Source organism: Quercus lobata, chromosome 4, assembly GCF_001633185.2.
Source record: "Quercus lobata isolate SW786 chromosome 4, ValleyOak3.0 Primary Assembly, whole genome shotgun sequence".
In the NCBI taxonomy this organism is placed as follows: Eukaryota; Viridiplantae; Streptophyta; class Magnoliopsida; order Fagales; family Fagaceae; genus Quercus; species Quercus lobata.
The window spans coordinates 81,069,850-81,130,797 of NC_044907.1; the positions used below are offsets into that span (position 1 = coordinate 81,069,850).

General features: G+C 31.2%; 2 long non-coding RNA genes and 1 pseudogene across 3 annotated transcripts; 2 read left to right on the top strand and 1 right to left on the bottom strand.

The window, feature by feature from the left end:
* Window positions 1–15,892: 15,892 nt before the first annotated feature.
* Window positions 15,893–17,441, bottom strand: LOC115987039. Its single transcript, XR_004090956.1, has 3 exons — window positions 17,230–17,441; window positions 16,756–16,816; window positions 15,893–16,110 (listed from the first exon to the last, which is right to left on the bottom strand). It is a non-coding gene; the product is annotated as an uncharacterized LOC115987039 (long non-coding RNA).
* Window positions 17,442–35,768: 18,327 nt separating this feature from the next.
* Window positions 35,769–40,568, top strand: LOC115987040. Of its 2 annotated transcripts, XR_004090957.1 has the most exons (4): window positions 35,769–36,014; window positions 36,174–36,290; window positions 37,604–37,654; window positions 40,313–40,568. It is a non-coding gene; the product is annotated as an uncharacterized LOC115987040 (long non-coding RNA). The 2 variants fall into 2 exon arrangements; XR_004090958.1 differs by lacking the exon at window positions 37,604–37,654.
* A 9,517-nt stretch (window positions 40,569–50,085) lies between these two features.
* LOC115985905 lies at window positions 50,086–52,676 on the top strand (annotated as a pseudogene).
* The last annotated feature ends 8,272 nt before the right edge of the window (window positions 52,677–60,948 follow it).

Here is a 60,948-nt window from a genome sequence, read left to right on the forward strand (position 1 = left end):
CGTTTTAAGGACTCGAGTTCCATGAACTCGAGTTCCATGCAAGTTTTTATTTTTATTTTTATTTTTAAGTTTGATTGCCCCATACCTATAGTGGCGTTTTAGGGAGCCCTATAGTGTCGTTGAAACTCAATTTTGAGAAAATCAAGTTTTAAAATAGGGGCATTTCCCTAATTAGTTTGAGAAAGGAGGCAAAATGCTGGATTTTTTGCACGAAACGGGCAAAGGCCAATTTTCTCCATATTGAAGATCTAAAGAACAATTCATTTGTGACATATAAACTTTATTTCATAGTAAATGATTAAATGAGTAATTTATTTGACAAGAGTATAATTTATATTAATCATGATATTTACCTTGATCATGAAGATGGAGACTTTTGATTGATATGTTGATGTATTAGAATACATTGAACTAGACCGGTTTAATTCGTTGTTCTACAAACTATTGTCACTTGAATGATTAAACTCACAACTACTAAGAGCATACAAAGATGATTAATATTGAGGATGGTGGATTCAAATGTGAAATGTAGGTTAAAACCTAATTAAAAAAGTCGGGTAATTACATGTATTGTTTTGGGAACATTATTTCTTAAGATGAAATCCATAATCACAATAAGAAATTGAAAGTTCAAATAGTGTGTAAAACACCTATGAACGTTTAGACCCCCAAATACAAAAATACCAACACAAGCTTATAATCAAACAATATATGTGCGGAATATGAAATATAAGCTATAGCCAAATAGGTAACACACTCTAAACTATAATTAAATACAATCACAGTAGTAATTAAAAGGTAAAGAGTAAAGGAAGAGAGATGCAAACAAAAAGATAACATGACGATGTGTTATCAAAGAGGAAACTGAAGTACACGGCAAAAAACCTCTCCGCCGCCCTCCAAGCTGTCAATAATCTACTAGAGAATAAAGTTGGGATACATGAATAGCAGAAAACCTTCCAAGCCTAATCTACTAGTGTACCTAAGCCCTCCAAGCTCCTTGCTCCAATAGGGCTACGCCGAACCTTGTCTTCTCTAGCTTACCAGATCCCGTAATCGCCCATTGCACACCAAAATACCTCCTCACTGATATGGGTATGGTGAGATAGGATTTGTCTAAATGTACCTCTCAATGATATGTCAATGGAGAGGATGAGAGTAAAGGAATTTGGAGAATCAAAGGATGAAGATTATGGATAAGTAAATCTTGTTTTCCTCTAGGGTTTCTCTCTGGAAGCTCTCAACATTTCGTGGGTATAAGGGTATTTATAGTAGTGTGTATGAGGAATACGAAAAGTTAGTTTCAACCAAACAGGGCATTCTGGCGACTCGAGCTTGCGACTGGAACGAGTTGCGAGCTAACTGCCTAGCTAGGCTTGAAGTTTTGTCCTGTAGTGCTCCAGCTGTCGTGACCCTTCAGCTCCTCCTGCATGCTTCATATGTGTGCCATTCTGGCAACTTGCCAATCGTGAGATCCAGTCGTGAGACTCCTTTGAATTGCACACAACTTGAGTTTTCTTCACACTCTCTCACACATTACCCTTACATAATTCCCACCTAAATACAGGGTATCTAATTGCTAAATTACAAGCAAATTTGGCACAAAATAACACATGATTGAATAAATTCAACCTTACATAAATAAATAATATTGCCTAGAGATATATTTAATTTGAATTAATTATTCAAAATATCAAGCTTGATAATTTTAGTAAAGGGTTACTAAAATATATATCAAATGGAATGGGATTTTAAGAGCATAAGTATAGTAAAGAGATTAAATTAGGAACTTAGGAATTAAGATAATATACTGGTAGTAAAGTATTCTAATTTTATTTCAATATGAATATTTTATGGATAGGTCAAATGAAAGCTTTTAGTCAAACTTTATCTAGTATAATTAAACAAACCTTATAGCACAATTATGTTTATCTAGTATAATTAAACAAACCTTATAGCACAATTATGTTTTTATAGTGGAGTAAAATATTATTAATAGTAATTTGAGACAAATTGTGAGATAATAGAACTCATGCTACATAGATAACAAGAGTCCAAATTTTATTGGAGCTGGGTTTTATTTTCAATCTAGTCCTATCTCAAGCTATGTATTTAAACATCCTTAAGGATATATGGCCAGCCAGAACATTGATTATATATAATCGGTGTAAAAGGGGGGTTAAACAAATTCTGATTAAATTCTATATTGAGATATAGGAATGATTTAATCTTTCTATTAAAAGAGAATATGTAATTATAAAAAATAAAAAATAAAAAATACTACTAGTAGTCTTTATCTCAGTAGCATGACTCTGTTATCTCATAATTAAAGAAATAGGATTATGTCAAATTTTTTTTTTTATGTGGGAATTATGACCAACTTTATAGGGTGTAGAGCCAATGAAAATAACTTTTTGAGTTTCACATATCACTTTAGTAATATTTTCAATCTCCTCATCAATTTATACCAAATTTTTATTAAATAGACCCCACAATAAATCATTCTTAATGAACTCGTTATAGTGCCCATTAACACTACCCAACCAATACTACTCTATGATGTCCAATGCATGATGATTACTCTTATCATTAAATCAAGATATTAATTAGTTTTTTCTATACATCTATTTAAAACCATTTATAAGAATCTTAGTACATCTATTTAACTTAAATAGTAAATGGTATAATTCCGTATACAAACACAATTATAATAAAAATATCTAATGGTGTAGCAAAAAAAATTATTTATATAATGCTATAATATAAAATTCTATATATAATCACAATCGTAGTAATAGAATGCTATTCTTTATAACTACCTTAACTAAAATAAATAAATAAATAAGAAAAAAAAATCATATTACGTTCAACTTTTTCAATCTTTTATATATATATATATATATATATATAGATGAATAGATAGGCAGATTATTTTTGTTCAGCAAGAGAGATAGATAAAAAGATAAAAGAGACAATTTGAAATGAAGTTTTGGAGAAAACATTTCTAGTAAAATAATTGATGATCCACCTATCGGTGATGGTCTATGTTATTTTTCATTGACCAATGAAACGTATTCGTTTTTTTCTTTTGTTGGTTAGGTCACAATAAAACCAGTCTTCTTTCATTGAACAGCCTAACGTGTTTGACCTTAGCAGCAGCTTTATGTTTTCCTGGTCAGAATATAACCAGTCTATACGCCTATTTCTACATCAATATATTATAAGTAGCTAAGTAGTGAAAACTCAGTTGTCACTTGTCAATCATGGCTACCAACAACACACACGTTCTCAAATCTGTTTTCTTTCTCTTTTTCTTATGCTTGTGGACCTCTCAATGTTCTCATGCCGACGTAAACGTGGGTAATTCCAAATCAGTTGATGTGCTCAATTCCTCAAGTCTCCTAGTTTACTTCAAGGAAAAAAAAGGTTCCCTTTGTGGTTTATATAAGTAAAATTACCTATCAAGAGTTGAATTGTGTATATTGCAACTTTTAAGTGTGTATACTTAATTATACACTAAAAGTATGTGATGTTAGATAATTCTCTTGCAGCTTTTTTATTTTTTTTTTAAAGGCCCAAGAGAACCTCTACACGCCTCTTGGTCCTTGATTCCATTTCTATATATATTCAATCGTTTACTTAGTTCACAAACATATTCAGATCGAGCTTTCTCCAAATTCAAACTTCCTTAAGGAATACTCTCTCTCTCTCTCTCACACACACACACACTAAAGATTTGCCTTTAAAATTATTGCCCTAGATTCATTTTTGTTGCATCTTAATTAAGGTTTCATAGGAAAAAAGTTTGTTATTTAAGGATGATACTCAAATTAGTCGTGGCTAAGGATCTAATGAAATTTGAATCTTGTTCTAGTTTTATGTATCTTGTACTTTGGGATTATGCAAATTATAGAAATCTTGAATAAGGAGTAAGATCCATATCTCATAAGATCCTTAAGATGCAACATAAATGCATCTAGGCAGCAACTCTAAAGAAGAAACCATTAGTAAAAATAACTAGAGTACGGATCTAATGAAATATGGATCATATATTCTCTTTTTCTGAGTTTCAAAAAAAAAAAAAAAAAATATATATATATATATATACGGATTTCTCAAATTGGTTAGATTTAGAGCTTCATACATGTTTATTTTCTTCTTCTTTTTCAACAAAAATAAAAACATGAAAATTTAATTTCCTTTTATTTTATTTTATTTTTTTGTAGATAGTTGATATGAAATATAATACTTGGATCAAAAGCAGCAAGTATTTTCTTATATATATGATGATAATTAACACAACTAATTATGGCTAGATGGAGGATCGAAGACATGGGTATGGATTGTAATTTTCACAACCATGGTTCAACTTGTGATTTTTGTACATTTTTAAACCCCTTAAAACACAAGTTGTTTAACCTAGTTATTTAGACAAGTAATTACCTAGATAAATTATTCATATCTAGGTTAACACAATCAAATCATATCATGTAAGCACTGCGAAAATATAAAGAACACATGATATGATAACCCAGGAAAATCAAACTGGTAAAAAACCTAGGGAGAATTTAACCTAACTATCCTCAAGGTAAAACAGATCCATTATGAAAGAATTGAAGTTTTTACAATAGAACTTAGACCACTAACATCCTATTACTACCTCAAGTAGAAAACTTACTACCACGACCATGTGATAGCTCCAAGTTCACGGACTACTTCTTTCTTTGATCCATTGTAACCACAAGTACTCCCACTTGTGATTTTGAGACTCCACTCAAAAGTTTCGGATTTTCTTGAAATTCTTTATGCAACAACTAAAGCGATCATCAAGTTCTTGACATAAATCTTGATAACCCTAAGTGTGTATGAAGGTAAAAACCTCTAGATCTCACAAGAGATTAAACACACAACACATCAACAACCTATAAAACGTAGCTAGGGTTTTTTCTTTTATACTTGGAGTAAAATATAAAACCCTACACATCAAACCGGACTTGGGCTAAGTTGGAAAAAATCTGCAGAAAATTAATCTGCACGAGGTTCCATCGATCGAGCCTAATTTTTGATTAATCGAGCCTTGCAGATTTAGCCAATAAATCTTGCAATTCACTCGATTCCAACTTTACAAATAAATACACTTTGAGTAGCCTAAATCTAGACTCTAAGTTTTAATCATGGTTTGCCAACACATTACACATTGAAGTTCTAATACATTTAGTTCCTAAAGTCTTGAACCTAACAAACTCCCCCTTTGGCAATCCGTGACAAAACACATCACAAAATTGAAATACTCAAAGTTACAAACAACCTTTTAAAAATTAACATGCCCAAAAACAATTCAACCTAACTATTATCTATCAGTTGCCAGTGTAAACAGTAGCACGACTGAATAAACCTGTATATTCCTAAAACACTCAACAAACACATAAACGCATGTGTGGAAAATACAAGTAAAAACAAAATAAATTCTTGATTTCACACAATAAAAAATAAAAGACATATACCATGAATAACCTCATAATATAAATCAATAACCAATGTATCACATGTGAAACAAGAAACAAGAAAAGAAATGTAAAGCATAGTGTCTCCCCCTAACATATACAACTCATAAAAAATACATCATCATTAAAACAAATATATCATGAGCCAAAAAAAATATACATCATGAAGCTCCTAGATACAACCTAACAAAAAAAAAATTCCCCCTATCTCCATGCATTAAACCAATATCTCCATGCATAAAATCAATATGTACTCTCCCTTTTTGTGACGAATTTTCAAAGGGCAATCAAGACTCATCATCAAAAGGAGGTGGTGGAGAAGAGCGTCAAGCACTAGCTAAATCAACACGCAAAGCTTGAAGCTTTGTAAGCACCTCCAACAAAATTTGTTCATGCGTCGCCTGAACGGTCATGACAGTATCCAACATACTCCGAATGGATGAATCACTTGAAGAAGAAGGTGGAGGATCAACAGCGATGGTGGGATCGACATACTCCTCAACAATGGGGTCGCCTGAAGAAGGAGGCTGAGCATATCACCTATGGAAGACCCTACTCTAGGGCGATTAGAGCTAGCTTTCATCTGAGCTACTCTTTGCTAAGGAATGTGGCACCTACGGGAGCAATAATATGGACAGGCTCGGATGTAGGAAAATCCTCTAAACCTAAGTCTAATAAAATCCTATGAATGAAAATAGGAAAGAAAAGACCATGAGAGATAGGCCAAATGGAATGACAAGATATTCGGAAAAACAAATAATTGAGCTCAGTAAGCTCATGGGAGGTGATCCAAGGATCAGTACCCCATTTAATGGTAGTACCGATGAGTAAGGACATAATATCATCAAGCAGAGGGGTCTTAGTGTAAGGATACACAGGCTACCGTATCAAAGGTACACCAAGAGCAAAGGCCACAACCTGGGGTGTAATGACATACTCTTCACCCCTTATCCAACTCCTGACAACCTGAGTGTTGGAATCATCAGAGTGGACAGAGAGGTTCGAATAGAACTCTCTAATCAAGGCAGCAGCAGGAGGATGCTCTACATCTAAAAGAGGTAACCAACCTCGACTCTCAAAGTTCCTCCTAATCTCCGAATCTAACTTATCTAGAATCACCTTACACTCAGCCCAAACTGACTTATAGATATTAAGCTTCTTATAGGTTTCTTGGTTTTTCTCAATTCTGAACCTATCACTCTCAAAAAGAGGGGTAGAGGTGGTGGTGGTTTTCTTGTTTTCTCTAGTTTTCCTAACCATGATGCTAAGAGAGTAAACAAAAACAAAAAAAAACAAAAAGGAAACACAAGAGCAGACTGCATTAGAGAGGGTTAGAGCACAAAAATCTCAATAAATAATAATCTATATGATGCATGTAATGAATGCACATATGATGCATGCTTTAGTGCATTGAAATTTGTTCAAATTTACTTCATAAACCATTAATTGACTTGAACACAAAGTTTTAGAGCAAAAACCCCAATTTTTGAAAAAACCTTTTTCAAAAAGTAAACCAAATTGATCAATTAAACATTACACTAGTTAAACAACATCATATAATGTAATAATCAATCAATAACACAAGTCAATTTCATCAATTTTAGCCCAATTGAACTAAATCCCCAATTTTTGAAAGTTTCAAGCCTAAAAATTCCAAATTTTCACAAAACACAAAATTAGTCAAATTAATGCATGGGAATCAAGTTTATATAATTTAGAAACAAAAACCCATTGAACAAAAGTGATTAAAAACAATTGAAAAATAAAAAATCCCTAATTTCTTTTGTTCGAAAATGCCAATGAGAAATGCTTGAAAATGATGATTTTAATGAAAAAGGAAGGGTATTTAGGTCTTACCTGCACTTGAAGACAAAAACACTTGAGAAATTTTAGGAAGAAAACGACAAAATAGGCTTAGATTGGATTGGTCAACGTAGAACAATGAAAAAGCTTTTGAAAAGATTTGAAAAGTGTGAAGAACACGTGAGAAAAGCTTCTTTTAAAACACCTTCTAACTAAATTTCGATCAGTCGAAAATAAGCCTCAATCGATCGAAAAATAGATTCGATCGATCCAGCATCAATTGAGCACCGATCGAGCCAAGCAGATTCAAATCTAAATTTTTATCGCATTTTCGATCGGTCGAGCAACAGCTTCGATCAGTTGAAAATTTGGAAAACTCAAATTTTTGAAAAACAGAGCAATTTAATGCAGGAACACCTCAAAGCATAATATTTCATGAATGAAATGCATGAGTATAAAATTAAAAGTTTTTCAAAAACACTTAAATTCAACCCAGATCTTCCAAAAACACATTTTTGAATCAATCTGTCCTCAAAAACTCAAACATAAAATGCATTTTGCATTAAAAACAAGGACTACATAATCTTGGATGGCCAAAACAAATTCACACACAATATCATGTACTAAGTTTAGCAAAGAATAACTTGTATAGTGTGTGCAACTAGTTAAAGTATGAGATACATGTGAGGTGATAAGTAGATAGTGATCAATCACAATTTCTACAAAATTCATCATATAAGTTTGAAAGTGAATATCACCTAAAGAGTTACATCATATAACTCTTACATCTCTTAGAAAACAAGTTTGCAATCATGTAAGTTTTTTATTTTGCCTCATAATGTACACACCAATTTTATTTTATTGTGAATTTATTATAGTCCAATAATGTACATACCAATTTTAGCATTGATCTGAGGCTACACCTTATATTCTTTTTGTGCATGTGCTACACTTTTTCGAGCACAAAATCTTATGATATGCACTAAGGTGTTCATAATTGGCTAGTAAACAGTGGTGACATTATTATTTAAGCATTTCTCTTAGGATTTTTTAGTCCTTACAAATAAAAAATATGTGACTTCAAAATCAAAATCATGTGATCAAAAACTGTAAATAATTCCCACACAACATGCACTACAGAGCCGAAACTAGCAAAGTGCAATAAAATAAGTTCATCCAAGCTAAATAAGGTACATAAGCATGTTATGTAAAGATAATATGATCAGCCTTGATTACAAGTCCAAGAGAAATAATGCAAAATACATTTTTACTTCCTTCCCCCCCCCCCCCCCCCCCCCCCCCTTTTTATTATTTATAAAAGGAATAACAAAAACGACCTATCATGAAATGTATGAATGTTATGCAATACAAATCCTAAAAACAAAAAACAAAACAGCAAAAGGAGAATGGTCACAAAGAATATAGAGATGAAGCACAAGGACCATGTTAGAAAGACTCAATTAGATTGAGCCTTTTGCATCCAAAACCTTTTAGATGCAACTCTTGCATTGGAGTTATTATTCATATTGGAATGACAAGCAACTCCAAGATTGGAACAAAGGTTTAACGCCTTTACTGACTCACCAATAAGTGTCATAGGATCTTGTGTTTGAGGCATAAGTACTTTTGGCTTATTTGCTCGCTTTACAGCTTGCAACTTGAAAGAGTTTAGGCAAATATGTCCAGCCTTTTCACAAAAATGACAAACCCATAAAGGTCTATCATGCAACTTATCCTTAGGAAGGGTAGGATTCTTAGGCTTAGTCTCTTGAAGATCAACCCTAATCTTCCTAGGAGGTGATGTAACTTCTACTCGTTAGACAATCTCACTCTTGGGGGGCTCAGAAGAAGAAACAAAGTTTGTAAAATGAGTTTCAGACACAGAGATGCTATCTTCAAAACCTAGACTAGTTTTGTCTAAGGGAGACTTCTGAATACTCAACATGTGTTCAAGTTTAGAACTAGCAGACTTATTTGTTTATTCTCTTGCAATAGATAATTGTAGTTACAAATTCTTAACTTTATCAAACAAAAATAAAGGAGATTAAAATCTTTTCTATCATCTCACTTTTCTACCCTCCCACCATTTTCTATCCTCCCACTTTTTCACTCTCTCAACCAAACGGACCCTTAGTTGTCAGAACTAAAGATAAAACTCACATTTTTTAAAATATAATAATTTTTCATAATATCTTTAAATTATAATACAATTAGAACATTTTAAATTCCCAATAAAATATACTTTATAAGACATTTTTTTTGTAAACTAATTTGGAGAAATACCCTTCAGACTCTCACTAAAAAATTAAAATGATTATCTAATATTGAAAATCTAATGATTGAATTATATGTATTGTTAATAGCAATTATTATTATTATCATCTTTCAACAAAATTTTTGTATTTAACAACTAGAAAGAATGGTCGAATTTTATATTTTATTAAATTAAATGGTACACATAGGCGTCATAAGATTTTAAATTTTGCATAAAAAAATATACTTATCCCTCTTCAAAAATAAAAGTTGGTCTAAAGAACTCAGTGAACTCACAAATTAAATGGTTACCTGACTCATTTCTATGGATGGTGGCACCCCCACATTCGTTTCAAATAATAAATAAGTGCTACTGGTATCAATTTGTTCTCTTTATTTTTTAATAAAAAAATTAAAAATCAAATGATGGATCTATGGTAAACCTAAATAAATAAATAAAATAGATAATCTTTTTCTTGGTCTCTAAAGTAAAAATATTTTCTCAATTGAAAAATTGCCTATAAAGATATTACACATTCCAATGGATTGTGAGCCTAATTCTAATTGCTTTCTAACGAAGCAACAATATCCACGAGACTATTTGTCTTATTCAAATATTCATGACTAAGAAGTACTGGATTATCTCTCAAATAGGCTTTGAAAGGAGGACATTATTAAGGTTAGGTTTGGTAATCGTTTTTATAATCTATTTTCAAAACTTGTTTTTGGGAATAGAAAAAAATAATGATTTTCTTGTATTTTGGAAACCAAAAGCATTTTTGGTTATTTGAAATTAAAAAAAAAAAAATCTGAAGAAAAAAAATAGAATTTTTGTTTTTTGGGTAAAATCACAATATAACATGATTTTGATGATGCTAAAACAAGATTATATACTTTTGACAAGGTGAAGAAGAAGAAGCAAAGGATCTTCCTACCTATAAAGCGGTGATTCTCTATAGGATTGTTGAGTTTCACACAATGGAGTTTCAGAAAAAAGAGTGCAAGATAAAGAGAGCAAATCCTATGCTAGAGAAAAAAGGAGATAGAAAAAATAAAATAAAATACTAAAATTTTTTGTTATTAGGATTCAAACTCTGGCACTAACTCATTAAATATGACGAATTCACTAAATCAGACGCATATTTTCATTAGACTTTCAAAACTATAAACTGAAAACAACATTTTGTCTATTTTCAATTTCCTTTAGAAATTGAGTTTTGAGAACAGTTTTTTTTTTTTTTTTTCCATTTTAAATTACAAAACAAGTTTTCTAGTGTCAAAAAAAAAATTTGTCAAAAAAAAAATTTGGAAACAAAAAATAAGAAAAAAAAAGAAAAAAACAGTTACCAAACAAGTTCTAAGAATGCCAACAAGTTTCTTTAATTGAATTGCTCATTTGGTGAGGAGTCTCAGTATATTATGACTTAAAGAAGACTGAAATCGTCATTCACTAATCAATAACCTAACTAATATATCCTATTTATTTTTGTATAGACAGAAAAACAAATTTCATTTTCTCTCCTATCTTGTTTACTATGGCAATGAAAAATCAAATTATCAATACATTTATTTCATTTTCTACTTCTCTCTTCCAAGCGTGATAACCCTTGTGTTTTTTTTTTTTTTTTTTTTAATAAATAAAATGACTACATGTGAGGATCTAAAGTTAAAAGTTTTGGAATTTGGAATCGGGGTGTTGTCATCTTTTTGCCTGACGTAAATACTTGTTTAATAAACTAAGAGTAAGTCAATTATAATATTTTATAAAGTCTAAGAAATATATGTATACTTGTTTTATAAACTATGAGAAAGTCAATTACAATATTTTACTTTTTATATTATGAATATTGTCTAAATTAAGCTTTCCAATAAAATGAAAAACAATTTTTAAATTCTTTAATTTTGTACCTCAAAAGATAATTTGCCATGAAATTTAATATTATGATATTACTACTCATAAATGATATTTGGGAGTTTATTTTTGTATAGATGATCATAAAGAAATGTATTAATTTCGCATATTTTATTTTGTTTATTTTTGTTTATATTGAATAAGTGCTATTTTAGATTTTCATATCATAATTTAATTTTGAATCTTAGAACCCGTTTAGCATGACATTTTGAAATCACACCTTATCAATATCAATGGGGACTTGTTAGTACTCTTTTCCCTTTCTCTTGTGTGTGTCTGTTTGTTTCTTAAATTTATATATATATATATATATATATATATATTAGTGAGGACTTAGTATATATATATATTTCTTATATTCTTTATTAGTGAAATCTTTTGATTCTTTTTTTGAGAATAGAAATCTTTCGATTCGCACTTTGGTTTGCCACCAGAGACGGAATCTGGACTTTCTCCCTTGAATATATATATATATATATATATATATGAAAATTATAATAAATAATGAAGAAGATATGGTGGAAAACTAAAAGATATAAAAGAGGCAATGATAATGGAAGTTTCAAAGAAAAAACATGTCCAGTACGTGTAAAGAATAAGTGAACCACATATCAGATTAGCGAATCATACCTTGACAAATTTTATCTATGTTATCTTTCATTAAACAATAACTAGCAATCATCAATCATAGAACCCTCCATGAATCTGAACCTAGCAATATTGTATTTTACTTCAAGGCTATAGCTTCAAGCTGTGCCCCCGGTTCTACGCTTCATGCATTAAACATGCACGACAATATTTATATAGCTGACAAGTGTATTGTCAATCATGGCTATCAAAATTCAAAATACATGTGTTTTTCTTTCTTTTATTCTAGTGCTTGTAGACTCAAGCCACACAAAGAAATCCTAAACCAGGCTCAGTTTCTCCGCTATCCTTGGTTCTGCAAAAAGAAGGTTTGATTTGGGAAATCCACTGAGCAAAAGTTAGCAATAAGAGCAATTTTTTAGGAATATTTGATTGGGATTCCGACATCAAGGTAAGGTAATCCAAGCTAAGGCAATCCTTAGCAATTAAAATAAACAATCCACTTTTGTACACACCCAAATCAACACCTAATTGTGATGTCATAAGATTTTTTGAGAGACCTAGCTATGTCATTTTGATATACTAGAATATATATGATAAAATATAAGAGAAATATAATAATAAATAAAATCATGTGAAAAACTTTTCTTTTTAAATGAAAATGAAAAAAGTAGAACTTGTTCTAAATTTTTAATCAGACAATTTTTTTTTCCTTATATTTAACCCAAAGGAAATTATAAGATTTTTTTTATTATGTATAACCCAAAAAAAAAAGAAGGTAATTCTTCATATATCCTTGACTCTAAATTAATGAAAAACGAAAAATTTCTAAGAAAAAAGAAAAAGAAATAGAGTTTGGTTTTGGAAAAAAAAAAAAATTACAAAGAAGAATTAGAGCCTATTTGGTAAAAGTATTTAAATATAGTTTTTATTCTGCAATCCATAAAATAGTGAGTCCCACATGTGAATCTATTGTTTGGCTGATGTTCTCCAAATATAATTTTCAAAAAATTGTATCCTATTTTCTTTATTCAAAGAAAATGTTTTTAATGGCATAGTTATAAATAAATTAAAAACAGTGGACCCCACAATTTTTACAAATAATTCTATCCTTAATTAAATTAAAGAACTAATCTTCATCACCCAAAAAAAAAAATTCAAACTTCAAATTTGAAACTTATTATTATAAAAAAGGTACATGATCTCTATTCCCATTTAATTGTCCCCAAAAAAAGTAATTTACACATTCTATATATTACTTTTTGTAATTTAAAAAAAAAAAAATCTCAAAAATCAAAATAATCTCCCAAACAATTTTTTTTTTTTTTATTTAGTATTTTGAAAATTTTTCTTAAAAGTGGGAGCCATATACGTATAATGAAAAAATTAGTATTTGAAAACTAATTTCAATTTCAATTTTTTGAAATTTGGTTTCAAACTTGTTTGTTTTTAGACCCTTTAAAACACAACCAGACTAACCTAGTTATTTAGCCAAGTGATTAACTTAGATAAATTATGCAAATCTAGGTTAACACATATAAATCATATCATTGACAAGTGCGGAAAATAAAGAACACAACATATGATAACTTCGGAAAACCAAACCGGTAAAAAACCTGGGAAGAATTTAACCTAGCTATCCTCAAGGTAAAACTGAATCCACTATGAAAAAATTAAAGTTTACACAATAGTGACTTAGACCACTAATATCCTATTGCTACCTCGAGTAGGAAACTTATTACCATAACCCCATGATAGCTCCGAGTCCACGGACTACTTCTTTCTTGAAATCCCAGCAAGTACAAGCACTCCCGCTTATGTATCTTTAAGCTCTTGAATCTGCAATTGATTTGGTCACCAAGTTCTTAACATAATCTTGAATCTTGGAAACTCTAAGTATGTGTGAAGGCAACCACCTCTTGATCTCACAAAAGATTCACACACAAAGCATAAAGAGCAACCTAAAAACGTGGCTAGGGTTTTCCCTTTTATACTTAAGACAAAAAATAAAACCCTACACGTCAAATGGGCTTGAGCTGAGTTGGAAATTCTACAGAAAAAATAATCTGCATGACTTTCGATCGATCGAGTCTAATTCTCGATCGATCAAGCCAGGCAGATTTACACTGTAAATCCTGCAACAACTCGATTCCAACTTTACATAAAAAGTATATACTTTGAACAAGACTAAACAAGACTAAAACATTTTAATTATGGTTTGCTAACATTACAAAATGAAGTTCTAATACATTAGTTCCTAATTCCTTAAAACCTAACAAAACTATTTTGAAAAAAAAAAAAAAAAAAAAATCCTCCTAAAACTAGGTTTTGTTCCTCAAGTATCCTTGGTTCTACAAAAAAGAGGTTTGATTTAGGTAATCCACTAAGCAAAAGTTAGCAATGAGAGCAATTTTTTAGGAATATCTATTTGGGATTCCAACATTAAGGTATGGAATACTAGTCTAAGGCAATCCTTAACAATCAGAATAAACAATCCACTTTAAGACATACCAGAATCAACACCTAGTGGTGATGCCACTACAACAAAATGTATTTTCTGCAATGAAAATTTTAGAGAGACCAATGCTATTTCATTTTGATATACCTTATCATATATGATAAAATATAAGAGAAATATAATAATAATAAAAATCATGTGAACAAATTTTCTTTTTAAATTAAAATGACAAGGGTAGAACATGTTCTAAATTTTTAACAATAGAAATCATATGTTTTTATTTTCTCAAATATATAACCCAATAAAAGTATGTCCTCATATATTTCTAACTATCAATTAATGAAAAATGAAAGAGTTCTAAGAAAAAAGCAAAGAAATAGAGTTTGTTTTTGGAAGCAAAAAAAAAAAAAAACTTTTTCAAAGGAGAATTAGGGCCTATTTGGTAAGGCTATTTAAATATAGTTTTTTGTTCAGCAGTCGATAAATATTGAGTCCCGCATGTGAATCAATTGTTTGACTCATGTTCTCAAAATATGATTTTCAAAAAACTGTATCTTATTTTTTTTGTTCAGAACAAGATTTTGAAAACGGCTAAAAAGATATTTTCAAAGATATAGAAATTGTTTTTAATGACATAGTTATAAATAAATTAAAAATAGTGGACCCCCACATATTTTTTCCAAATTCTTCTATCTCTTAAATTAAAGAGCTAATCTTCATAGGAATGACAACAACCGGGTTCGGGCGAGTTTTTGCATACCCAACCCGACCCGCGGCCAAGACCAAGACCCAACCCGCCCGATTATAATCAAGTTTTTTTCCAGGGCCCAGACCCGCCCAGCCAGGCCCCACGGGCCCCGCGGGCCCCGTTTAGCCACTTGGGCCCAATCTGGCCCAACCAATTTTCTATTAATTTTAAGCCCGTTAAGATTTTTTTGCCAGATTCAAGCCCATTCAAGGCATTATTGGGCAGCCAATTCAAACCCATTCAAGCAGCCCATTAAGATTTTTTTATATTAAGATTTTTGACATTTTTTGTATTAAGATTTTTGGCATTTAGGCCATGTTATATGGCAGCCAATTCAATCCAAATCATATGCAGCCAAATCAATCCAAATAATAGGTTAATCATAAATCAATAAATCACCTATTAATTATAGGTCTATAAATCAATAAATCATAACTAAAATCACTAGCTAAACATAAAAATAAAATAAATCCAACAAGTCCAAAAACTAAGTATCACAAGTCCAACAAGTTCAAGAAATTAAAAAGTTACAAAACAAATCCCACAAGTCTAAGAAATTAAAAAGGCTAAGAAATTACAAAATGTCTTATCCTCCACAAACCAACAAATTAAAAAGGTTAAGAAATTACAAAAAGGCTAAAAAGGCTTAAAATAATTACAAACCAACAAATTAATCCAACAAGTCTAAGAAATTAAAAAGGCTACTAAATTGATCGTGAAAATGGCGAAGGAGACCGCATAGTTGGCAAGGGACAACGTCTGGTTCTCAAGGGAGAGCCACTTAGCGAGGAAGAACCAGATTTGTTTGTGTCTATGTTTGTGTCTTCCATCTCCGTTTTAGGATCTGCATTCCCAACAAACACAAAAAACAAACAATTTCTTCCATTAAACAAACTATGCAGAAATGAGGGAAAGAACAGGAGAATAGAATGCTTTGAGACTTGAATAAGGTGAAAGATATGTGTACAAAAATTCACTACCATATGCATTAAGAAACAGGTATATACTCTGTTGTTTCCTTGAAGATTATATGCATTAAGAAACAGGTATATACTCCGTTCCATGTTTATTCGCATGCACCTCACACTCTCACATTTTCCTAAAGGAATCACTTTTCCTAAAAGAAATAAATTTTAAATACCATAAAACATGCAAAAGCATTAATATTGAACTAGTAAACAAACAAAAAATAACATATTAAACCTACAAAATTATAAACCAAACTGAAACATCAAAGAAGACCCAAAAAAGAAACTTCAACATAGTCCTTAACTGAACCCCAGGATAACAAGAATCAATCTTAAATTTACTCAACACAGAAAAAGCAAGCAAACTCAAACCAGAAAAGGAAATTTTTTTTTACGAAAACACTGTTAATTATAGAGTTACCCAAACACATAGTATATAACGAAAATGCTAACACATTAACCCCAATCAGACATGGAAGCAAGAACATTAATAATATCGCACATTCACAACAACATATTACCTTAAAAAGCTAAAACAAACGGCTTTTCAAAGCCCAAGTCTCGGAGATTCCACAGTAAACTCTGCAAGCAAAACCCAAAACAGAGCAAATAAGTGCAGATCGAACCCATAAACCACAAAATAAACCTTTTTAAAAAAAACCCATTATTTTTCAAAGGACACAAACATAAGACCACAACAATATTACTGCAACCAAGATCAGAAAATAGAAAAAAAAAATTTAATTTCTTCCAGAAAACAAAAGTGTCTGAGCTAAACGACACAATAGACTGTCACTGAAACTTTCTTACCAGGCCTAAAAAAATTACTTTTTTTTATCTAATTTGAAGAAGAAAATGAAAAAATCACAAGAACGAAGATTCTTTCCAGAAGCAGAAACCGAGAAAATAGTCACAGATCGAGCTCATACAAAGGAAATACCCCAAAAAAATAAAAAAGAAGGAAAATGAAAGAAGAACATGGTGAGAGCACAAACCAGATGGGTCGGACTGAGCTGAGGGAGGGGAGCGTCGGACTGACTCGACTGAGCTGAGGGAGGGTCGGACTGAGCTGAGGGAGGGGAAGGTCGGACTGAGCTGGTCGTACTGAGCTGACGGAGGGGAGGGTCGGACTGAGCTGAGAGAGTCGGACTGAGCTGAGGGAGGGGAAGGGTCGGACAAAGCTGAGGGAGGTGAGGGAGGCTGAAGATTGAAGAATGAGGGATTATCAGATTAGGGTTAGTTTATAGGTATTATATATAGAGAGGGTATTTTTGTAATTTAGGGTACCGGGTTTTTTAACGGGGCGGGTTTCGGGGCGGGTCTTGGGTCGGATCTCGGGTTTTATCAAAAAACCCGAGACCCGACCCAGACCCGCTTTGGGTTTTTTTTTTAAAACCCATACCTGACTCTATTCCTAATCAGACCGGGTAAAATCCGGCCTATTAGGGTCGGACCGGGCCGAGTACCCAGGGTCAGGCGAAAATTGCCATCCCTAAATCTTCATCATAAAAAAGAAAAGAGAAAAAAATTCAAACTTCAAATTTGAAACTTATTATTATAAAAAAAGGTAAATGACCTCTATTCCCTTATAATTATCCTCAAAAAAAAAGTAATTTACACATTCTATACATTACTTCTTATAATTTAAAAAAAAAAATCTCAAAAATAGAAATGATCTCTCAAATTTTTTATTTTTTATTTTTTTTATTTTGAAAATTGTTCTTAAAAGTTGGAGCCAAATGCGTATATTAAAAAAATTAGTATTTGAAAACTAATTTCAATTTCAATTTTTTGAAAATTGGTTTCAAACTATTTCAAAAACAAAAACAAAATTCCTCCTAAAACTAGGTTCTGTTCCTCAGGTATCCTTGGTTCTACATAAAAGAGGTTTGATTTAGGGTAATCCACTAAGCAAAAGTTAGCAATGAGAGCAATTTTTTAGGAATATCTAATTAGGATTCCTACATTAAGGTATGGAATACTAGTCTAAGGCAATCCTTAGCAATAAGAATAAACAATCCACTTTTAGACATACACAAATCAACACCTAGTGGTGTTGCCTCTACAACAAAATGTATTTTATATGATGAAAATTTTTGAGAGACCAATGCTATGTAATTTTGATATACCTTAAAATATAATAGAAATGTATTAATAACAAAAATCATGGGAAAAAATTTTCTTTTTAAATTAAAATGACAAGGGTAGAACATGTTCTAAATTTTTTACAATAGAAATCAGATGGTTTTATTTTCTCAAATATATAACCCTATAAAAGTTGTCCTCATATATTTCTAACTATCAATTAATGAAAAATGAAAGAGTTCTAAGAAAAAAGGAAAGAAATAGAGTTTGTTTTTGGAAGAAAAAAAAAACTTTTACAAAGGAGAATTAGGGCCTATTTGGTAAGGTTATTTAAATATAGTTTTTTGTTCTAGAGTCCATAAATAGTGAGTCCCACATGTGAATCAATTGTTTGACTGATGTTCTCTAAATATGATTTTCAAAAAATTGTATCTTATTTTCTTTGTTCAGAACAAGATTTTGAAAACGGCTAAAAAAATATTTTCAAGATATAGAAACTATTTTTAATGGCATAACTATAAATAAATTAAAAATAGTTTTCCCCACATATTTTTCCAAATTCTTCTATCTCTTAAATTATAGAGCTAATCTTCATCACAAAAAATTAAAAAAAAAAAAACAAAAAAAAATTTCAAACTTCAAATTTGAAACTTATTATTATAAAAAAGGTACATAACCTCTATTCCCTTATAATTATCCAAAAAAAAATTTAATTTACACATTCCATACATTACTTCTTGTAATTTAAAAGAAAAAAAAAATCTCAAAAATAGAAATGATCTACCAAACAATATTTTTTTTTTTTTTGTTTTTGTTTTTTTTATTTAGTATTTTGAAAATTGTTCTTAAAAGTTGGAGCCAAATATGTATAATAAAAAAATTAGTATTTGAAAACTGATTTCATATTTGAAAACTAATTTCAATTTTTTGAAAATTGGTTTCAAACTATTTCGAAAACAAAAACAAAAATCCTCCTAAAACCAAGTTCTATTCCTCAGGTATCCTTGGTTCTACAAAAAAGAGGTTTGATTTAGGTAATCCACTAAGCAAAAGTTAGCAATGAGACCAATTTTTTAGGAATATCTAATTGGGATTCCAACATTAAGGTATGGAATACTAGTCTAAGGCAATCCTTAACAATAAGAATAAACAATCCACTTTAAGACATACCAGAATCAACACCTAGTGGTGATGCCACTACAACAAAATGTATTTTCTGCAATGAAAATTTTTGAGAGACCAATGCTATTTCATTTTGATATACCTTAACATATATGATAAAATATAAGAGAAATATAATAATAAAAAAAAATCATGTGAACAAATTTTCTTTTTAAATTAAAATGACAAGGGTAGAACATGTTCTAAATTTTTAACAATAGAAATCAGATGGTTTTATTTTCTCAAATATATAACCCTATAAAAGTGTGTCCTCATATATTTCTAACTATCAATTAATGAAAAATGAAAGTGTTCTAAGAAAAAAGAAAAGAAATAGAGTTTGTTTTTGGAAGAAAAAAAAAACTTTTACAAAGGAGAATTAGGGCCTATTTGGTAAGGTTATTTAAATATAGTTTTTTGTTCTAGAGTTCATAAATAGTGAGTCCCACATGTGAATCAATTGTTTGACTGATGTTCTCTAAATATGATTTTCAAAAAATTGTATCCTATTTTGTTAGGAACCCGGTGGTTCCTAATGGAGATTGATGGGAATTATAGGGGAATGGATGGGGATTGTAGGGAAATTGACTTAATTCGAGATAGTCACCCTCCATAGAGAAATAGAGAGACTAAGAGAAAGAGAGAGATGCACTAATGCACTAAGAAATTGGTTTATTCTTCATTGATTTCTCATATTGAATTACAATCATGTATTTATAGGAGACTAGCTCTAATCTCATTGGCCCACATGGCCTTATCCTATTAGTTCTATTATTCTCCATGTGCATTAATAATTCCAACATGTGCTAAATGTGATTAACATGCTTGGAATTGTAACTAACTAACTAACTATCTAAATCTCAATACAACAATTATTATTCATATGCTTATAGCATTCCTAACATATTTTCTTTGTTTAGAACAAGATTTTGAAAACGGCTAAAAAAATATTTTCAAGATATAGAAACTGTTTTTAATGGCATAACTATAAATAAATTAAAAATAGTTGTCCCCACATATTTTTCCAAATTCTTCTATCTCTTAAATTATAGAGCTAATCTTCATCACAAAAAACAAAAACAAAAACAAAAAATTTCAAACTTCAAATTTGAAACTTATTATTATAAAAAAAGGTACATAACCTCTATTCCCTTATAATTATCCCCAAAAAAAAATTAATTTACACATTCTATACATTACTTCTTGTAATTTAAAAGAAAAAAAATCTCAAAAATAAAAATGATCTACCAAAATTTTTTTTTTTTTTGTTTAGTATTTTGAAAATTGTTCTTAAAAGTTGAAGCCAAATACATATAATAAAAAAATTAGTATTTGAAAACTGATTTCATATTTGAAAACTAATTTCAATTTTTTGAAAATTGGTTTCAAACTATTTCGAAAACAAAAACAAAAATCCTCCTAAAACCAAGTTCTATTCCTCTGGTATCCTTGGTTCTACAAAAAAGAGGTTTGATTTAGGGTAATCCACTAAGCAAAAGTTAGCAATGAGAGAAATTTTTTAGGAATATCTAATTGGGATTCCTACATTAAGGTATGGAATACTAGTCTAAGGCAATCCTTAGCAATAAGAATAAACAATCCACTTTTAGACATACCCAAATCAACACCTAGTGGTGATTCCACTACAACAAAATGTATTTTCTGTGATGAAAATTTTTGAGAGACCAATAGCTATGTCATTTTGATATACCTTAACATATATGATAAAATATAAGAGAATTATAATAATAACAAAAATCATGTGAAAAAAATTTCTTTTTAAATTAAAATGACAAGGGTAGAACATGTTCTAAATTTTTAACAATAGAAATCAAACGGCTTTTTTTTTTCTCTCAAATATATAACCCAATAAAAGCATGTCTTCTTATATTTGTGACTATAATTTAATGAAAAATGAAAGAGTTCTAAGAGAAAAAGAAAAGAAATAGAGTTTGTTTTTGGGAAAAAAAAAAAAAAAGAAGAAGAAGAAGAAGAAGAAACTTTTACAAATGATAATTGGGGCCAATTTGTTAAGGGTATTTATATATAGTTTTTTGTTATGTAAACCATAAAATAGTGAGTCCCACATTTGAATATCTTATTTGACTTATGTTCTCTAAATATAATTTTCAAAAAATTGTATCATATTTTCTTTGCTCAGAACAGGATTTTGAAAACGGCTAAAATGATACTTTGAAGATATAGAAAACGTTTTTAATGATATAGCTATAAATAAATTAAAAATAGTAGACCCTACATATTTTTCCGATAGGAGCTTATCTTTATCACACAAAAAAAAAAAAAAAAATTTGCACTTTAAATTTGAAACTTATTAGTATAAAAAAAGGTACATGATCTCTATTCTCTTATAGTTATCCCAAAAAAAAAAAAAAAAAAAAGGTAATTTACACATTCTATGCATTACTTTTTGTAGTTTAAAAAAATAAAAATCTCAAAAATAGAAATAGTCTCCCAATACTTTTTTTTTTTTGTTTATTATTTTAAAAATCTAATCTAATCTAATCTAACTTTCTTTTTCCAACTTACTATTTTAACCCCATTTTTAAGTTGTTGGTTAATTAATTTAGGGGTATTTTTGACAGAAAAAAAAAAGCAATAACTAATTTTTTGAATCCTCTTAATATATACAGATCTTAATATATCTATATCTATATTCTATATATATATAATAGCAGAAGCTGAGAGAAAGTGAATTCCTACAATTAAGAAGGTGTTGACAAATAGGATAATTGCATATTTAAAATTCAGATGCGTATAACTTTAAAAAGCAATAAATTACATTGTTTGGTATTGCTACACACCGTTTAAAAGCCTGTTATTATAAATAACAAAAAAATAACCGGTTACAATTAAAGCATACACAGAAATAGAAATTGAGAGGTGATGAAAGACAGAGAGAGGCGAGGAGGAAACGGGGAAAGAAGCAGAGGCGATGAAATAGAGGATGAGGCCTGGGACACGGAGAAAGAAACAGAGAAAGGCGAAGAACTCTGCATCGATTCTGCAACGTTTACGGTTTAATCCAACCAAAATCCCGATCATTACAACACTTGAAAGGCCGATTTACACATAAAACCCAAAACCTACCCTCTCCCGATAAACCTTTTCTTCTTCTTAGCCGCTTCCTCTGCATTGAAGTCGTTTTCTCCGCCTCTCTCAATTCTCAAAACCCCTAAACCATAGCCCATCGCCGTTCTCTCACTCCTTCAACATCCCACAACCGTCATCTACTGTTTAGAACAACTATCAAAAGACACCCTATGATTCATTAAAAAACAATCAAAACTAGTCGTTCTGCACATTATAAATAACCAAAAAAAAAAAAAAAGAAGGTTAAAATTAAAGAGTACACAAAAATATAGAAGTAGAGAGGCAATGAAATCAAGAGAGAGGCTATGAAGACACAGAGAAAGAAAGAGGAAAAGAGAGAGGTGATGAAGACACAGTGAAAGAAACAAAAAAAGAGAGAGGCGATCTTGCCTCCGCCAATCCCTTCGCCATACTTCGAGCACCATAACTGCAAACACAAAGTCTCTTCCGTTTTGATTCTCCTTTTCCTTTAACAAATTCAACCGTTCTCTCTGTCTTTCTTAAAATCTAAAACCCTAACCATTGAGTTCCCTTTCCATTAGCCCAACCTCTGCCCATATACCGCCGGGAAAAACCCCACTTAAAACATCAAGCGGTTGGAAGCAAAGCCTCAATCCCAATCAACCCGATTAAAAGGAAAAAAAAAAAAAAATAATTCCATTGCCCATGTATCCATAGTTTGCAATCAGAAAACGTCTTTCATTTCTTTACTAGTTAGTTTTCTCTTTACTTTTCAATTTGTGCATTAATTATGATCATTTTTTTTATAATTTGGCTGGATTCTTTTTTTATTTAACTTTCTAGGTTATATTTTTGATTAACGTATTTGAGTTAGATTTGGTTTTGTTTTGGGTATTTGATTAAATTGATGTGTGGGTATCTATTTTTCTCTAACCTGATAATACATAAAACCCTAGAATACAACAAACTAAATTCTGATTTTCTATTTCTCTAGTTCCCCTTCTGCTTCCCTGTTCCACTTCTCCATTCCAAGACACACTCCACGGCCAAACCCCTTCTTCATCGTCCAAAACCCAGACCATAAAGGTAGAAGGTTTGTTGAAACGGTTTGGTGAAAGGGAGATACAAAGATAGAGAGAACTACCACTGGTCAAAATTAAATACGATGAAAGGTCCAAGAGGTATTGAGATACGGAGAGGCAGATACAGAGAAATAGAGAGACAGACCATCAGTTCTGTATCCTCCCTCTGTTAGTCTCTGTTTTTTGGTTCTTTAAATTTGGGTTTAAATATGATTTAGGTCTGGGTATTTTGATTGTATTGGATTGGATTGGATTGCATTTAGGTTTTGGCTTAGATTCAGTTTTGAGTAAGGAATTTGGGATAGAATGGTTTTTAATATCAGATATCTATGTTAGATTTGGTTTTTCTTTTGGATTATAGAACCAACCGATCAAACTCTCTCTTTCTAATGCACTCCCATGACCTCCTTCTTCTTCACACAGTTCTTTCTCCTTATTTTCTTAGTCTCCCCATCATTTCCCCTAACCCATTTACGGATGGCTCTGTCAAACTATTGCCTTTGTGTTTGATTCTTAGATTGACAGTTTTTAAGAGTTTTTTTTAATAAATTTTTTTAATATTGTAATAGCACTCAAACCATGATTTAGTTTCATGGCTAAAACTATTTGAAAAATTTTAAAAAGAAAAAAAAAAAAAGAAGAAATTTTGTTTTTGTTTTTGTTTGTTTGTTTATTATTATTATTATTATTATTTTTCGTGTGTTTATGTTTGTTTGATATGTTAGTAATTGCATCTGAATGATATTTTTGGCCATTGATATGTCAAGCTATTATAATGGGTCCAATGAGATAATTTTTAAAAATACTAATTTTATGATATTTACCTGGTTAGGATTATTGAATAATTTTTGTTGTTAAAGTTTGTTAACTATCCTAAAATATTGAACCAGTGGTTGCTGCAAATTTTCTGGGTTTTTCTCTTAACTGGCACTGGTAATAGAGAGAGGCAGATATAGAGAAATAGAGAGACAGAAATAGAGAGAGAGAGATACAGTCTATAAGCGCATAGGAATTGAGATTGAGGATCGGCACTACTCTGTGACCAACATAATCGGAACTAAACACAGATCGACGAAAGGTATGCATCACTTCTCTGTGTTTGAATTTGAATTGAAATTCGAATATTTATTCTCTTTCTTTAGTTGCTTTGTTGTCAATATTAATTCTTACGGCATGGACAAGAATGGCAGAACCCTTGAATCACTAAAGGCCATCTCCAAAGGACATATATAATAATGGCTATATATAAATCAGACTGACCTCTAGATATGGTGATTCTTGAAAAATCAGACCGACCTCTTAATTTAAGGGGAACATTGAGAAGATTATTGAAAAATAAAACCATTTTACAGTTTATTATAGTTTGCTTAAATGGAATTTTGCTGGGAATGTTTACATGAGGTCAACGGGCTATAAATAATTAAACCATTTGTGAAAGTCATTCGGCCAAGATTTGACTATTATAAACAGATTTCAACATGGATGCTTCAGTGTATAGTAATTACAAGTTCTTTGTAAGTGGGATTATGGGATTTTTTGGGTTAATTACTGCATTTTAAAATAACAAATAAACAGATTGATAACTAATGTATGTTATACACTTTGCAACAGATTTTAAGGCGTTGTGTTTTACAAAGATTACTTCAAACTCTTTTCTCTAGTCTCTCTTTTACTGTTTTATTTGCAAATCACAAGTGCCATATATTTTATTTGATTAAATCAGAGCAAATCTTTCCCTTTTTTTTTTTATCTGATATTAAATAATCACTTGAATCACCATTTTCAAGGAATAATATTTGTAAGTCATCTAGACTTGGTATGTCAATTGTATATGTCGGACCGTGTGCCTTACCAATCCATCCAACCACTAATTGGTGAAGGATGAGGGGGCACATATCTTTTATAGCATTCGATCGTAGACCAAGCCCATTGGTATTGGAGCAAATTGTGAAATCCCTCACAATCCCTCCCTCACAATGCGGCTCCAACGACTTGAACCTATGACCTTGGCTTTGATACCACTTGAAAGTTCAAATAGTGTAAAAACACCCTTGAACGTTTAGACCCCCAATTTACAAATTAACCAATTCAAGCTTTATGTCAAACAACTAGTGTGCGGAAAATGAACAAAAGCTATAATATAGAATTGGAAAAACTATCTAAGCCAAATTAAAATCACAACCCACAGCAGATAATAAAAGGCAAAGATAAAAGGGAAGGAAGATGCAAACACAAAGACAACACGCGATGTATTATCGAAGAGGAAATCGAAACCCTCGGCATAAAACCTCTTCGCTGCCCTCCAAGCGGTAAACAATCCACTAGAAAATGTAGTTGGGATACATGGACAGTAATAGACCCTCCAAGTCTAATCTACCCAGTGCACCTACGCCCTCTAAGCTTCTTGCTCCAACGAGGTTGCGCCAAACCTTTTTCTTTTCTAGCTTCCCAGATTCCGTTACTTGACCATAGCATCAACCAATGAAGATTGGTTCCTTCCTAACTGCTTCCCAGAACACCAAACAACCCTTTTCACAGTAATGGATATGGTGAGAACAAGGTTTTGGTAAAATGCCTCTCAAGGGTTTGACAATGGAGAGGAAGAGAGTTGAGGAATTTGAAGAGACACTTATGGAAAGATTGTAGATGAATCAATCTTATTTTACTCTAGGGTTTCTCTCTCAAAATTCTCTCTGGAAGCTCTCTCTCATTTGTGGGTATAAGGGGTATTTATACTGAGGTGAGAGGAGAATGTGAAACTTCAGGTTTTTCAAAACAGGGCTGGCTCGCGGCTTGGCCTCGCGACTTGACTGAGTCACGAGATCCAGTCGCGAGATAACCGTATGGCCAGTTGTCCTGTTTTGTCCTATAGTGCTCCAGCTAGCATGACTGTTCACCTTCTGGCATGCTTGGTACGTGTGCTGCATCTGGCGGCTTGCAGCCGCGAGTCACCCACAAGATCAAGCTCGAGTCTCTGTTTTCTTGCACACTCTTGAGCAATCTACACTCTATCTCACTCACTACCCTTACAATAAACCCACCTAAATACAGGGTTACTAAATGCTGAAATACAAGCAAATTTGGCACGGAATAAAGCCAATTAGATGGTTGATTAAATTCAACCATACAATATCTAATTGGGATTCTACTTGTCGGATACCACTTGTCGGACCATGTGCCTTACCAATCCATCCAACCACCAATTGGTGAAGGATGAAGGGGCACATATCTTTTATAGCATTCGATCACAAACCAAGCCCATTGGTATTGGAGCAAATTGTGAAATCCCTCACAGTATCTGAATGTGCTGGTTTAGCATTTCATGATGTTCAAGAATGTCATAATGTACATTTTTTTTGAGTTTCAGTCTTTTTACAGCAATAAGAATTTTATGAAAAAGATAATAAGTGCATGGGTGTGTGCAATGCGTCCTAATACAATGCTTGAATAGATTATTTAAAAGATCTCAGACATAGTAAGAGATCTCAGATTTAGTAGCAAGAAGAAGAGTACTAATTTTGAGAAAATCTTAGTGTAAAAGAGAGAAATGATGAAATGTTTGGCTCAGCTGTTGTGGCTGTGATTTACTTCTTACCAATTATTATATTACTGTTTGAACCTAACAGAATTTGTATTGCATTTTTTATTTCTTTGGATTTGTTGGTCAAAGTATTTTGGTACCGTTTGATTTTGTAATTATGATATTGAAATATGCTATCAAGATCTATATGCCTGATTGATTTTCTACTTAAAAAGTATCTACCATTGCGTTACAAAATGAGTTAATGGAGTTTCATGAAATATGAATTAGTTTTGGGAAATTTGGTTGGATTGATTTTTATTTAGGTATTTGGGTAACATTAGGTTTTGATTTGATTTTTTGAAATTTGGGGTTATATATGATTTAGGTTTGGAGAGGGCAAAAACAGAGAAATAAGAGAGAACGTGATCTAAAAGGTAATCTTTAGGTTATGATATCATGCTTTCTGTCTCTACCCTATTTGTTTTCTTCTGTATCTTAATTCTAAAAATTTTGTTGGTTTTTAGACCCTTAAAACACAATTGATTTAATCTAGGTAATTAGCTAAGTTGTTACTTAGTCCAATTTAACAAAACTAGGTTATCACAATAATAAAGATCATATCATGCAAAGTAGCGAAAAGATAAATAACACAAGATATGATCACCCAAGAAACCAAACCGATAAAAACCTGGGGAGGATTTAACCTAGCTATCCTCAAGGTAAACTTGAATCCACTATCTTGAAAGAATCGAAGTTCATACAATAAGACTTACAAGCCCCCACGCTCGACTTCTTATTGCTACCCACTAGTAGAACTTACTGACACGACCACGTGCAAGCTTCGAATCCACGGACTTCTTCTTTCTTGGATTCACCACCAGATACAAGCACACCTGCTTGTGTTTTCTTTAAACTTCAATGGCAGCAACTGAGTTGATCATCAAGGTGTAGATAAATCTTCTCCTTGAAAAACCTTAAGTTTGTGTAAAGGAAAGCTCCTCTAGATCTCACAAGAGATTTACACAAACCGCAATATGAGCAACACTAAAACGTGGCTAGGGTTTGCCTTTTATACTTAGGACAAATAAGAAACCCTAAAAACGTTTTAAAACAACTAGGGCTGAGTTGGAAAATTCTGCAGAAAAACATTCTGCCCAAGCTTTGATCGATCGAGCCAGATCGAAATGCATTAATCTTTTCTACATTAAGCTTGATTCCAACTTTACATAAATGCACAACTTTGAGCAAGACTAAAACACTTTTAAACACATTGTTTTGATCATGGTTTGCCAACAATACAAATTAGAGTTCTAAATACATAAAAACCTAAGTCTTTAGAACCTAACAAACTCTCCCTTTGGCAATCCGTGACAAAACACAACTAGAAACTCAAAGTTTGCAAAATAAAAGCCCTTTACAAAAATAATGCTCATAAAACAAATTCAATCCTAACTACTATCCATCAGTTGCAAGTGTAGACAACAGCTCAATTGAATCAACCTGTATATTTCCTAAAACACTAAACAAAATGCATAACCGCATGTGTGATAGAAAAACAGTAAAAACAGGAAAACAACAAATATGCAAACTAACTCTCCCCCTAAGTTAGATACACCAAAAAAATGTTAACTCTCCCTAAACAGAACATTCTTATATTTTCCACACATATTCTCAAAGACAATTTCAAATAGATCTCCCCCTTTTTGTCACGTATTGACAAAGACTACTCATACAAAGAGTAAACAGACAACATACGCAACAAAGTCAAGACAAAAATAGAGAATCAAGGAAACAAATGAATCCAGCTCTATAGAGAATAGAGGCAACTCCCCCTATGAAGAGCAACAACTCCCCCTAAGAACAACAAAGGGAAAAAACAAGCTTCTCCCCCTATAAAAATAGGAAAAACAAAACAAGTTTTGGGAAAAACAATTTTGGGGAAAAATAAAGGGGGTGGGGATAAATAAAAAGACACAAACCAAGTTCGTAAAAAAAAACTAAGTTGAGGATATACATGAAGAAAAAATATTCTCTCTTTCAATAAAATGCAAACATGGCACTATGTGACCCATAAACAATTGCATGAGTAGAGAAAATATTTGCACATTGATTATCCATCATATCTCTTAAGAAAAATATTTTCTATAGTTCACACATAAAAAAAACCATATACTAGAAAGTACATAGCTCAAAAATTAATCAATCAAATTTTTGATCGAGTTGAGTACCCAATGTAGCAAAGTGTATGCATGTTATGTGTGAAAACAATGAGAGATATGACTACAAAACTGCAAGATAGATACAAAAACAATGCAATGCATGTGAATCCTAAATATAAATGATGCATAAAAAAAATTTGGTCAAATACTTAAAAACTGAAATTTTTCAGTTTTGATCAATCGAGCATTGATCGAACATCAATTGAGTCAGGCAGACTCAAACCAAAAATTTTAATCACAATTTCGATTGATCGAAAAATAGGTTCGATCGATAGAAAAATAGGTTCGATCGATCGAAAGTCTGGAAAAAACAAATTTTTGAAAAACAGAGCATTTTAATGCAGAAACTCCTCAAAGCACATTGTTTTATAAAAAAATGTATGAGTATGAGACGAAAAGTTTTTCAAAAACACTTGAATTCAACCTAGATCTTCCAAAATCAAGATTTTCAATCAATTTGTCCTCAAAGCGCAAACATTAAACACATTATGCATTAAAATCAAGGAACTTTTAATCTTGGAAGGCCACAACAAGATCACACACAATATAATGTACCAAGCTTAGCAAAGAGTAACTTGTGTAGTGTGTGCAACTAGCAAAAACTTGAGATACATGTGAGGTGATATGTGAATAGCAATCAATCACAAATTCTACAAAATTCATCACATAGAATTTAAAAGAGACTATCACCTAAAGAGTTACATCATATAACTCCCACATCTCCTAGAACATAAGCTTGCAATCATGTAAGTTTCTTGAATTTTGCCTCATAATATACACACCAATTTTAATTTATTCAGAAACTTATTAAAAAGCCAGGATAATCTACACACCAATTTTAATTATGTGATTTGGCATCAAGCCTAATTGTACACACCAATCTTAAGCATTAAGCAATTAAACCGAGGCTACACCTTATGTTCTTTTTGTGCATGTGCTACACTTTCTCAAACAAAAAATCTTACGATATGCACTAAGGTGTTCATGATTGACTAGTGGATAGTGGTGAGATGGTTATTTATGCCTTTCTCAAAAGGATCAAGTCCGACAGTCAAATAACATGTGACTTCAAGATTAAGACAAAGTGATAAACACCATAAACATCTTTCCCACACAACATGCATTACAAAGCTTCAACTAGTTAAGTGCAATAAATAATCTCATCAAAGCTAAACAAGGTACATAAACTTGTTATGTAAAGATAATATGGCCAATCCTTGATTATAAATCCAAGATGTGAAATACAAAACACAAACTCTTTTTGGTTTTAAAAACTATATGACCAAAAACAAAAAAACACATATTATGCTAAATGAACAATGCAAATGCAAAATGCATGACAGTGCTTAACTAAGCTATAAAGGATACACAAACAAGAAATATCAATTTCTTAATTAACCCTTGAGTACATGTACAAATTAGTACATACTCACACAACATCAAAAATAGCTTAGCACTTATATAACACATACTATCCAAGTTTCTCCACAATGTCAAGTATGTTCTAAATCAAGAGAGAGATATCATAATTCATGTAATCCTCAAGAAAAATAAAACAAGACTAAAAAAAAAAAATTGTCTTTTTGAAAATTTTTAATGTTTTTGGATTTTTTTTTAAAATAAAAAACAACCTAAAAAACAAAACAACCAAAAACAGAGACAAGACATGTCCACAAACAATTGAAAGAATTAAATCAGGGACAAGTCAGCAGCAGTCACCTTGGAGAATTTTTTCTCACCCATCTAGCACAAGTCTTCGGCTTTGTAGGTGAAAATCCATGTGAAGCAGAGTGTATTTGAGAGATTACACCAATCTTCTGAGAAAGACTAAAATCCTGCAAATTCCTTTCACAAGCCAACAAGCTCAAATTTTTCAAAAGAATACGAAACAATTTATATGGACTTATGGCAGGAGAAATATCATCACAAATCCTAGACTGAAACATAGAATGCTTAATTTTCAGTTTATGACAATTAGGACGAATGTGACCACGGACACCACAAAAGTGGCAAACAGGAACAAATTTAGGAACATCAGTATTCCTAGTGGGGTTTTTGGTCACAGGCTTTGGTTCTTTCCTCAACAAAAAACAATTTGGTCTAATATGACCAACAACACCACAAAGGTGACAAGTAGGCACAAAAACAGATTTATTGTGCTCTCTAACAGTAGGTTTAGACATAGGTTTAGAAACTTCAGCGTTAACATCAGAACTTTTACCTTTGTCTAACCTAGCAAAATAAGCCTTTTCTTTATTATTCCTCTTAAAAGGAGGGATATAAACTTTCTCAGTTTTAGGCTTAAGAGAAACAGAAACACTTCTGTTATCAACAATAGACTTGGTACTAGTCAAATTTTCAATTTTAGCTTTAGATTTAACCAACTCTTGTTCCAAGCTTTTCATCTTCTCATCTTGAGAGGAAATTTGATTTCTCAAAAATTCATTCTTTTTATTAGATTCATCTAATCTAATAAGCAATTCCTCTTTTTCAAGATTAGCCAATTTTAACTCTTCCTTGAATTTCTTAGCAATTTTCATAGATTTCAATAATTCCTTACGAAGAGTTTCACAAGCATCAATAAAATCAACAGAAGCATGAGCAGAAACATGATCAGAAAGATACTTCAAATTATCCATGACAACAGGGGTCAAGGATCAGCTCTTAGATCAAAAGATCTAAAACAAAAGAGCTACCCGCTCTGATACCACTTGTTGGTTTTTAGACCCCTTAAAACACAATTGATTTAACCTAGGTAATTAGCCAAGTTGTTACTTAGTCCAATTTAACAAAACTAGGTTATCACAATAATAAAGATCATATCATGCAAAGTAGTGGAAAGATAAATAACACAAGATATGATCACCTAGGAAACCAAACCGATAAAAACCTGGGGATGATTTAACCTAACTATCCTCAAGGTAAACTTGAATCCACTATCTTGAAAGAATTGAAGTTCATACAATAAGACTTACAAGCCCCCACGCTCAACTTCTTATTACTACCCACTAGTAGAACTTACTGACACGACCATGTGCAAGCTCCGAATCCACGGACTCCTTCTTTCTTGGATTCACCACCAGATACAAGTACACCCGCTTGTGTTTTTTTTAAACTTCAATGGCAGCAATTGAGTTGATCATCAAGGTGTAGATAAATCTTCTCCTTGAAAAACCCTAAGTTTGTGTAAAGGAAAACTCCTCTAGATCTCACAAGAGATTTACACAAACCGCAATATGAGCAACACTAAAATGTGGCTAGGGTTTGCCTTTTATACTTAGGACAAATAAGAAACCCTAAAAACTTTTTAAAACAACTAGGGCGGAGTTGGAAAATTCTGCAGAAAAACATTCTACCGAGCTTCGATCGATAGAGCCTAAGCTTCGATCGATCGAGCCAGATCGAAATGCATTAATCTTTTCTACATTAAGCTCGATTCCAAATTTACATAAATGCACAACTTTGAGCAAGACTAAAACACTTCTAAACACATTGTTTTTATCATGGTTTGCCAACAATACAAATTAGAGTTCTAAATACATAAAAACTTAAGTCTTTAGAACCTAACAAATTTGTTTCTTTAGATTTTTGTTGATGCAACGATGACTCTCCATCTCCTTGAAATTGAAATTGAATAAAAAAAGAAGTTGTACAATCCAAGGTTATATTACCCTGGAGATGAAGAAGATTAGATGAGTATTTTGGTTCATTTCACTTCAATTCTTGATTTGTTTTGGGTGATAGAGTTGCAACATTTAGTGTGTGTTGGGTTGATATCTGTGTTTGTGTATGTTTTTCAACCATGGCATCTCTGCTGGATGAAGTTAAATGAGAATTCCAAAAATTCCAATATAGTTGCTTTGTAGATAAAATAGAAAATTTCATTATTGAAATCCATGACAGTTTGGCCGTGTAATCCATAGAAAGTTTGGCGGTAAATCCCTATTTCTATCTCCTCATAATCATTTTTTCTCTTCTTTTAAGAACATGAAACATAATCTTAAAATGAACTTTTAGACTCTAATTCTTATAGGTCTTCCAAGTTGGAACCCTTATATATTTTTATTTATAAAATTGAATTACAATGGCCTTTAAGATTATGTATTTGAAAGTTAGGGGAAATTGATTAGTAGGTTTGGTTTGTTTATGATTCTTGGTGGCTTTGTGAATTGAGATTAGAGTTTGGATTTTTTCTACAAAATTTTTAATTTGTCATTGAGAATGAATTATTAGTTTAGCGAATTTGGGTTTGATTTAGAGGTGGCTCGGTGTTTTTGAAAGTATATTCGTAAAAAAATTGTGGGTCTGTGAATGTGATCTTACATTGGAGATTTTTACAGATTTGGTGGTGGCAGTGGTAATAGTGAATTAAACTTCTAATAAGATTAGATTTTATACTCTTACTTATCAAAAAAAAAAAAAAAAAAAAGATTAGATTTTATACTCCAATATTTGTTTCTATGATTGATTACAGACCACGGTTTGATATTTTGGTTTTCTAATCCTCCTTTTCTCATCAACGCATATTCTTTTATCTTACTCTCATCTCTCTTACAAATTTCACTATATATAAAAAATAAGTACCTAAAAGGCACAGAATATATTCCTTCTTTCATTTATTTATGTGCCCTATATAGGGGCTGTCTTATTGTTTGATTTATTTTTTCACTTGATATATCAAAATTTTGTAAATGCAACGACCATTTTTTTGATTACTAATATTACAATCTAGTCAATTTGACTAGATTGTAATAAAGCTTTAGCATTTTTTTAAAGCATATTGAGTATGTTACTTTTCAGAAAACTGGTAGTAATAATGCATTTATTCTTTTAATGACAGGCATATATTAAGGCTGGGTTTGGATTCAGCTTTTGCGTTTTACGTTTGCGTTTTCAGCAGTTTTTTTTTTTTGAGCCGGTTTTGTTGACTTTTCAACTGTGAACAGTGCATCCGTGCACTGTTCACGGACCCACAAACATCACTTCTCAGCCACTTTTTCGTTAAAAATGGGTTCCACGGTACCATTTACACATTTAAAAATTATTTTGCTACAGTGTTTTCAGTTTAGCAAAATAAGTTGTATCCAAACAGACCCTAATTTTGAAATATCAAAGGGTGAGGTTGAACAGATCAAGGAGCTTGATGAGAGACTTATAGACATATTAAAACATTTGAAGGTCTGGATAAGCTATAAAAAGTTGGAGGTTACTTTTAACTTTGTGCCTAGATAGAATAAACCACTCAAATTTCTTATATTGGTGTAATGTTATAAGAGATTTGAGCTTTTATAGGGCTTTGAACTTCTGTTAATATTCATGTATTACTTAAGGTTTTTTTTTTTTTTTTTTTTTGGGTATGGAAACTTCCATCTGGAATTAGAAGCATATAAGTTTGTGAATGTATAAGAAAATTTACTTTGTTCTGTATAACCAAATTTGTAGTCCAACTTGCAATAGATTTTGATTGCAAGGAGATATGGGTACACTTTTTGCAATTTCATATTCTACCCTGCTGTTACAACTCCCCATACACTTTCAAGAACGCAATGAATCTATGTATAAAAAAAAAAGAAAAGAAAAAACAATTGGTGTACTGTTTACTGTAGATTATGATAAAACTTTGTGGTTTATATGCATTTATGATTTATTTATTTATTTAAATTTTATAGTTTCTTATCAAGCTTCTAAGATACATTTACTTTGTGCAGTATATAAATGTTGGGGTTGAACGGAATCTACAAAGGTATATATTTATTCTTCACAAAAGGGACATGATAGGCGGAAAATAAAAAGGGGAAACGATATTTGGTCAATTGGAAAGGAGCAAGAACAAAAAGAACAACTAAGATATGAAATGAGCATTGAGCAGATAACCACACGAAAAGCAATGTAGAGGCACATTGGAATTCAAAAGATAAAAAAGTTAGCTGATGCTGAATCAGCATCTTCAAATGCACTTGGTTGGATTGTTTTAAATTTAGATATTTGAGTTAAATTTGGTTTTAATTATGGTATTGGGTTTAAAATAAATTTTGTTTTGAGTATTTTGTATTAGATTTGGGTTAAATTAGTTTTTGGTATCTGCCTATGGTGTTTGTAATTAGATTTGTAAATGGAGATATGTGTTGGGTGTTTACTACATGATAAAAGTGTATTTAAATATTATTAAAAAATAAAATCTTTCTAATAAATATAAATAAAAAGGTTCCCGCACATAGTACAAATTAAAAAGCTAGTACAGATAATAACAGAAGCTTTTAAAGAGGTGCTACCATGATAGGAAAAATGAACCCTTAAAATTCTGCCACGTTCACAATTTATTCTTTAAAAAACCGTACAGTGCACCGTTTGGAGAGTCTTTGTCTTTATAAAAAAACAAACTGAAACGATGTTTTCCCAATCAAAACTCAAGCTCACTCTAACTTCAGTTTCTCCTCTTATGAATACTCTGAACACCGACGCTTGCGATACAGAAATAGAGAAGGAGGAAAAAAAAAAAAAAAAAAAAAAAACCTTGCGATATAGAGATGAGAAGGAGACAGAGTTCGTTCACTTGCCAGAATTATACCACTCGAACTGGAGGTAACCTAAAGGTGCACGCAGGAATTGAGATACAAACATAGAGAGAACTACCACCGGTAAGTTTTTCTTTTTTTCATTCTTTCTTAGATCTGGGTATGGGTATGAAATATGATTTAGGTTTTGAGAAATTTGGTTGGATTGATTTTTATATAGGCATTTGGGTTACATTACGTTTTGATTTGTTATTTTGAAATTTGGGCTTATATATGATTTAGGTTTGGAGATGGCAAAGATAGAGAAATAAGAGAGAATCTGAATTCGTTATTTGGATAGAGCATTGGTAACAAGAGAAATCTATCATCTTCCTGTCAGAACGCTAGAAACCTTTATCGGTAATTTTTTTTTTTTTTTAATTTTTATATTGCTTTAAACGTTTGAGTTGATTTAGTCTTAGGTTGGGGTATTTAACTGAATTGATTTTGATTCAAGATCTATCTTCCTTTTTTACTTTTTTTTTTTTTTTCCTCTAAACCACACTCTTAAATACCATTAGAGGACAGAAAAACAGACATCTCCTTCCATTAGAGAGCGTGAGGGAGATTGAAGAAGTTTGATTTATTTAATTTGATTTTGATTGTCAATTTGTCATATACTTACTGCTACAATTATTGTTTATTTCCTTTTATGCATGTTTTGATCTCATGTTGGTTAAAATTATAGGAAAAAATAATTGTGCTAAGTTCTTAAAATTTTCTATTGCATATGACTAATTGTTAATAATGTTCTGTTCAATTTTTATCTATTTTAAATTAGTTCTATGATAGATTTTGTTTGATATTTCTGAAATGATTTCAAATTGCAGAGTGAATATTTGTTGTTTTGTTTAATTAGTTTAAATAGATGGGTTAGATTTAGTTTTGATTAAGCGATTTTGGTTGGAAATTTTGTTTAGGTTAGCTGGCTTGGCATAAATTGGTTTTAGGTATCTAGAACCAATTTTGCATATTTGGGTTGCTTTGATTTTGAATTTGCCTTTGTTGTTTTTGAATGGTCCCTTTTTAAAATCCATTGAAAATATGCGGAGAAACATGGTACAAACTATATGATTGATTGCACCAGTTTCATTTAACAACTCGTCACTGTAGTTATTAGGAAGTATTGTCTTGGACATTCGGTGCCCTGTTTCTTAAATGCTTCTCACTTGGATATGAAAGAATCATCCTTCAATTGTGTTCTTTGTGAACATCTTTATTAAAAACATGTATCATTTGTGTATGGTATGTTAGTGTGCTCAATTAGTCCGTGAAAGAAATATCATATTGCCAAGTAGTTTTTTTGCTGCATTATGTTTTGATTTTTTTTAAAGTTGTTTTAAAAGATTATAAGAGTCATCCTATATTGTTTAAGAGAAACTATTTTCAAAATTGTATTCTTTTTCTATATTTCACAATTCATAACCTAATCATGTGATTAAGATTTTGGATTTTTTTTTTTTTTTTTTTAAAAAAAAAGTCAAGATCATGAAATTCTAGCTGGAACTAATGACATTTCTGGCAGATATTATTTAGGAATAATAACAATAACAATAATAATAGCGTACTGACACCTATTTGGGATGGGCTAAAAGTAGTCTTCTTATTACAAAATGTCATTTGTATGGTGAGATATGCCATTTTGCCTTACTTTGTTCAGTTCTCTTTTACAGGGTGATACTATTGCACTTCCTCTTTTTTTTTTTTTTTTTGGCAACACAAAGGTAAGATTCTGTGAAGGCACCAATTAGTTAACCCTTTTGAAAGTTTTTATTTTATATATTTACTTCAAATATTTATTTGTTTTCCTTTTGTTTCAATGCGTAAAACAAATCATAGTTATTCAGCACATATGTAAATAAGAGAAGCGTTACGTTAATGATAGTAGCTGTGGTGATAGAGTTAGGGGTGGTGGATATCATTGCAGTGCTAGCAACATGGTGTGAAAGAGATTTAGGATGGTCATGGATAGAGCAAATATTTAGAGGTTATCAATCTGGTGATTGTTATTGTAGTGTTTGGTAGTGTTGAAGATAAGGAAGAGATTGCTTGAGGCATTGGAGGAGATGTTCTTCATGGTTGAGCTCCATATAGAATTTTCTAATGTTCTTTCACTATCAGATTTTTATTACTGCAAGGACCAGTTTCGAGTGTATGATTTTTTGAAATTATGTTCTAGCCCATGCATGACAGGAAATTTGATGGGTTTAATCTTTGATCTCAGAAATATAAATAAGAAACATTTAATATTTTTCTTTGTTTGGTTTGTTGGTGCTGAGATGTAAACATTTAAGATTTTTTGTTTGGCTGAGGGTCACTTTGTCAAGAGTGTAGTAAATATGTGGTTCTAGACTTTAGCTCTATTCTCATTGCTTTTAATTCATACTTAGAATAGTTTGAATTTGTTGGCTTTCTTTTATTTTGGATTTAGGATTGAGATTGGAAAGTGTATTTAATTGAGTTATTACAAAAGATGGGCTATATTATCCAGTTGCAGACACCTAACAAAAATTGATGTTATTTCTAAATTACAATTAAATACCTAAATATGTTAAATTAGTTGTTTATTAAAACCCATTACAAAAATCATTGTTATTGGAGTTTTAGAATGGTGGATAAACCTGCGAATTTCATAAGATCTGTTGAGTTATTTGGGTTTTGTTTGAATGATTTTTGCTGTTTTTTACAGGTAAACTTTGGCATTGGGAATTATTATTTAATTTTCTATTAATAAAGCAAATTTACACTCAAAAGTTGTTGGGTTAGTAAGTGAAGGGTTCCATCCTACCTTTTTGTTATTAATTTATGATGATTTCTAAGTTATTCTTTATGTTGGTGCTATTTGTCAATTTTTTTTTTTTTTTTTTGAGATTGCTCGGAATGAAAGATTTTGGGTGAGAAAGTTGGATACTTTTAACCCAATTTTGTTGGGTAAGCAATTGTGGAGATTTGAGCAGGAAAGAAATCACCTTTGGAAGTGAGTTTCTTGAATAAAGTATGGGGAGGTTAGGGACAATTGACATAGGATTTAGCAATTGCAACCTTTGGAGAAACAAAAAGGTAGGGTGGGATAGATTTGCAGGACATGTGACTTTTGTTATTGGGGATTGTAGAAAAACAAGAGGTGAAAATTGACTGGGAGACCATATGCAACAAGAGCATGATTTCATATCAGTAGGTTTCCTATTTGGATGAGCTCACATTTTGCTGATTTTTTTAATTCTTGCAGATTGCTGTTGGCAATGGTATTTTGCTTATAAATCTGATGCCTAATATCAACCTATGTTAGTAATTCTATTCATGATTCTCACGGTGTTAAAAATAGGAAAGTGAGATACTTTTTTTTTTTATGCTAACCCATAGGACAGAACATTCAGAGCATTTTTAGAATTATGATAAATGAATTGTATATTTTGAGAGTAAGAGAGACCTATGTGTTGTCATTGATGATAAAGACAGTTATGTAAGTCAGGTATGTATAGTTGGCCCATTTGGTTGGTGATGAAATCTGGGGAATGTTTAGTTTTATGACTATGACATTGAAATTTGCTATCAATTCATCAATATTTTTTCTCAAAATTGTGTAGCTTTCATGATGTTCAATAATTTTATCTTATCTATATATATTATAAAACCAAAGCCTCTGACTTTTGGTTGACTTCATAATATGATGCTACATTAGCTAGCTCCACAAATTTCCATATTGGCATTTTTTTTCTCTACTTTTTAAATCTGATTTAATGTCTTATGAATTGTATGTACCAGTTGATTTTTTTGATTGATATTATTGAATTTTGGTTTGTGTGTGTGATTCAAATTTGAGAAAATTTTTAGTTGAAATTTCAGATACAATAGGTTTGGATAGATTGGTGGTTGATTAGAGTTTAAATTTCATGTTTTTGATGAATTTGGGGATCCCCAGATTTACTATTAGGTTCTAATTCAGAAGACCCATTTGGCTATTGATTTTAAATGATAGTTTTGCTCTAATCATTATTATAATTTTTGCTTTTTAAGTTGGTTCTCATCTTTTCTATTTGTTCATTTAGTAGATTTCAGATGCTATTATTTGGTTCTCTTTTAGAATAGCATTTTGTTATTGCCTATTGGCTTTTCTTTCATATATGGCGGTTAGAGACAATTTTGTGATGCCATCTCTAATCACTTATCCATATCCTTTAGATCATATGAAACTGTATATAGTTAAAATATTTCATTGTGAAATTAAAGCTCTCTATAGTTTCTTTAAAGTGGTTTCTAAAACAATTTTGCTCAATTGGTTGTAATTGTTTTTTTTTTTTTTTTTTTTGGATAACAATTGTTATAGTATTTATTGTCTTATCAAAGTTGGTGCTAAATTTGATTTCTTTACTCTTTTGCAGCTTTAACTTAGCCTCATTTGATCAATTGCTTCCAAGGATATTCTCAGCATTCTCTTTTAGCTAGGATTTTTTTCACCTTAATTGCTAGAAATATTTTGTATCCATCCCAAGGGATGTTACCATTAACCTTTTTTATTTGGGAAAAAGTTACCGTTCACTTTAGTTGCTTATAATATGCTTAAAAGAAATCTATTTGTAAGAATCATATTGTGATGGAAATTATATGTGTTATTATACGACTCTTCTAAAACTATTTATTATTAATCTCTAATTAATTAATGTTATTAAAATTCTATTTTATATCTCCTCATTATCAATGGCTAGAGTAGAATTCTATATCCAAAAAAAAAAAAATTTGATTCAACTTCGTTCTTCCATAGAACCACAATTTTTTTAAAATATATATATATATATATATATATGTACATATTCAGTCTATTAGTTATCAAATATCATTAAAAAAAAAAACTATAATTCAATGATTTATAAATTTGATTGTGATAGTTATTTCCATATTCAATATGATATTCTTAATAAGTTTTTTTTATTAATTTATAAATTTTATGACATTAGCTAAACAAAATACTTAATTTAAATTAAGTTTAGAGAAAATTTAATTAAAATCTTAATTTTGAGTCATGTGTCTCATCTAATTTTTAATTTTTTGAGTCAAGTGAATTATTGAGTGTAAATATCGAAAAATCCAAATCCAATTGACCTCCAAATGTGTGTCATGTGTCTGTCTAATTTTTTAAATTTTGTTGTAAGGGCATTATTGGATACAAAAACCGAAAAGTTTAAATTCAATTAAATATCTTAAAAATGTATAGTTTAAAAAAGACGTAAGCCAATACTATGTATAATTTGAATCATGTAATTGCAATTATTTTTAATTGTACTCCGTGCATATGCACGAGGTTATACACCAATTATTCTTAAAAGTGGGAGCCAAATATATATAACATAAAAATTAGTGTTTGAAAACTAGTTTCAATTTCAATTTTTTGAAAATTGGTTTCAAATTATTTTGAAAACAAAAACAAAAATCCTCTTAAAACTAGGCTCTGTTCCTCAGGTTTCCTTAGTTCTACAAAAAGGAGGCTTGATTTGAGGTAATTCACTAAGCAAAATTTAGCAATGAGAGAAATTTTTTAGGAATATCTAATTGGGATTCCGACATTAAGGTATGGAATACTAGTCCAAGGCAATCCTTAGAAATAAGAATAAACAATCCACTTTCAAACATACCCAAATCAACACTTAGTGGTGATGCCACTACGACAAAATGTATTTTCTGAGACGAAAATTTTTGAGGGACCAGTAGCTATGTCATTTTGATATACCTTAACATATATGATAAAATATAAGAGAAATATAATAATAATAAAAATAGTGTGAAAAAATTTCCTTTTTAAATGAAAATAACAAGGGTAGAACTTGTTCTAAATTTTTAACAATAGAAATCAGACAATTTTTTTCTCTCAAATATATAACCCAATAAAAGTATTTCTTCATATATCCCTAACTCTAAATTAATGAAAAACGAAATAGATCTAAGAAAAAAGAAAAGAAATAGAGTTTGATTTTGGAAGAAAAAAAAAATTACAAAGGTGATTTAATTAGTAATATATTTTCATGAACTTATATTCTAAATACTCCTAAAACAAATGAGTTATAAGCGACAAAAAAAGGTGAAAATTAGAAAAAACAAATGAGACATTAATACTTGAAATGAATTTTTTTGTACATTTTATAATAAAAAAATGTGGGGGCGGGGGGGCGCCGGGGGAATACTTATATATATATATATATATATATATATATAATTATATGTAAAAATAAATTATATGCTTTAAATACTCTTAAAGTTAATGAGTTATACATAAACGAAAGAAGAAGTTAATATGAGAAGTAAATGAGATATTATACTTTTGATTCGTTTTTGTAATTTTTTTAAAATTAAAGAATTTTATAAGTAGAATTAAACAAAATTTATTTATTTTTTATTAATAAATATGGGGGAGGGGAAATGTTTGAGAACCCCCCCCCCTCCCTCTCACATTATTGGTTGTTAAGCGGTCAAGTCAACTTGAGATTGAATTACATTACTTAAAAGTTAATACTTAAATATGTTATGAAATTTTACATGAATTTTGAAGGGACAAAATTGACTTCTGCCATTTTCGGGCAAAATAAATAGTATTCTACTTCCTTTCCCAAACTAATTAGGGAAATGTCCATTTTTTGAAAATCGAATTTTTCAAAATTGAGTTAAGTCCTATAGTGACGTTTTTAAGAACCTATAGTGACGTTTTTTAACTCAAGTTCCATGAAATCAAGTTATAGGTAAAAAAATTGATTGTAACTTAACTTTATAGAAATCGAGTTACAAAATGCCATTATAGGTCATTAAAACATCACTATAGGCTCCTTAAAACGCCACTATAGAGTTTCAGAATTTTTTTTTTTTTTTTTTTTTAACTTGATTTTGAGAAAGTCAATTTTCAAAAAAGTGATATTTTCCTAATTAGTTTGAAAAAGGGAGTAGAATGCTATTTATTTTGCCCGAAAAAGACAGAGGCCAATTTTGTCCAATTTTGAAGTGTTCCTCGAGTTTTCCAAGGGCCAAGCCTCGCCACTAACTATAAGAGACCAAGTCAAAGACAATCACTAGTCTTATGCTCGACACAAAAGAAGGGAAGGTTGAAACATATATAATGGCCTTAGCTTTTCCTAATATTTTTCTAATATGTTTATGCATCCCTTCCCACCTCTCTAAGAAAGGCAAAGATCTGGGGGAGTTTGTAGCTAGTTGCCATGCTGAGCAATTTATGGAAAAAATAATAATAATTAAATTATAGAGCTTATTATATAACTAAATTTTAATTTTATTACTTATAAATGAGTTTTTATGATTTTTTTTTCTTCAATCATAACTTTTTCTTATTTACTTTTCCCCCCTATCTTTGTTTTACTTTTAAAACTTTGAAACTCAAAGGCAATATATAAAAAACATACATAAAGAAGTACGAAAAGATTATTAAAGAAAGCAAAAAATATATAAAAGATGAGAGTTCTTTAATCCTTTTTTATTATTCTGGCGGGGTGAAAGGGGTCAATTGGCCCCTCTCACCGCCGATTGGCTCCGCCCTTGGATCTGAATCCCTTACTACAATTGTTGTACACCAAAAAATAAAATAAAATATCTTATGATTTGACACATTTCAGTTATTTAATCTTGTGTGTTTAGATTAGCTTTTTGTATAAAATTTTATTTGCCAACATACAGTTTTTTAAAAGATTAATATAATTGATTATCTCAAATTTAATTATAAATATCTTCAACTCTTGCAGAATGCATGAGCTTTTTCTTATTATTATTTTTAAATTTTTTTTAATTTTTTAAATCTCTATGAGTTATTACTTTTAAAATTTTAGTTCTGAAAAAATAGTTTGAAAATATGCGGTAAGACATAATATTAAAAAACAAAAACAAAAAGAACATCTTGTTATTCTGTGCTTATTTATTTCAGAGAATACTATAACAAATAATAAAATAAGATATTAAAAAATATTATAAATGGAGAAACGGAGTTGAAAAGAGGACCATGTTAAAGAGTGTTACAAAAACTTTAATGTATACAATAACATGCATTGTGTTTAACTGATGAAAACTTTTTTAAAGAAGTTAAAGAGAGACTAATCCCTATGAAGATCCCTCTAAAATTATATATACTTGTACAATGCATTTTTTTTTTTTAATAATTATGGTATTTTGACATTTTGGAAAGCAATGGTAGATATCACTGAATATTTATTATGATTATTTTGTATGTAGAATTAATTATATATTCTACTATTTAACAAAGGGTTTTTCTTTTAAAAGAAAAGAAAAAAAAGAAAAATATAGAATAAAAGTTAAAATTGAGTAAAATATATATACACACGCACAAATATATATCTCAATTTCCTTCATTGTGCTCCATTTTTTTTTCTCTCCCTTGGATCTGAATCCCCTTCTACGATTGTTGTATACCAAAAATGGAGAAACGGAGTGTGTATGCCATAGATTTGGTGTGTACGCATCATATACCCAATATACATTCCCTTTTTAAGCCTTTTTAAATCAGCTTACAAAATGCGTGTACGCACCAAAAAAGACACTTACACACTCTTTGTGGTGCATACACACTCAAAAAAGTGCATACGCACTTTTTGTAATCCTCTTGGAAATTTGTCTAAAAATATGGATTTTGGGTTTAAAAATGGATTTTGGGCTTAGGCTTGGTTTCTTGGATTACATTTTGGGCTTTATTAAGTTATTAAGCTTAACACATGGTACTGATAATTTTGGTAGTGATCTGATTTCTCATCATTAGGACCAGGGGGCTTAGATATAAGTCAAAATGAAAAGGGGTGTCTACAGCAGTATTTACAAAAATCTAATTTGCATGACTTAACTCCATCCAATGGATTTATTTTCTACAATTCCATCATACCACGCTCACCTATATGCCCTAATTGCATATGCCACAAAAGTATATCATCCTGCTCAGATTTAGCAACTACAGCAGCTCCACCTACAATGGTGTTGCCAAGCAATTTGTAGATATTACCATCTACTTTCTATCCCTTCATCATGACCATAGCGCCCTTTGATACTTTTATTATTCCACTTTTAGACTTATAGCTAAAGCCATTAGAGTCTAAGGTTCCCAATGAAATAAGATTCTTTTTCAAATCTAGAACATGTTTTACATCCTTTAATTGTTCTTATTCCAACAACTTTGCAAACAACATTGTTTCCCGTTAGAATAGAGCCACAATTAACTAACTTGTAAGTGTCAAACCATTCCTCTTGGGGAGTCACGTGGAATGAACATGCTGAATCCAAAACCCAAGAATCAACAACTTGTCTACATTTGATGAAATAGAACACAAATCTCCATTTGAATTTGCATCTATTGCCACTATGTTGGCAGATCTTGGGGACCCAGTTTCGCTAAATATGCCCCTTCTTTTGGCATTTATAGCACTTTATTGTCTTACTCTTGGATTTGGATCTACTGTGTCCCCTGGCAGAACTGTTATCCCATCTTTCTTCTTTCCACAATCTTTATTACCTTTTACCATGAGCCCTTCCCCAAAACTCTCACTTGAATTTCTGTTTCAAATTGTAGTGGTCTATTAGGGTTCTTTAAAGTCCAGATTCTCTTTCCCCCAACATAAGGTTGTAACCAAGTGTTCATAGGAAAAGTCGAGAGAAAGATCAAAAGAATCATTGCCTTATCTTCATCATCAAATTTTATATCGATCCTCAACGTGCCATTGACAACTTGGTTGAACGTATTGATGTGCTGAGCCAAATTCATACCCATTGCCATCTTAAGCCCATAGATTTTCCGCTTAAGATTCAATTTTTTTTGTGAGGGATTTGGATATATATTGACTTTCCAATTTCAACCATATATTAGCCATTGACACCTCATCCATTACATCATACATAAGCTCATCTGCCAGACATAGCCGAATTGTACTTACCGCCTTCATCTTGAGTTCTTGCCACTCATCATTAACCATCTTCTCTGGTTTCTTTGTTTTCCCACACAAAGCCTTCACCAAACCTTGCTGTACCAATAGGTCTTTCAACCTTCTCCACCATAACCTGAAGTTACTAGTCTCATCAAACTTAACTACATCTATCTTGGCAATAGAAGCATTAACCTCCATTGGATCAAGCAACCTGGAGTTCTAATACCAATTGTTGTTAAAATAAACCCACTAACACAAGATTAAAGAAGAGAGAAGAGAATAATAGACACAAGGAATTTACGTGGTTCGGCAATTGTCTACATGCATTGGTGACAGAGAAAGTTTCACTATAAAGTAAGGAGATTAAAATAGTAGCATAGAGGCATTCTCACAAGACCCAAACCCCAAATGCAGTCTTGTCTCTCTCACAAAGAATAGAGCATCCTATTGTATTTACACCAGTCTGGTTTCCTAAGCCACTATAGCAAAGACACCGACTTTGATTGCAAAAGCAAGCCATATTACAACATTTAACATAGACGATTAGCATACAAATGATTCATGAAGAGTTGATCAATCATATTAAACATCCAAATCAAGTAACGTGATTTTGTCATAGAGCAGACCCTACTTATGTCGGTAAGGCTTAAATATTGTATTTTATTCACCTTCTTGTGTGAAAATATGAACTTCGATAAGGAAAAGTGAACTTCGTACTTAGTACGGTCCAGTGCTATAGACCAAATAAAAGACAATTACAATGTCTCACGTAGGGTAGAAAAGATTTAAGCCTCTCTTATATTGGCCTTTCTTATATTGCCTCTCTAAGAAAGGCAACAGCTGAGCGGCATGTAGTTCACCACACCATGCAGTTCAAGGAAAAGAGAAACAAGAGGATTTGGGGGGGGGGGGGGGGTGATGTTGGGGAGGGATATTGGATTTTCTGTAGCTCTTAATTTCTCTCCAATTCATACATGTCTCTCAAAAGAAAAATTAATAGACAATTCTAGATCCTGGAGAGTATAACTCTTCTTAAATAAATAGTAGATCCTATTATAAATACCAATTCATACATGTCCCTAACTACAAAGGAAAATTAATTAGCATTCCGGAATCCAAGAGAGTATAGTAACGTGGTACTCATTCCTCTTACATAAATAGTGGGTTTATCATAAATTTCAAATCCATACATGTCCCTAACTTAAAAGAAAAATTATTAGGCATTCCTAGATCCTGAAAAGTATAGCAACGTGATACTCCTTCCCCATATATAAATAGTGGACCCTATCAGAAACTATTGAGAGGCTAAAGTGTCACATTACAATACTATTAAAGTGCTGAATAATTACTCTTCTCTAGTTATTTTATTTAATTAATACCCTAACTAATTTCACTTATTATCTCATTCTTTATTGTTATATATTTAGTTTTAAAATGGTAGAAGATTCAAAAGGAAAATATAGCACAAAATTATATCATATAATATCATATACTATATAATAAAAGTTATTTTCTAGAAGGTTTATATGGTTGCAACAAGGATGAACACTTTCCTTATGCTAATTGGCTTCTTTTTATTAAAAAATTGAGTAAATTACATAATTTTTTTGTAATTTGAGTTGGTTTTAAATTAAACTCTAAATTTTTAAAAATCTAAATTAAAACCCCAAATTTTTTAAATGGATTCAATTTGCACCCTAAATGTGCCATTGTTAACTGAAAATAATAGAAATTCACATAGGTTGCGACTAAAACCTTTCTAATTTTATATAAAAAAATCATTCCATGTGAAAATATTATATAATAACCAATCATCTATTTTTATAACTAAAACTTTCTCAATGAAATTAAATATTATATTAGTTCATTTCCATATATCATATTATCCATTGTGACGAAGTTTTATGTTGGTTATCAACGTATCACAACCCTCCTCATTTTTTCAGGGTTGGAACTAACTTTGAACCAATTATATAACTCTAAGCGTTGACACAAACATAGTTAAATCGTATGATATCAATATTATATGATAAAATTGTGACACACATTGTGGGTGAGCGAAGTGGGTGCCTTATGATTTTTTATTTCTTATTTTTTACTTATATCGTGCGGAAACTATAAAATATTACATGTTGAACAGCGTAATTTCTCTACATGACTTGTTATAAGTATTTTCAAACTATTAATGTAATTTACTCTAATTGAGACTCTATATAGCAAAGTTTTTTTAAAAATCAAAATATACTAATCCGATAAAATGTCAATTGTCAAAAGTTTCAAAAAATTGAAAAAGGATTTCATTATATATTTTAATATGAATATATTATGTTTTCGGCATGTTATTTGAATAAATTCAAATATAATTTCATTATTTATTGTTCAATTAAAAATATGTTATATATCAGAAATATTTTATACAAGATTTTTTATTGAACCATGCAATGCATCACTTACATCTATAAAAATAGTACTAGATATACTACGCATATCTATTCGAAAACGCACTATAATAGACTCTAATAATATATTTAATATGGTCACGCAAACAAATTACTATAACCACATAATAATTTTATTGTATTTATAATACGTAATATTGTAAAAGTAATTCATACGCCACGTAACACTTACACTAAGTTCCATAGAAAAACTGGATTTGTAAGACTAAACATTTATTTAACAAAAATAAATTATGAAAGTTGATAAAAAATGATTCGAAATATATAATGAGATTTCCTTTATTTAGAAACTTTAGGTAATAAATTAATAAAACTTGTTAATTTTAAGAAATAATCTTTAGTAACAAAGTTATTCATTAGTAAAAACTATATTAATAATTCTAATTTATTTATATACCCTACCCACATTATACAACGTGTAATACTTACATTGAGTTATGCATATTGTGAAGTATAAGGCAATATAATTTTTTTTTTTTTTTTACTTCATCAAAAAAATAAAGCTTTTTACGACATTTGCGTTATACTACTCATAATCATTCGTTAAAAAAAAAAAAAAAACTCATAATCATTTGTTTAGTCTAATTTGACCTAATTAATACATGGTTTATTGAGTAATGAACTAGCCAAATTACAATGAAAACTTCACATAGCCATTTATATAATCCAACCTATTTGGTGTGCGTTTGGGTTAGAATTAAAAACTAAAATCATTTCACCATTTAACTTAATTTTTTTACTATTCATAGGCTCCATTGTACTTTTTGGCACTTCATCGGTTCTACTATACTATTTTAACTAACTTTTACCTTTATCTACAGTATTTTTAGTAATAATTTTTTAGTTTCAGTAAAATAAGCAGTATCCAAACATACTCTTGATGTAAAATTCACTACGCCTACTTAACACAAATTTGAACAATCTTATCTTATCAAAGAATTTGAAGTAGCACACAGCATCTGATGAATCAAAATTCTTTCACTTTATATTACACCAATTGCAACCTATTGCATCTTGATTTTATTTCTTTTCCTAGAGTACTACCATTTTTTTAAAGAAAGAAATAAGAACCATGCACCGTTTGTCTTATATATAATTAAACTTTACAGCAGGTTGTTTTAAAATAAATAAAGCAGTAAGCCACTTGTCAGTCATCAACCTTGATACGTTTTAAAGATGACATCTTTTTAATAACCAGTGACAAGTTTCCTTTTGCCCTTCCATCAAGTTGAATTCCTCTAATTTTTTGCTAACTTATCTCTATTTAAGAGCCAGGTGTAATGAGCATATAAAATTATACTGAAAATTTCAGACACTCAAGAGTTGAGTTGCTTTCCATATTATTTGTGCTCACCGCACAATCCATAGACTAGAGAAAGTACATGAAATTTTCTATGAAAATTTCGTTTATTTTGTCTCACCTTTGAAGCTACATTTTTCCATTTCATCTATTCCTAGCAATGCATGGCTATATCTATATATATATATATATAGCCAACAAGTGAAAAATTCAAGTCTCAATCATGGCTACCAACAATCACCTTCTCAAGTATCTTTTCCTGCACCACAGGACGTGATAGTCTCAAACCTGGAGACACTCTCAATTCCTCAAGTTCCCTAGTTTCTCTGAAGAGCAGATTCGCTTTGTTGTTCATCCCACAAAACAAAATTGCCAACGAGAACAACTTATTAGGAGTATCAGACTGTACTTTTAAGTTTACTGTTTGGTACTCCAATCCAGACTTTCCTATTGCCAAGGATTCGGACTTTCTCACCTTGGACATGTCAGGAACATTGAAAATTATGCGCAAAGGTGGGGATCCTTTAGTGTTATATTCTTCTCTAAAACCTACTAATAATACTGTCGCTACTCTGTTGGACTCCGGAAATTTTGTCTTGAAAGAATTGTACTATAGAACTACAAAGTGCGTGTTATGGCAAAGTTTTGATCATCCTATGAACAAAACTGCTCAAAAAGGGTCAGAAAGAGTTAATTTAGCTAGTTTGTTTATTTTTTAATTTCACCTTGCATATCAAATAAAAGATAACGGTGTCTGAGATGCAATCTACAAATAACAATCATTTTCCCAATAAAGCTGTATGCATTTGGATTTTCATAAGTTTATTTTGTTTATTTATTGTATAGTAGCAAATTCATACACTTCAAAAAAAGAAAATACTTTGAAAGTTGTATATTCTCTTTTAAGGTGAAATAAGTGATGCTTTAAGATGAAAGAAAAATGAATTTAGGGTGACATTGTATTATGTCTAATTTTCTCTCTCACCAAGTTTTGAAATGAAAATATTATCTATAGAAAAAAAAATGAAAAATACGTATGAGTAAATTCTCAGATTGTTTAGTGTGGGGCTTTATATATGTTTAAATTGGTTTCTTCTTCACACTTATTGATTCAGTTTTTCTAATTTGATGGCTCTGTTTTTTGTATGTCGTTGAACTCTGCGTAATTTGAATCTCTTGAGCTGATTAGGCTTACCGAAGCCTCACACTTTATCCTTTTTACTCAACTTTCACCATTAAGTTAAAAACATGAAAATCTCATTTCCTTTTATTTGTAGATTAACGAAATCCTTATATATAGCTTTGATCAAAAGCAGCAAAATACTTATATGATGATTACTAACATTTGTACTTATAACCAAATGATAATGTAGGAAGGAAGAAAGTATGGCCATGCATTCCAACTGTAATATCGAGTGGTCTACTTTTGAGTGTTCTTTGCATATTGAGTTATCTACTCGAAAGGAAAAAACTTATATATCAAGGAAGATAGATCACAGATAAAATTTGTTTTAAATAAATTTAGCAATTTCTTGAATAATTATTGGTTATTATAAATGGAAATATGTTCTATGTTAATTAAAAAGGTAGTAAAGAAACGAATAGTGAAAATGAAGTGTTTGCTTTAGTGAGGTCAGACGTATCTATCAAAGACAATGATCCAAATGAAAGGAAGAATGAGTCTGGGCCTGATTTCAGTGTATTTAGCTACACAGGTCATGGCGGCAACAAAAAAATTTTCATTAGAAAACAAGCTTGGAGAAGGGGGCTTCGGACCTGTTTATAAGGTAGCCTCTATATAAATTTTTACAATAGAAGTTCAAATTAACATATGCCATGTAAACCTTTAAATCATGACATCAGGGGAAACTGCCTAGGGGCAAGAAATAGCTGTAAAGCGACTAGCAAGAAGATCAACACAAGGAACACTTTGAGTTCAAGAATGAGTTGACACTCGTTTCTAAACTCCAACACTTGAATCTTGTTAAACTTTTTGGTTGTTGCATTCATGGAGAAGAGAGGATATTAATGTATGAACATATGCAAAACAAAAGCTTAGATTACTTTTTATATGGTTAGAAAAACTTTGATATTTAATTGAAGAGTTCCTTTGCTTTTCTCCAACAAAATTTTCCTTTTTTTTTTTTTTTTTTTTTTTTTATAATTTATTGAAAGTAGGTTATTGATCATATTTAATTGTTAATATTGGATAGATTCAAACAGAAGCAAGTTACTAGAATGGAAAAAACGCTTTAACATAATTGAAGGAATTGCACAAGGATTGCTCTACCTCCATAAATACTCAAGGTTAAGGGTAATACACAGAGATATAAAAGCTGATAACATACTCCTTGATGAAAATATGAACCCCAAAATTTCTGATTTTGGCATGGCAAGAATTTTCAAACAAGATGAACAGGAAGCAAGCACTAATAGAATTGTTGGGACATAATAAGTTAAAAACATATCCATATACTTGTTATAATTAAAGTCCTGATTGTTGGGACATAGTAAGTTAAAAACATATCAATTGAATTATTTGACCAATAAAATGTATATTGTGTGTTTTTATGTATAGTGGTTACATGTCTCCAGAGTATGCTATGAAAGGTGTGTTCTCTATAAAATCTGACGTCTATAGCTTTGGAGTCATAATGCTTGAAATTGTGAGCGGTAGGAAAAACAACTTGAACCGTCCACATTGTGCCCAAAACCTAGTAAGATGTGTATGTCAAACAAATCTAAGCCTCCCAATTAGATGCACTTTGATTTTTATATGTTCTCACACGTGATTATAAGCTTTTTTTTCTTTTTCTTTTTTCAGGCGTTGGATTTATGGCATGAAGGTCGAGCATTGGAACTAATTGATACAGAAATAAGTGATTCACATGTTAGACATAATGTGTTGAGATGTATTCATATCAGTCTTTTATGCATAGAGAATGGTCCAATTGATCAGCCAACTATGTCAGATGTGCTATCTATGTTGACAAATGAAAGTATGCCACTGCCTCTACCTAAAACACCAGCAATTTCTCTCAGAATGCTGATACGCATGGAAGATAGAGAATGATTTTCCTTTTTATTTTCTTGCAAATAAGATGGACATAAGTTCATTAGTCTCTCCACCCCAATAATTATTTTGCATTGCTGTAAATAGTTTACTCATATTACAACATTGAGGATTGTTTTTTTTTTTTTTTGGATACAAGATAGAATTTCTACTCTAGCCTAATCTAAGTGTATGTGTATGAAACTCCCTCGTGGAGCCTTGAACCCCGGCCCTTGCCCTCTATACCCTATAAACACTTATACTTGTGGAGTGACTATACCACATCAAGGATACGCGACAATAGCATTGAGGATTGTTGAGTGTGATTGTTCTAAGGTAATTAATAAATACTAACAGTGAGGGTTGTTAGTGTAATTGTAATAAGGTATTAATAAGAACTACCTATCTGTTATCTTCAAGCTTCAACTTGCCTACCAATGTGCAATTCTTTTCACAATAAGTATTACCTTAATTTTGGTCTGCTTGTAATTTAATCTCTAGAGTCTAAGTTTTCTCAATTCTATCCCCATAAACTTTGAGGCCACGTTCAACATAGCCCTTTCAGTTGCTTGTTTCAACCCGGCTACTGTTAAGATTCCCAGAGATTTTGATAATTTACCAATTGATAGAAAATAAAAATAAAGAGAATAAAATCTCTTACAAATAACGATTTAGATCTCGTTCGTTGATCTTAATCGAACTAATTCAAATTATAAAATTAACCTATTATGATGTTCTATGAAATCTGGTTAAAAAGCCAAAGAAGACAAATCACCAAGTACAGTACAGTTCAGTAAATATATGATACATGCAATTTGTTTATGAAATGAAAAACCAATAGATGAATCCAAAGGAGGAAAAAAAACACTCTTAAGGATTAACACCAACCTCAAAGAAAATTAGAATCAGAGTTTATACATTGAAATAAACCTTATTTCTACTTGTTACGTCCAATAATACTTACAAATGTAACCCACATTGCTCCAAACTCCTTGAACTCTTCTAATAAGGAATTCTTACATGAACCACGCCCATTACTTTAAGGACTGCCTTGAAGATTTTTTCTTTGCTGTAACGAATGGGGAAGGTATCATTGCTTCATCCTTGAACACCAACTTGAACAACTAGTCTTCAGACTCATTTGTTAAACACTTGGTAGTCGTGAACAAAAAGGTCTAGGGCAGGGACGGAACCAGACTTTAGACTTAGGCGGGGGCAAAACATATGCTAAAATAACTTCTTGACTTGTAACTAAATGGGACTATCTTATAAAAATTAAGGGGCTGTTTGGATTGAGTTTTTTGATAACTCAATTCTCTGTTTCCATAATTCATAACTCAAAAATGGTGGGACCCATAGTAAAAAGGTTATTTGGCCAAACGATAACTCTGTTTCCATTACTCAATTCTCTGATTTTTGAGTTATGAGTTATAGAAACTGAAAACAACAAAAGGCTGTTTTCAGTTTCCATAACTCATAACTCAATGGCATTTCCGTAAATAAACACACATGAGGGACCCACAGCCGCAACTTTTGACCAACTTTTTTTTTTTTTTTTTTTTTTTTTTTTTTTTTTTTTTTTTTTTTTCTGGGTTGGCGTTGGCTGTTTGTTTGTTTTTTTTTTTTTTTCTTGGGTTAGCCGTTCAGTTTTTTTTTTTTTTTCCTGGGTTGGCTGTTCGGTTTCTGGTTTGGCGTTGTTTTTTTTTTATTTTTTATTTTTATATATATATATATATATATTAGCTTCGGTGAGTTGGGTGCTAAAAAAAAAAAAAAAAAAACACTGTACTGGCTTACAGGTGTGGGACCCATGAATAGTGTGAAAAAATTGAGTGATGAAAATAAAAGTGATGTTGCCAAATGAGTGTGAAAAAATGAGTGATAAGTTATGAGTGATGAGTGATGAGTGATAGAAATTGAGTGACGGAAATTGAGTGATGAAAAATCCTTACCCAAACAGGCCCTAATGTTTCCATTAGTTCTTTTTATTATTTATTTAATTAATTTTCAAATATTTCATCAATTTCAAACCCTATAGCTCTACTAATTGAAAATTAAGAAGAATATGTAAACAAGAAAAAGATAAAGATCAGCCCATATCTATATAATATAATACTAAAAGCAAAAGCGTGGTATTTAATGTTGTTACGCTCACATTGAATCACATCAGCAGCCACGTCATTACCATTCTTTTTTTTAAATTTTTTTCATAATTTTAATATACTATTAAAAAGAAATTATTCTCAACCCTATCTCCTTGATATATTTTTTTACAAAAACATTCTATTAAATTTTAAACTTTATAAACCATGATAACAAAATAAACTGCCGTTCCAAATCCATTAGAAGATAACAATCTATTTTTTGGGAGGAGAATTTTGATTGGTTTGTACACAATTGTGTTGCTGTATTTGATTATCCTCTTCACCACTTTCGAAAGAAAAACTTTGAGAAAGGGAGAAGTCACATGACACAATAGAGAGAAGACAACACCGAGAGCAAGGGAAAAACTCGAAACATGAATAAAAAGATTGAAAACTATGTTTAAAAGTGGGGAATTTAAGTAATGAGTACCAAAAGCAAGTTCTTTGTCAATGGTTTCTAAAGTATATGGATAAAGGGTATAGATTGTGATTCCATATGAAGTCTAGGGTTTACGATGACAAAATCAAAATGTCATGAATTAACTTTTCACAAAGTTCAAATTTTGGAGTTTGTTTGGATTAAAAATAAAAAGTAATACCATCAATTCACTTTCTCAAAACATAACTATTTGAAAACAACAAGCAAAGTGATTTGAGCCATGGGCCATCATTTCCATACAGAACATGTTCCATGATTACAGCAACCTACATTAATTTTATAAAGAAGATTAAAAAAATAAAAAATAAAAAATCCACAAGTCACGTGTTGTGAAATGAAATTTATGATTTTTAATTATTGATGAAAAAGTAATTCAGAACAAAACAAACCAAACAACAAATAAAAAAGAAGGAACCAAGAAGTAAGAGGTTCAAGCTTCAAAGAGGTCCCACAACTTCAAAATTGAAAAATGCTTTTAACAACTTTGAGAGAGAAAAAAAAAAAAAAAAACCATATTTAAAAATATGGGATAACACTAACACATCTATTTACTCTTGATGCATGATTGCTGATCCAACCAATTATATTATTAACAATTTGAGGGTACGTTCTTACCTTGAAGAAGAATATCACTAGAGTCCATTGAATCACATCTATTTACTTTTGATACATGATTGCTGATCCAACCAATTATATTATCAACAATTTGAGGTTACGTCCTTACCTTGAAGAAGAATATCACTGGAGTCCATTGAATCTTGCTCTATATTCCTCGGAAATCAAGATAGATGATTGCGAAGATTGTAGTCAATGAAAAACAAAAAACCAAATATATATATATATATATATATATATAATTTAAAGAGAGTTTCAATCTATGGCGTTTATTCTTCATAATAGTTTTTTATCATCAGACCAAAACACCAATCAGTTTTTTGTATATGGGATAACACTAACACATCTATTTACTCTTGATGCATGATTGCTGATCCAACCAATTATATTATTAACAATTTGAGGGTACGTTCTTACCTTGAAGAAGAATATCACTAGAGTCCATTGAATCGCATCTATTTACTTTTGATACATGATTGCTGATCCAACCAATTATATTATTAACAATTTGAGGGTACGTCCTTACCTTGAAGAAGAATATCACTGGAGTCCATTGAATCTTGCTCTATATTCCTCGGAAATCAAGATAGATGATTGCGAAGATTGTAGTCAATGAAAAACAAAAAACCAAATAAATATATATATATATATATATATTTATATATATAAAATTTAAAAAGAGTTTCAATCTATGGCGTTTATTCCTCATAATAGTTTTTTATCATCAGACCAAAACACCAATCAGTTTTTTGTATAGGCGGAGATTGAACTCCAAATCTCTTATACAACTATCAGAGACTTTACTAGTTGAACTAACTAAAACCCACAATATTAATTCTTTTTGGTAGTGGATTTCTACCCCAAAATTATTTTACTTTTGACAAATGCCAGCATAAGTACATCTTTACTTTCTTTTTCGGATTTAAAATAAATAATTCATCCATCTAAACGATTTTCTAATGGAGTGGATCATCTCACTTTTTTCGTTGGCTTTCAATTCCAAATGCTGCTGAAAGGTAATCTTTTCTTTTGGTCAAATATGAATGGTTCGTAAAATGGACTGAATCAAATCTTTCATTTTAGGCTTTCAATTTCAAATTAATGCTGGTATATAAATGGTAATCTGTACTTTCGGTCAATATATCAATTTGATTCTTGAATGGAGATTTGTTGACCAATTTGATTCTTAAAGGAGGATTAAATTCTATAAGTATCAGGTGTAAAAGCTCTTAATTATCTACATTCTCAAATCAAATTATATTATATAAAAAAAGTTAAATAAAATAATAATAACATATATACAAGAAAATTTTCATTAAAATCTTCTTCACAATTTCACTAAAATCGTACTCAACAAAACAAAGAGCGGTGAACTGGAGAAGCCGCTGGAGACTGGGACAAGCCGAAGAGGGCATCCATTCATCGTCTTGTATCTCGTACAGATCAAAAAACGAATTTTTCTTACATTTATCTACTCTTGAGGCTGATAATTAGAAAATAAGATTTGGTAAAACACAAAAGAATAAACCCCATTACTGGCATATACCAAAAGAGGGTTCACTTATATACCAAATTGCTGCGATGGATTCTTTCAAAGCTCTTTGTAATCGCGTACTTTAAGCACTAATACAGAAAATTGACTTCATAGGTGACGAAATAAAGACTTGTGCGTGCACAAACAGAGAGAGAGAGAATATCCATGCACCTGTAGAAATTCCATTTGGCAACCATTGTTTTTTTTTTTTTTTTTCCTTCTTGAGAAAGAACCATTGTTTAATCTAACAAACGGGTAAAAAATTAATTTTACAACATAATAAAAAAACCATCATTTTGATCATAAGCTTAGTAAAAATCGGGGAAAAAATTCAGCGTGAAATCAGCCTGTCAAGTAGCACTAAGGTTGAAGCAACAATCTCATGTTGAGCATTCCACTGCTGCATTGGATAGGCCTATTTGGAACAAACTATGGTCCCTAAATCCTATTAAAAAAAAAAAAAAAAAAAAAAAAAAAAACTATGGTCCCTAAATGTCCCACCCAAAGTTAAAACTTTTATTTGGTGAGCTTGTTCAAACATTCTGCCAACCCGTGACAATCTACATAGGAGGAAGATGCAGGTGGAGCCAAGATGTGAATTCTGCTACCAGAGATCAGGAACCATCAAAAAGACTCCTCAACAGGGATGAACCCAAAGGGGTTCGGGCCCCCTGGCCCAAACCAAAAAAAAAAAGGGAAAAAAATTTTTGGCCGCCCCCCAGCTCAAAGATAAAAAGAGAAATAATTTTTATTAGTTATATACAAGGTTATTAAACCCGGACCGGACCGTACGGTCCGACCGAAAAACCCGGGAACCATTCAGATTCACGGTCCATTTAAGGTAAGGAACCGTTCCATGCGAAAAAAGCATGGAACCGTCCGGACCGCGGTCCGACCGTTCGGGTTTGTGAACCGTGACCGGTTCACACGGCTCGGACGGTTCCCTAATTTCAGCCTTTTTTTTTTTTTTTTTCCCTTATACGGCGTCGTTCCACCTTTTTTTTTTTTTTTTTAACCCTCTCTCAAAAATCACTCTTAGCCTCACTCTAAACCCTCTCTCAATCACTCTCAATCCTCACTCGTCTCTGCCTCTCTCAAAAATCACTCTCAATCCTCACTCTCTCAAGTCTCAATCACTCTCTCGTCTCTGCCTCTCCCTCGTCACCGTCGCACTGTCGCAGCTCAGCCCAGATTTCTTCCTCAATCCTCACTCTCTCAATCACTCTCTCCCTCGTCGCCGTCGCACTGTTGCAGCTCAGCCCAGATCTCTTCCTCACTCTCTCAAAGTCTCAATCACTCTCTCGTCTTTACCTCTCTCCCTCGTTGCCGTCGCAGCTCAACCCAGATCGCAGCTCACTCTCTCACGCTCATCTCTGCCTCTCTCCCTCGTCCCCGTCGCAGCTCACTCTGTGCCTCGTCGCCGTCGCCGTCGTTGGTACTTTAATCTGTTTTTTCTTTGTTAATATTTGCAAGTTGATTGTGGATGATGATATAGATTTGAAGTGTTGGTGTGTAAATTGATTTGGGTCAATTGAAAATTGATTGTGGATGATGATATAGATCTGAAGTGTTGGTGTATGTGAAGACAAGGCTTGTGATATTATTGTAATTGTGAAAATTGATTTGGGTCAATTGGTGTTTCTGTCTGCCAAAATTACTTTGTTGTGTCTGCAACTTCTTGCTGCATGTTTTTTATTTTTTTTTTTTGTATTTTTTATTGCTGTTGGTTTCAATAATATTTACATTATTCTCAAATCATTTGCCCCATTACTAAAAGCAATCTCAACATAATTGAAATCCCAGAATTAACATAGCATCTGAATATGCTAGATTTCAAATTTACTTAACTACAGCTATCAGACCACATATTAATAAAAAAATAAAAAGAGAAGAAGAAAAATGACCCTCAAGAATAGAACAGGTGGACCATGGACCTGTTTCAAAATGAGTTCAGTGATAGAACAGGCAGACGCCTTATAGTATCTTAACTAGCTTTTTCTTATGATGGTGTCCTGAAAACAATTGGCCCTAATGTCTCACATACTTGACAAGCACAATGAAGAAGAAATGACTAATCAAAATGTGAAACAAAAGTAAGCTAATAGCTAGTCAAAGTGAGAAGAAGCAAAAACAGTGTGAAACAAAAGTAAGCTAATAGCTGGTCAAAGTGAGAAGAAGCAAAAACAGTAATACAAGTACCAATGACTTGCAAAAACCCTGTGCTTTCCCAGATAAGAAGACATTATTCTCAGAAACCCTATGCTTTCCCAGCAATACAAGTTAATTATTTAGTTTTATTTATTTATTTATTTTTTGGGTCTGTTGCATAATGAGTAGGTTCTGTGGAAAGTTGAAAAGGAAAAGTGAATGTGGGATTAGGATGTTTTAGGGATCAGTTTTTGTATTATGGTTCAATTAACTTGTGGAAAGGATGTTACATTTGAAAAGTTTTTTTGTCTAATGACTTGTTTCTTTCATGCATTTTTGATGGGAAGGAGTTTTTTTTTGTCTAGTGTGTAACAATGTGTAATTGTGTACTGTATTTTTGTAAGTTTTATGTATTTTTTAGAAATAAGCTTTTCTAAATGAATTAGGCTATTTTAGTTAATTTTTCTATTTTTTTTTATTAATTTAATGTTTTTATATATATTTAAAATAATTATTAAATTAATTATGACGTCATCACGGTTCGACCCCGGTTTGACCTCGATCCAACCTCAAAACCCTTGAACCTCTCCCTTTTACGGTTCAATGAACGGTTCGGGTCTGAAAACCTTGTATTCTTTTTTTAATTTCTAGAGCTGCATTTCCCTCTTTTAAAAACTTAGGTTACATTTGATACACTGAAAGTAGATTACATTAGAAATAGTAATCTTTATTACTGGGAATAGAAGACATTGTAATTGAATAATTGCAACATCCCATCAGTTTAAAAAAAAAATGTAAAGTCAAATTTTAAGTTCCCCACTATCCCACCTAACCCCACTACCCACCACACAATTAACTCCCTCTTATCTCTTCCTTGGCCGGTTCATTCTTTCTTTTCATTTTTTTTGTTTTCTCTTGTACGCTCCTCTCTACTTTCATCTTCTCCACCGGCACTTCCACACCACCACCACCATTTCCACTATCATTTTCGGCAAGATCACCTGAAAATTTTTGGGAACCCATAAACACCTTCACATCCTTTTTTTTGAGGTAAAAATTTCTCATCTTTTTGGTGGGTTTTGCACTTTTGCTTGAGGTTATTTTTATCTAAACTTTAATAATGATACCCTTGTGATTTATGAGCATTGGAAGTGATATTTATGTGTTTTTATGTATGAGTTTTGTATTGGTGGAATTATTTGATGAGTGGGTATATGGTTTGTGCTAATGATGACTACCTAAGGGTTATTTATGGTGGAAAATTTAGGAGTTTTAAGTTATAACATGTGATGGTTGGTAAATTTAATTTTTTCATTGCCATTGGGTTTATTTGGAGTTAGATGAAGTCCTAAATTTCTTGTCTTGGATGATATATTGATTTTGCTTTCTTGGGTCTCTTAATGATGTAGTGTA